Genomic DNA, 72,089 nt, shown 5'->3' on the forward strand with positions numbered 1-72,089 from the left:
TATATATATATATATATATATATATTCTTTTTTCTTTTATTCTATCAAATCCCTCTCCATCCCAACCATCACCTTATGCTCCTGGTAGGGCCTCCCATGGCAAATTGATCTCAGGTGAGGGGTCAGATGAACAATGGTTCAAGAAGACCCCATGGAACACAGAGGAAAGAGTGAAGAGGAAGCCCGGGGGCCCCCACCAAGAGCCAAGCCCAGAAGGAGGGCCGGTCAGAGAGCACCTGGTGGACGGGCTTGCCAGAAAAAGCAACGTGGACATTCCACCACGCAGACCCACCACCTACGGGGAGAACCGCTGTGGACGGGTGTGCTGCCAAATAGGTGGCAGTGAAGTTGGTGGGCCTCGACGGACCAGACCCGGGCAGCAGAGGCTGACTTTGGGGATGTGGAACCTCTCTGTGCAGGAGGTGGAGCGCTACCAGTTAGATCTGGGGGGGTTTACCTCTATGCACACCCATACTGAGTGCCGCTACGTTGGAGTTCACCCCCTAAGATACTCTGACTATTGCATGTGCTTATGCACCTAACAGCAGTTCAGAGTATCCGGCCTGCCTGGAGACCCTGAATGGAGTCCTGCATGGGGCTCCTGTAGTAGGGGACTCTAGTCCTGCTGGGAGACTTCAAGGTGCACGTGGGCAATGATGGAGACGTGGAGGGTCTGGCCTCCCTGATCTGAACCCGAGCGGTGGCTTGTTATTATTGGACTTCTGTGCTAGTCATGGATTGTCCATAACATACACCACATTCAAGCATAACGATGCTCATAAGTGTAGATGGTACCAGAGCACCCTAGGCCGAAGGTCAATGATCGATTTTTATTATCGTATCATCTGACCTGAGGCCGCATCTATTGGACAGTCGAGTGAAGAAAGGGCCGGGCAGAGCTGTCAATTCATCGCCATCCATTTTTGCCAATGTTTACAGATTACAGATTTATGACTTGAAAAACTTGACACAGTGCTAAGCTGTAGGCCTATCAAATTAATCTTCAGGTTCCCATCTTTCAGATGTGTACCACTTCCAGTGTTGGCGGCAGTTACTCAAAAAAGTAATATATTAGGCTATATATTACACATTACTTTATTCATTACACTACTATTACTATTATTCAAATGCTTTACTCGTCTCACAACAATGTAATGTTTTTGAGTTAAAATATCTTAATTTAGGGGCTTTTTCAAGGAAATATTTATTGTTTGCGAATTGCGATTATTTCTGGCTTAAAATCTCCATACCACCCCACAAATATTTTTTCCCCAACATTGTATATATTGTTTTCAATTAACACATTTAAACATCTATACAAATTACAATACAAACATCCCATACATATCCCACCTCCCTCCCATCCCCACAATAGCACAACAGAAAAACAAACAAACACACCGACATACAGACCATGACTCTCCTGGGGGCTGACTAATTTAACTTACACTTTTTCAGTTACATCTTGACTCATGTACAGGTACATAGAATGGAATATAGAGAGCAAATGGAATAAAGAAGCAAAAAAAATTCAGATGAAAACAAAAACAGTCAATCTTTCAAACAGTCCCAGGCGCTTCCATCATCACATCTGTCCTCTCTAGATAACAAATGAAAGGGCCCCAAATGCTGTCAAACACTTCCTGTTTACCCCTGATGATATATGTGATTTTTTCTAAGGGCAGCGTTGTTGTTAACTCAGAAATCCATCTCCCGATCCCCGGCCTACCAACCTGTTTCCAAGTTACGGCAATAACTCTTTTGGCCAAAAGTAAACCTATATCCAAAAACCTTTTCTGTCTCCTTCTGATGTTAAAATTAAGTGGGTATAATCCTAAAAGAAAGAGCTTTGGATCTAAAGGTATTTGTATGGACAAAATATCTTGGATACACTTTCTTACTGCATCCCAAAATGTTTTGATTTGGTTACACTGCCATAGACAGTGGAAAAGTGTACCTTTTTCTTTTCGGCACTTGAAACATAAATCATGAATGGCACCATTGTATTTATTAATCTTCTCTGGCGTTACATAGACTCTCATCAACCAGTTTATACTGCAGCAATTTAAGGCGTGAGTTAAACGTTTGGGATTGTGCTTTATCACATGCCTCCTCCCAGTCCCCTTCAGTGATGTCTTCATCATCTAAGTCTTCTCTCCATGCCTCCAGTCTCTCCATGGAAGACTCTGAAGACTGTCATACCAGATGATTATATATCCTAGAAATGATGCCCCTGCCTAAACAGTTCATCAGCATTACCTCTTCTATTGTAGACATAGTGGGAATAGTTAAAGATTGATTTTACTGGTTTCTGATGAAATCTCTCACTTGTAAATAGCCAAAGAATTGTTTGCGATTTATGTTGTATTTATCTATTATTTCCTCAAACGACATCATCTGATCACCATCTTTGGTTTATATACATTAAATCTCCTATTTTTTGTAAAAGCCATTTTCAGCCCAGTCTTTAAACCACCCAGACCTCCATATGGGGAAAAGATCATTCCTCCATATTGGACTAAAAAGTGAAAGAGACTCTGTTTCTCCCAAGAATTGTTTGACTTGCCGTTGCCGCCACACCTCAATCATGTTTTTAACTAGGATTTTCAGTACTTTTCTTAAGCTTTTTAACTTTAGCCGAGTATAGGTAGCTTGGTAGATAGAGGTAGACTCAGCCGATGGCCCTCCATCACCCTCCATAAGGGAGCCTCTGTTTCTGTCAAATAAAACCTCAGCATTAGTGGGTTGGGACATTTAAGCACCCCACAAATATTTATTTAGATATTATCTCTTCATCCTTGAACGTGAGTTTGGGCTCTTTTTTTACAATCAATCTCTCTCTCACACACACACACACACACACACACACACAGAGATGGGCGAAAATACATCATAAAGTATTTTGATACAAATTACAAATACTTGCTCAAAAAATGTATCACAATACAAATACAAAATACTGGTCTGAAAAATGTATTTGAGATACAAATACGTATTTTGTATTTTGAAAATACATAAAAATACATTTTATAAAAACTGAGCTGCGACAATTAGTCAATTCATCAATTCCCTAGATATCTGACATCATAACAGTATCCCTGGAGATGATGTGCCATGGCTGGAGTTATGGTCGGCTCCACGGGCTCCCAAAATCATGACTGACAGACAGACAGACACCGCCCACCCACCTTGGTGCCATCGTGCAAATGTGCGCCATCGGCTCATACTACATCAGAGTTGCTCGAGTGACATCACTGATGACATCACAACTGCCTGAGTGACATCACAGTTGGGCAAACAGTTGCTCGAGTGACATCACTGATGACATCACAATTGATTGAGTGACATCACTGATGACATCACAATCATGACCCACACTGCCGCCACACACACTGCCATCCACTTTTCCAATTTTAATTAAGAAGATAATTAGTTGTGTCTTTCTAATTATGATACACTGGTTTGAATATGCAGTAAACCGTTTCATTTGCAGATAGGCCAGTGCATGCAATATCTAATCATAAATTTATATTAGTAATTTATCTCTGGGGGAATTTCCACCAATACAAGGCTTCATACTAGACGTAGAAGTGATGTGAAGTCTGACTCAAGACCCACCCTACTCTGCCTCTGATTTGTGGTTGAGTTTGTTCTGAGTAGGGATGCACCGATATGAAAATTTTGGCCGATGCCGATAACCGATATTAAGATTGCTGTTATGGCCGATAACCGATATTTACCGATGTCGATATGATCTGTATAAAAACACATTTCTATCATAATAAAATGTTGTACATACTGAAAAACACATGTAAACACTGAATTTGAAAAAGTTATGCATTTATTTATTTCAAAAACATTTGTAAAAGCCCATAAATCATAGATTTACTGCATTATTTCATCTCAATGTGAAGAATTTGGCTGATACCGATAACCGATATTAACATTGCAACATCGGACCGATACCGATATGTTAAAAAATGACTAACATCGGCCGATACCGATATGATTGCCGATATATCGTGCATCCCTAGTTCTGAGGGTAAGCCAATCAGAGGTAGAGTACAAGTGACATGTCAAAACATTTTTCTCCACAGTTTAAACCTGTGTCAATGGTAAGAATGTGTCAATTTGAGAATAAAATGACGAAGAAAAAAGTAGTTTATGTATTTAAAATACACAAAATACAAGGTCTGAAAGTATCTTGATACAAATTACATCTTATTTTTCTCGGTCCAGCCAAATACAAATGACAAAATACACAAATGTATTTGAAATACATGTATTTAAAATACTGCCCATCTCTGCACACACACACACACACACACACACACACACACACACACACACACACACACACACACACACACACACACACACACACACACACACACACACACACACACACACACACACACACACACACACACACACCTCCTAACGATAAAATCACGTTTACGCAACACACGTGTGAGCCGCTAGGTGGCGCGGATTTTCTTGTCTGTAAACAGAGTGACGGCAGCGTTTTGCAGTGGTGGAGAAGAACGTGTACGTCATTTTCACAATGGCGGAGGTTGGGTGAGGAGGATCGTGTGTGTGTGTGTGAAGCGGCGCCGAACCTAAAGAGCTATATTGCCCGCAAGACGGTGCACGGTGCCCGAAAATGGCCCTGAACCCCAGCGCGGAGGGGAGAAAGGACGCGGAATGTTCCGAGACAGGCGAGCTCCGCTCGGAGGGGGGCGAATCCTTGAAGAATTCGCCGTCAACCGCCACCTCGGCCAAAGCCAACCAAAATGGCGATCAGACTGGATGTGGAGACGGTGTAATGCCCGAACAAGAAGCCCATGATCGGCGGAGGAGCGTGCAGACGGACGCCCGGAGCTCCAGCAGCTCGCCCTTGCCCGGCCACAGACTGAACGAGGAGTTGCCACGGAAAAATTTCCAGATCCCACGGAAGATTAGAGAACGGAGAGGTGGTGCCCTTTCGCTACTATTTTGAACAGAGCCTGTCCTGTCTTTCATTTTTGCTGCATGTTGCTAGCTAGCTTGGTAGCTAGCTGGCCTTGCTGCTAGCTTATCAATGTTAGCGAAATGTTCACTTGTCACATGAGGTTAAAATGAAACGTCGCATTGTTAAGTCAATGGATAACCTTGATGGGGCTGCCGAGAGGAGCGGTAGTTCTATTTCGCACCGGCATTGCAACGATAACGTTACCCTCCATAAGCAGCAGGCAGGCAGCTACGTTGCTGTGAAGGCGCCTGAAGTGAAAGAGGCGCCCGAAGAGTGAAAGCCCACCTTGTTGGTTCTGACAGCTATCGCAGCCTGGCCGTTGTTGTGCTGGTGATATGACTAGCACGTTTCAGTATACATACATTACATAACGTGCATAGTGTTAACATGGCAGTGTTGTGTGGGTGTCCTCTTGACCACAGTAAAAGTGCATTCACCACACCCCATCTCATAAGGTCTTGGTAATGCCATGAGTCTTTGGTGAAATCTAAATAAGGATGCTATCACCCCATCTGAGTGACGACACACACACTTGGTGTCATTGATGCTTTCGTGCAGTTGAATAGATATGAGTTCAAATCACTCGTCCTACACGCCATTCTACAATGCCAATGAGATGGGGCCCCAGTACTCAAACCAAAGTGGCACATTGGTGATGGTCCTAGGATCTTGGATTGAACATGAGTTATTTGTATATATGCAAAGTTAAGTAGTTGGTGCCTATTGTTTTGCCTCTCGTGGCAGCCCTGCTTGCAATGTAAAGTTTTCCCCACAACAGACTTGCCTGTTTTCATGTGTAAATGCTTAATAGGGCAAGTTGAACAGGTTCACACAAATGGCTGCAGAGCCAAACCAGGACAGACCTGGCTGTATGGGCAGTTGTGCACCACAGTGTGAGCTGTCTCTCCAGACTCCCAACCAAACCGACTCACATGAGAGATGTTTACTACTAGCAGGCCCACCACTTGATGGTGATGATATTCTATGCCAGTATGTCTGTAATCAGGCAGTGGTGGTTTCCTTCCTTTGGATGTGTTTGTATTGAAATTATAATTAACCCTCTGTCAATACTGACTGATGCAAGACTGGTCAACACACAGATAGTGGTTTGTTTATGTAAATGACTGTGGTTAATATTGTTAATCACCTTTTCCAATCCTAAAACGGATGCCCCGTATTTCCCAAAACAGACGTGTTGGTAAGCTAATGTAGCTGCATTTAGCAGATGAGGAAACTAAGTTCCCCATAGTGTTACTGCTTTATTGCAGCCCGTTGAGCTATACTAACCTAACCTACATGCCGACATGGCAGAATAGAGCCAGATTGAGAGAATAGCCAGAGAAGTGGTTCATCTGGCATAGAAGTATGAAACCTCCATCCATGGGCCTGCTGGTGTTGCATGATTCCAACCATCAGCTTGATAAGGAGGCTGTCTCCTGTTAGTTGAACCGCTATCGGCTGATAAAGGCTTTCAAATGAAATATCGTCCGGAAACAAACATGTCTGCCAATATGACATGCAGATAAAGTGACGCTTTAAGTATGAGCAAATGCTGGATGCCTAACGAAATAATTTGTCAGAAAATGTTACATAAATTAAAAAACAATATGACATGTTTTACGTCACTTTAGTTGAAGTAGTTTTCTTATTTTGCCCAGTGAATGTGTACATTTTCAAAAACATTGTATTTATGTCTGTGTCTGCTAGTGGGCCATCATGATAAGAGTATGAATAATTAAGCAATATCACATGAGAGGGAGAGCTGTTGTGCTCTAATATCATCACGCCTGTGATTCAGTACAACAGCATGACCTCGAGTTCAGTGTCATATTGCTTTTATACAACAGTTGTACAGTGTAAACAAAGCTATTTATCACGTAATAATCAAATTTTCCAGAATGCAAGCTAGCTAAGCTAACGTTAGCGACGTTGACGGCACAGACGATTTCAGCTTACCGCTCAAAATTAAGGTCATGATGATGTTAAACTGAAATATCGGCATGTCTGGACTCTGGAATGCCTCGTGTCCAAAAGAGTTGGAAAATATCGGCATTTGGATATTGGCAAACAATCCAAAATCGTTGATCTCTAGTTGAATTCAAGTTTAGTTGTGATGATGCTACTTTCTGCACTGGCTCTTCTCCCCATGCACATGCACTGCTTAGTAGTGACAGACCGATTCATTGATCGGTCGGGCCGATGAATGGCATTTTGAGATCCCCGGCAGGCGTCGGCCAATGCCTGCGCTCACGAGGACCGGGACTCAAATCAAATCAGAGATGCAGCTACTGTGCTAACATTGTTTATTTGTTATTTATGCAAGTTTCCGTTCTCAGAACAAGGCAACGCTGTTATATCTGCTGATAAATGCTGCTGTTAAGTGCACTAAAAATTGATGGCCTGTAGACATTAATTTCGCAGAGACTTATTTTTATTCCAAATAAGTGCACTGCAGTGAACAGAGACAATGCAGATAACAGATATTTGTTGGATTATATATCGCCATCGGTCGTCCTGCTCTCTAAGTCAGTGGTTTTCTCAAACTTGTTTACGCCAAGGACCCCTAAACTGACACAAATTAGACCACAGACGCCCCATTTGATAAGACTTTGTCCCAGGGTCCCCCATGACCAAAAATAATCGTACATTCTGTCATTGTGATAACTCATGGATGGAATTATAAGAAAATAAATTATTCCCTTTTTTAGCTAAGGGCCCCCTCGAATCCCTGCTCTAAATATCCGCATCGGCCGTTGAAAAACCCATATCGGTCGATCACTAACTCTGCTAATGCTATATGCTATATGCTAATCCACCGATTCCTCTCTGTGTGTGCGCAGGCCTGTACCAGTTTCTGCCCCCTGACAGCCGGGAGTTTGAGGACCTTGTGAAGATCCTCTCGTCCTTTTACCTCGACTCATCCTCACGAGGAAGCTTCTCCTACTGCAAGGCCCGGCTCATCCACAACGAGCTGCTCGAGAAGGAGGTTTGGCATCGTCTTCCTGTTCTCACTGTGAACATCAGCATTTTAAGTTTTGCGCGTGTCAGACGTGTGTGTGTGCGTGTGTTTGCATGCGTGTGTTGGCGCCTTCACTCTCACTTACTGTAGGAGCCAGTGGGGAGGGCCTAGGCTAAATCTCGTGGCACACATCCCATGCTCAAACACACAGTCACCTATGGAAGCGGCTGCACCGCTTAATAATGTGTTGTATTTTACAATACATACGATATAGCAACAATGTTGTTGTTTAAATATTGAGTAGTCTTCACTCTCCACAGCCAAGGTCTGACAACAACTAGATGGTGCTATCATCTCAGAAAATGCACTCGCCTGCTCTCAGGCTCTAATAAATGTATGACGAAGTGTAGGAATGTTTGCTCCTCCAAGTTGCGTGTTCTACAAAGAGCCTTGTTGTTTTACCAGTGCTAAGAGTTTCCAAGTTCTAGCTGATCATCTCTCCTGTCTCTACTGCTTTTGTCTGCCCAGTTTATAGAGAAGCGGCGGGAGATGAAGCAAGAGGGACGCACGGAACAAGAGCTGACCGAGTCTTACTGCTTCCTTTTTCCTGACAAATCCAAGGTTAGCCGGCCTGCAAAACATCACTTGCAGGCAACAAAACAAAAAAAACATGTTGGTTAAGTTGTAGACTCAAATAGGCTTTTTACATCATGATTCTGAGCTTTGTATGTTCTCTTGTGTCTCTAGCTCCAGTGGACCTGTGAGAAGGGTCTGTCGGTTGGGAACTCGAGGATTACTATGCTAGGGAATCCAGTCGTAGGTAAGTTGGTTTCCTCCGGGCTCTTACTGGATGTGTTGCTCTTGACTTACAAGAAGACTCAACCTAGAAGTAGACGTGATGAACGTTGTTGTTTTTGTTTTGTTTTTCCCTCTCTCTCTCTCCACTAATTCTCTGAAGGTTGGTCGCCTCCCTAACTAGTTCCATTGTTTCTGAGGGATATTGTTTGAAGCGTGACATCATCAGTGACATTGTTGTTATCGATTTAGCTCCTGAGGATGTCTGATCTGCTGTTGCTGTAATGTAGGAGTTAGCACGCTGTGCGGCTGCTGTCTTTATCCTCTGGCAAGCAGCTAAGAATTTTGACGTGATAAAGTTACGACGGACGATACCTAATACGGCTCGGCAACAGCTGAGCATGGCTGCAGGATATGTGACAATACATAACTTCAGTGTTGGCTCTGAGCTGATTGGGTGTAGTATGGCTTTGCCTCAAAGTGTCAAACTCAAAATGTCAACAAGCATCAACAATTATTTAACAATCACGACGAGTGTTGATTACGATTCTTTCTCTGAATGCTTTTTGAACGGAGTATGATTATTATGTTTGTCCTTTAATTCAGTTCTTTTCTCATTTTAGGTGTTTATCTTTCCAAATTCTCGGATTTGCTTCAAATCAACCCATTTGATGTGGGCTTCTTTGGGGACATGATCGTTTTTAAAGTTATGAGGGTATGGAATACCGTTCCACTTCCCCGTAACAACATTATGTCCACGCTGATGATGCTGTTAAATCCTTGTGGTCACCTCCAGCCAACCAAGTATGTCTTGTTCTCTCAGGGTCGATTAAAGCACGTCCACGAGAACATGCCTAAGAACGCCCTGGAACCCACCACCAAGTTTGACTGTCACGTGTCCAAAAGTGCCAATAGGGTCACGTCTTTGCTGTCCTACCGGGCCTTTGAGCTCACCCAGGTATGTTTCAGTGATTGTGCGCGTGTATAATATGTGTTTTTATAAATGGACATTTTTAATATTTCTCTTATTTGAATGGATCTGTCTCTTTGCCTTTCAGCAATACTTTTTTGAGTTTGCGTTCAACGAGATCAAGGCGCGGCCGCGGCACGTGTGTCCGTACGCCGTGGTTTCCTTCCAGTACAAAGGCAAGGAGGCGGCGTCCGCTCCTATGACCGCACACAGGTACGTTGAGGGAAGCGTGCGTTTCCAAGTGAGGAGGAGGAGTGCCCGCCACACAACGTCATGTATTCACCTTATGCAGCCCTGCCCACTTGACCCATTGTGTCACGACTTCCTGTTCAAAACGCCGACTGTTTTACCTGCTCAAACTAGTCTGACTCACCTGGTCAAACCTAGTTTGACTCACATTATGAGTCAGACTAGGTTTATGAGTCACAGGAAGTGTAAACGCAACCAGAACCTCCGATTGTGTTTCCACTTCCTGTTAGTCTCTCAAGCCAGACGGTATCTTCTACATAAGGTGTATAGCATCAACACTTGTGTTGTGTTCTATGGTTGGTTTTTAAACGGGTGTTTTCTTTCGCCCACTCACAGGTTCAACACCATTTCCCCTGAAGGAAGTAGAGGTACTTTTTTTTAAGTCTTTTTCTTTTAGTTTACCGTATATATTTATTTATTTATTAGGTCCATTAGCACATTCACGTGTCACTATAAACAGTGTTGTGTTACAATACACAATCTAAAAAAATACCCACATTGAACTTCAAACCTGAAACTGCTGTTATCACATCTAACGTAAGACAACGTTTAACCCCACAAGCACGGATTTCTCTGTTTACATCGTGTGTGACCTTTGACCTGTTATCACATCTAACATAAGACAACGTTTAACCCCACAAGCACAGATTTCTCTGTTTACATCGTGTGTGACCTTTGACCTGTGGTGTTGATGCCATGTAGGGAAGCGCTGCTACACTGTGTGGAGCGGTCCACTGGTGAACAAGAGCCAGGAGCTGTTCCAGGTCTGTTTACGGTCTTCCACGCGCCCCTACCTGCCGTTCAAACTGTGAGTAAAGTCCCGTGTCTGCTTATCTCCAGAAGCATCTCCTCAGTGTTATTTAATCATTAACGGCTAGGCGGTATGCTAGGGTTAAGCTATTCTTACATGCTTAACCTTATACATTGTGTGCCTTTTTTTGTGTGTGAAAACAGGAAGAAATATTAAAGAATGTATTTGTGCAAAATGTAGACCTGCTTTTTTTTTTTTACCCATTGATACCTGATGCAGCATTTGCGTGTATATCCCTCATTTGTGTGTGTATCCCTTTAAGACCGCGAACCGCGTCACGCTTAAAGCGATACACACACAAATGCTGCATCAGGAATCAATGGGTTAAGGGGCCTGCCCTGAATTGAACCATAGTTTGTGTGTGGCTGTGTGGTTGACCTGTGTGTGCCCTCCTGCAGACCCGAGAGGCTGGAGGTGACTCGGGGCATGCAACTAGACCAGGTGAAGAGGAGGATCCCCCATGTGCTCTTCTCTTGGGACACCTACACCCTCTCACGCGAAGGTCAGTGAGGACAACAATCATCATGTCCATATTCTGTTTCAGGACGCCTCAGTAAGAGCGGGTGCTTGAGCCCAGGTCGTCCTGTGTGGGACGATGTCCCTACCCAGCCTCCTTAGTGGTTGAATTGTTTTTGTTTGTTAGTTGTTGTTTTTTTAACACATTTCTGTTACACGTTTCTAATAGTGATGATGAAAAACCAAATGACCCTGTGCAGAATTTAAAATGTAAAATTGTGCAGTATTTAAAATTGTACTAAGGCTACCGATCATGCCCTGCATTTCCACATAAAGCCTTATGCCTACCCCACACTACAGGATTTTCAAATCCTTGAAGATTATAAAAATCTTGAGAGCCCACACACTACAGGACAGAGAGAGCCGATTTTTTAACATTTCAATCTTGGGACACACACACAATCGCGTCTGTTCAAACGCAACCCCACACACTAGAAGATTATGCCGAAGATTCACCTTGGAAGCAGGGCTCGACGTTAACTTTTAAAATGCCTATTCAGTGTGCTCACCGGGTGTAGTAGTAGTAATAATGATAATAATAATAATAATACATTTGTGTCATTTCGTTTTCTAAACAAATCTTATTTTTTGTTTTTATAATGCATTTGCACTGAAAGGATTTGTTTAACTAATATTTGCGCGGACAGCCGCGTCCATTCGGGGTGTAGGCCTACTGTGCACGGCCAGGCGAAAACCGTCTGCACAGGTGCTTTGTGGAGGGGCGCGTCTGCTGATTTGACTCACTTTTCCGTGCGGACACTCGCCGATGCGGGAAGCATATGAGACCTAAGCGCTTGTTGTAGGCTACATGCTTTGCAGTATAGCATTAGTTTTCCGTCCCGTTCAAAGACGCACGGGTATTTCACCTCGATGACAATTTCCTCGTTCTTTGTTTCTGTGCGGGGTTGCGGGCGAACGCGGACCAGATTATTTTGCGAAAAACTAATGGAAACGCAGCTACTACTGGCTCTCTGCTCAAGATGCAATCGCCTGTCGGGTTGTAAATATCTAACATGTTAGATATGCCCGATTCACAATCGGGAAGAGGCAGTCTTCCCGATTGTGAATCTTTGAACCCCACACACTACAGGATCATTTGGGAAGATTATCTGCCCGACGCGCGTCAAATCGGGAGCACCCCCGAGAAAATCGGGAGGGGGGAATCTTGGCCATAATCTTGCAAATTATCCTGTAGTGTGGGGTAGGCATTAGTTTGAGAGGTTAAACTTGTTAGAAATGTATCCATTTCCCAGCATGCTTGTGTGATGTCCATCTGCTCTGGATGCTGTCTCAACGTGTTCTTCCCTGTCCCCAGTGCTAAAGGTTGGCATGTCCTGCAGCTTGTTTGACGTGGTTGAAGGCAGGGGCAAGCCGACGAGTGGCAGCCTGGCGGGGCTGGTCCACAAACTGGAGAGGGACAGGATGGTGAGTCCACCGTCACCTAGCGGGACCACCTTGTCGTGGTCCTATACTGTCACATGCCAGTGGTTCTCATGCAATGAGTTCCTCAAAAAGATCCAGATTAGACCTGGGCGTCTCAGTGCATTTCTTGCCTCGTCTGAAAATGCCTTTTGTGAAAAGCTTCTGAAGATTTTCAGATTTATTGGATGCATATTTGCCTGACTGTGCTATAGGTGAAGACATAACCCTGGAGGCGGGGAAGGCAATAATTACAATTATTGTGATTACAATAATCACAATAATTACCACTTTTCTACGTTCTGCCAGAATCATTTTGACAGCTGCTATTCAATGAAGTACTGAGGACATTAAGATTGTACTTCCTTCACTGGGAACTTGCCTGCCACCTCAGGAGTTATCTAATGTAGGTCCTATTTTGAGAGCCGCGGCACGGTGGCTCAGTGGTTAGCACTGTCGCCTCACGGCAAGAACGATCGTGGGTTCGAACCCACGGTCTAAACCCACGATCCGTCCCACGTCCTTTCTGTGTGGAGTTTGCATGTTCTTCCCGTGTTGGTGTGGGTTTCCTCCCATCATCCAAGACATGTATGTTAGGATGAATGGGGGGGGGGGGGTGTTGGGCTAGCAGACCCACCCTGTAAAAACCCACTTAACTACAGAAACCACAACCGCCGTCTTCCGGAGCCTGTTGGCGTCGTGTGGTTGCGGCCCCATGCTCCACTTAAAGCCTTTACATACTAGTGCGTCAAACCCCTCTCAGAGAGGTACACCGCGGCTGGCGAAAAATTATGTAGATGGGGAGATAACAGGAGAGAGTTATTACCAAGTATATGCATTACATTCTCCCCTTGGGCTAATTTCTAGTAATTGAAATCCTAGTGAAATCACACAATTTACTAATTTTATTGGGGACTTCCCTGCGACCCCCTCGAGTATACAGGACTAGCTGCCGCCGGCAAGGCTCCAAGTCGAGGCACAAACGCACAAGTATGTTTTCCGCTTTTGGAACCTACAGGGAGTAAGAAGAAGAAGAATTTTGGGAGCCATTGCCATACATTGCCCTCTCATCTATATCTTCCCCCCATTGTTTTAATCACTTAAAGACGCCATAATCTGATAGGCTGGCTTTTTAAATGGCCGACTGTGTCGTTTATGAGACATGTTCACTTTGAGAAGTGGGGCATAGAGACACTGCGGAGCGCGTCATCATTCAGAAGCCACACCCAAAACGGGGGAAAACACAAACTCCCGTCCAATCCTGGCGTTCTCCTATGTCGCGTGCATGGTCGGGTCTTGCACAAAAAGATCGTATATACGGAAGATGAACACTCCAACTTACTTCATTGACAGCAACATCCACATTTTTCTTCTCGCCAATTCTCAATGGCTTCCTTGTTTTGCTCAGGAGTACAAAAAAACTTTAACTGGCGATTTTTTACATTTGTTGTCTGCGCAGCCCACCCACACAACAGCTTTTAGCTATGTTTAATTCAAGGAAAATGACGCTGGTGTGTGGAAATGAACGGAGCTTTTCCCCCCGTGATGGGCGGGGCCTATTTCATGCAGCGTCTCTATACCGTCGTTGCCCTGGCTGTTTGTAACTGCAGTGTGTGCTGTGGTGTTTCAGGTGCTGGTGAAGCCCTTGTTTGACCGGGGCTTCCTCTTCCTGCTGTCCTCGGGTCAGATGCTCGACTCCAGTACCAGAGGTACCACTCAACTCTATCTTCTGCTCTCACTCTTCTCTGTGTATGAATTCATATATGTGATATATGTAAGATGTGTTTGTTGCTGAGGCTGAAGCACTGAAGAGGTTCCTCTCTCTGCTTTCTAGAGCGGCGGGGCCGCGTGGAGAAGAACCTGCAGGCGTTGTTTGTCTTTCAGGAGTCCAGGATGGTGCTCAAGTATGGTAAGTATTAATATCTATGAGAAAGAAGTAACTCCCGCACACTGTCTTCATTGAAGATGAATCTGATTCATTGAAATGAATCTGATGAAGGTCGTGATGACCGAAACGTTATTCTTCTATTAAACTTTTATTTGCATTTGGAGACAGTGTGCGGGAGTTACTTCTTTCTCACTGTCGGGTTTTGCCCTTCTCCGACGCACCTGTCGCGTAGGTGTGCGAAAGCCTTTTCTCCTCAAGTATTAATATCTATACATCCCTTTTCCTGATACATTCTTAACTTTTATCCCCATGGGCAGTATTCACTACAAATAGGGATGGGCATATGGCAAAAAAATATGATCGCGATAATTGTTTCCATATTGACCGATTTCGATATTTATCACAATATATAATTTGATAATGTGGCCAGTTTCTAATGTTTTTCCAGTATCCTGATAATGACTGATGAAGCTTGAACAGACCAGAGGGTTCATGAGTTAAACTTTAGAATATAGTTTATTAACATAAAAAAATAGAATAACATCAGAATAGGGACAGAAACTTACTTTCAAAAGTGCCATAACTTGCCATTGTCAGACCTTTTACACTCATCCTGAATACTTTTATTTTTTTAAAACATTGACAGGAAGTCCTGTCTTCTTGATCCCAGCTAGCTTGACGCCCGTTGCCTTCAAGATGTTGTTCTGTTCAGCATGTTGAAAAGCAGTTTCTCTGCTCTCTGGCCCGCCCGGTTACATGTCCCCGGTGGCAGACAGTATCTGTCATCCGAACAGTTCTTTAGCTGGTGCTGGCTAACATTAGCTGTCCGGTTAGCTTCCACTGTCACTTCAGTTACTATCTGATGAAACGGACAACAACCGGCACCTCACATGATACAATTTCCTCACCTGAGGATAACGGATGTCCACTAGTTTCGCCCTCGCTTTTGTGTCAGTTCAATCAAGCAATTTTATATTTATATAGCGCCAAATCATAACAAGAGTTATCCCCAGGGGCTTTACAAATAGAGCAGGTAGAAGAGCAGGCTCTTTATTTTAGACCCAACAATTGAAACAATTGTCACATGATGCACTGGCCATTTTAGGTCATGTGACAATTGAAACAATTAAAGACAAGAGCATGTACTTGGTGTTGGTGACAGCAGCAAAGGGGAAAACTTTACCCAGAGAGAGAGAGAGAAAACAAGTACCGTAAATTCCGGACTATAAGCCGCGGCTTTTTCCCCGTTTTTTGGCCTTTTTTGGCCCCTGCGGCTTATATAACGGTGCGGCTTATCTATGGATTTTTTCCCAAAAAAAAAAAAAAAAAAATCTCTCTTTTTTAGCACTCTTTCTAACTATAAATCCACTTCTGTTTTAATTTCCTCTCTTGCCCTCTTTTCACCACACCGCGGACACTGTGTGCACTGTAAAAAACAACACAGGTGGTGTTGTGTTATGTTGTTTTGTTGAAATGTTAATAAATGGGAGCTTCCTCAAACAGCCATCTCTTTCCCGACAATCCCCTCTGTGCATGAACCCTTACATATGGTAATTAAACATTAAAACACAAAAAAAAAAAAAAAAAACCCATTAAAACACCCGCGGCTTATAGTCCGGTGCGGCTTATATATGTAAAAAAACAGTCAACTTTGCAGGTGCGGCTTATACTCCGGTGCGGCTTATAGTGCGGAATTTACGGTAGTAATATATTAATGCACAGAGAACTATAATAAGTAAGAGCACAAGTAGCAATATTAATGCACAGTTATGACCGTAGTAACAGTAGCAGCTGTAATAAGAACAGGACTAAAAATATTAATAGAAGTGTGACTCCTCGGCGCTAATTTTGTCTACTTCCTTCACTGGAAGCGCCCTCAAACTGTGGTCGGAAATGGGCGTGTGCTTTCATGTGCGAGCCTAAATGCTGCAGCCTGACTGGCTGTCAGTGTTTATTTCTGCTGTGTGATAGGCTAGTGGTTCTCTAACTTTTGTTAGGAACCCGTAAACTGACACAAATTAGACCACGGACCGCCATCCGATTTTGCCCCAGGGCCCCTCATCTGATAAGATTTCTGCTTTTAAGATGTTTTATTATAGACGGTGTATAACAGGTGTATGAAACCCATGACCAAAATAGTCAGGCAATCTTTTGCTTGTTGTGTTGCTTATGCATTGAATTCTAGTGAAAAAAGATATTACCCTCCTTTTTGCTGGGGGCTGCCTGGAACCCACTGAAGAACCCCTGGGGGTCCCCGGACCCCACTTTGGGAACCTCTGTAGGCTGTTACATCTATCCATATTGAGTAAAACGAGTCAAAATTGTATCATCGCTATCGACACGAGTTCTGTCCAGATCGTTTTATTGCCCATTCCTAACTACAAACGCACCTGTGCTGATTTTGATATTTAATAGTCACGCCTGTCTCCTCTGTCTCAGCATCCAGACTATATGAGCCAGATCCATTAGTAATGCCTGTCTCCTCTGTCCTCAGCATCCAGACTATATGAGCCAGATCCGTTAGTAATGCCTGTCTCCTCTGTCCTCAGCATCCAGACTATATGAGCCAGATCCGTTAGTAATGCCTGTCTCCTCTGTCCTCAGCATCCAGACTATATGAGCCAGATCCGTTAGTAATGCCTGTCTCCTCTGTCCTCAGCATCCAGACTATATGAGCCAGATCCGCTGTCGGTGGAGCAACCGCCTGCCATCAAGTCCTCCATGGAGCCCTTTGTGCCCGCTCTGCACTACGCCCTGCTCAAGCTGCGGCCCAACCCAGGCAAGGAGCTGAGCGCCGGGGTGGAGCGGCAGGCTCACGATTACTTGACCCGCATAGACAACGGCACGGTCCGGCCCTTCAGCCTGCCCGAGTACCAACAGAACCTGGACAATCGGAGCGACCTGTACCCGGCGCCCAAGCCCAAATATAACATGGAAGGCTTGCTGCGCTCCTACGTCCACAACCCCGCAAACTACATGCTGCCTCTGGCCAAGGCCAAGGACATGATCGAAAAGATACAGAATCCCCCCGTACCTCCACCTGCCCCGGCGCCAGCCCCAGTGGAATACAGCCCTGTTTCGGACTGGGGCGGGTCAGACAGGGGCTCGGACAGGGCGGAGAGGCCCCCGGAAAAGCTGCCCCCCCAGGACATGGCACCTCCGGAGAGGCCCGCCCAGGAGCGAGCCCCGGAAAGGCCGCCCGCGGAAAGCAGCAGCAGCAGCAGACGGAGGTCAGGGGTGTCCCATTCGAACGGGGCGCAGTCACACGGGGCGCAGTCACAGCACAAGACCCAGGCTGAGTCCCAGTATGACAACGACAAGATGAGGCAGCTGCTGAAACTGATCCAGAACCATAAGAAAGCCCTGGTGGTGAAGGAGCCCGGGAAGGAGAGGGGCGAGGACGGAGCCTTTGACTCTCACAGCCGGAAGAGGAAACTGGAGGGAGAGGACAGGGGGGGCGGCATGAGCAAACACCAATGCACAGAGCCCCTGAGCAACGGAGAACCCAGTCGAGGTGAGGAGGTGCCCTCAGGCTCTTTGTGATGTTTCCTGCTGTTAGGTGTGAACTTGGCATGAATGGTTTTATGTAAGGATTTGCAAAGGTTTGTGAGTAATGATGTCATAAGACGTGGTTTACTTATTGGCACTATTGAAATCTGCAGGTAGTGCATGGCTTACATCACCAAAATGAAATTACTTGGATTTTAGTTTTTAGTTTTTTTTTTGCGCAGATCTTTTAAACCCTCCCCCCACACACACACACACACACACACACACATATAAGAATATATATATATATATATATATATATATATATATATATATATATATATATATATATATATATATATATATATATATATGTTTAAATGCAACTGCAATTAGCTGTCAAAATTCCAGAATGCCAATACTGTGTAGACAATTGCTCACTGTAACTAGGCACAGGAAAAGCCCCTGCTCTACACTTTTAATTAGTATTTATTGAAAATATATATATATTATTCCACCTAGCTTAAATAATGTCTTTGTCAACGGCCCAATCAACAGCTTTTTTTTTTATCTGGGCACATTTCCTTGTCTGATACAAATGGGATTTGGGGGAAAAGTGTTTATTACAAAGGTTACTGTTATTAGGAAGCTCAGGGTATGCTAACGAGCAATATTTATCACATGCCTTATTTTGTGTGTTTGTGTTTGTGTGTGTGCGCACGTGTGTGTGTGTGTGTGCGTGTGTGTGCATGTGCGTGTGCGCCCCCCAAGCAGACGAAGCTGGAGACGAGACTGGGCAGAACTGCAATCTGACGGAAGTGATGCAGAGTATGGGTATCTACGACACGGAGATGCGGGCCCGGGGCAACAACGCCAACAGCTCCTCGGTCGACGAAACCCAGCAGCTTCTCAAGATCCTGCTGGCCACGCTCAACAAAGCCATGGGCCAGGGCGCGGTGCCGGAGCCGCCCAACCACGGCGAGCCCTCGGCGAGCACGGGGAGGAGGGAGGAGCCTAGCGTCCCCGACCCGGACCTGAGGAAACCGGAAGAGCCAGCAGTGCCAGCAGTGCCAGCACAGACAAACTACACAGAGGTATACTATGTCATTCTTGTTTTTAATGTGTTGTTTCTAAAAGCGTGTCTGTTTTTAGAAAAGCGCTCTATAAATTAAATGTATTATTATTATCATTATTATCATTATTATCATTATTATTATTATTATTAGAGGTGAGATGTGTCTCGAGCACAAAACAATTGATGTCACGCTTATTATTCAAAACATTATCCAAAATATGTTATAACAATGCAATGTACACATTAGGTTAGTTCTGATGTAGATCTATTGATCGATTATCTCTTTCTTAGGAGGACATGGACTGTAGCCCTGGTAGTCCGTTCAGCCCGGGCTCCCCAGTGGAGAAAGCGCGCACCTCGCACAACCCACCTGCCTGGAGTATACCCCCTCATGAAGGTACTACAAAGCAGCCAGCGCACACTCATTTGTACTTAGAAGCCATACTTATTTCTATTTATTTTTGGCATCCGACTGTGCATGACTGTAACAAGTTTGATATCAATCATTTTGATGTAATTATTCAATGAAAGGATTATATACTGTGGATTGGAAGACCATCAGCACTTCCCTAATGGCCTCTCTGCTTTCCTTCAGACAAAGCCCAGCCTTTACCTGAGCCTGTGGCTGTGGCAGACAGCCACCCAGAGCTGAAGGCACCTCCACTGGTGCAAGTGAAAAAGGAACCTCCAGCGCCCGAGTTCGCCATAGCAGAGGAGCCTACACCCAAGCTTCCCATCGACAGGATAGCCAAAGTAGAGGAGCCCCCACCCAAGACCTCCATCGACAGGTTGGCAATGGTAGAGGAACCTCCACCCAAGCCCTCCATCGACAGGTTAGCAATAGCAGAGGGACCTCCGCCCAAGGCCTCCATCGACAGGTTAGCCAGTGTGAAGGAGCCTCCTCCACCCAAGCCCTCTGTCAGCAGGTTAGCCATAGTCGACGAGCCTCCACCCAGGCCCTCCATCAGCCTGGACACCATACTCAACCAGGAGGTCCACAGCTTCACTTCTGACATTAAAAACCTCATGCAGGCGAACCACATCTACTATACCTCCCAGTTGCCTCAGCGGTTGCCCATGCGTCACTCGTGGCTGCCCAACAGCTCCTTCTCGGAATACGTCGTTCCGTACGTCGCCCCCGTCCCGGTCCACGGGCATGTCAAAGCACTGTGCGACAAGATGGGCAAGTGGATCCCAGCTCCGCCTCCTCCCGCCTCCAAGGTTTCTCCCCCGCCTCCTCCCCACGTGGCCACGTCGAATCGTACACCACCGTCCACCACCGCCAGCGCACCTCCCAAAACCAAAGTAGAACCCTCCGAGTCCAGGGGCGCCGCCGCTTCTTCTCACAGCTGTAAGCTGGGCACCGTCAAAGAGAAAGCATCCACGAAGACGAGAGCACACGGTGCCTCCGCAGAGGTGGGGGGAGAGATGTATTCTCCCTCCCACGTCACGGACTCCCCAGATTCCGCTCAGAACCCCAGCCCAAACTCGCGCTCCGCTCCCGGGCCCACTCTGCTGGCCAACAGCTTGATCGGTCAGCTGAAGCCCGAAGTGTTCAGCAGCCTGGTGGAGATCTTCAAGGACGTCACCAAGAACACGGTGAAGTTCTACATCTACTCTGGCGACGACGGGGACGAGAGCAGCATCTGCAAGGAGATCAAGGTAAAACGCAGGCTTCCCATGTGGGTCTGGAAAGGGTGGAATATATGCACGAATTTCCAGTGTTTCATTTTTTTGGGGGGGGGGGGGAGTGTACAGAAATTTTGGGAAAACATGGAAAAATATTGTTACTCAGTCCCCAATGTACGTATATTACTGCCCATTTTATGTAGTTTTACAACAATTGAGTTGACAGACACACCGTCGCCGCTATCAACTGACATTATAATGAACATGAACCAAATATAGATTTTCAAATCCAGCCAAAATAAAGTTCTGGAAAAAGCATGGAATTGGAGATGGAAAATCGGTAGGGAACCTAGACAGCATTAGCTCCCTGGGAGGCTTTGGCATAACCACCCCATTTCTAACATTGTCACGGTTTTTATGATCATCTGTTATGGTCCATATTGGCAGGAAGGAGTCCCTGATGCTGACCAATCGTATTTCTCAATCTGCTCGCTCTTTTCACTGCGGGAGGGTAAAAAACGACGAATCACAACTCCGGGACTGCTATAGTTTTATTGGAGCCAGAGAGCCATCCACAGCTATCTGCAGTAATACATTTCACAGTGAAAAGGACTGTTCTACATGATAGCATTGCTAATGCTAACAGAACACAGGAACATACTGGGGTCCATCTGATCAGTTATTAGATTCGATGTTTCATCATTGGAGAGATGGTGCACCTCACGTTTGCCTGTATTATCTGTCCCTATGGTTTCACCTAGGTCAACCAACGTGTACAATAATAACACGGTACAAGTGTAGGAATAATAATCATTTTGATTTTTAACAAGTGCCTTTCTCAAACGCAAGGACACTGTACAGTATAAAATTCAATAATAAAAATGTAAAAAAGCAGTACAAAAGAAAAGAAAAAGGGGGACTAAAAACAGTTATGGGGTAGTGCTATCCTGAACCCAGGCTGTGCTGAAGAAAAGCGAGACTGAAGAGATGTAGTCGTAGTAATACTATAGTATAGTAATGTATCTTACTCATTGTATATTGTGTGTGTGTCTGTGTGTGTGAAGCATCCTAACAACAACTCTGTCTCCTGTCTGTCACCCAGGGCTACTTGATCAGTCTGGGAAACCGCGAGTGCAGCCCGCAGACCTTCCTGGAAAACAGCGGCAGCTTAGACAAGCTGCTCATCATCATTGAGAACGAGAACATCGCCGCACACGTCCACCGGGTACGTCACCTCCCATCAGCCTCTTCCGACGTCACTCTGTTCAACAACACTTCCTGTCTGTTCAGATTGTCAAACAAATCTGCTCCCAGTGATCAAGCAGAAAGAGTAGGATCCTAATTGGATGTTTTACGCCTGCTCAATGTGTTTTTTCTTTTTTAATTCTCAATTCCGTTCGATACGCCACATGGGGTTCATCATTCCAAACGGACACGATCCAATGTAATAAGTAAAAGTTGCACGGTCAAAGTATGACCGTAGAACCAACTATGTTTATTTCTGAGCCACAAATCTTTCTATCAATGGCATTGGCTTGCTAGAGTGTAAACAGCAATTTAAAAATGTAATAATTACAAAATGCAGAAAGTATCGTTTCATTGGAGAGCTTGTGAAATATTGATCGGCAAGCCGTCTCATTTGTGATTACTGAAATTTAATATCACAACACATTTCTCTAACCCCCCCCCCGATGTGTATTGTATTGCATTGCGATAATGAATTTCGATATATCGTCCCATCCCTGGTATTGTCTCAATCCATATCTATTATTTTTTATTTTAGAATGAATCCAAGTGTCCCATTTCTAAAAACAAAAACAAACAAACATTGTCTTCCCCCTGCAGATCCCAGCCTTGGTGTCATTGAAGAAGCATTCCTCCGTGAGTTTTGCTGGAGTGGACACCCTGGACGACGTCAAGAACCACACCTACAACGAGCTGTTTGTGTCCGGAGGCTTCATGGTGTCTGATGAGTTTGTCCTCAACCCTGACCTGATCACGCAGGGTAAGTTGTGCTCCTCTTGTCTGCGCGACGTCTCAGAAGTGTCGGGTCGGAAATGAACGCTAACGAGAGTTTTGTGCCGTTGTGTCTCGTCCAGATCGGTTGCAGGGGCTGCTGAAGTTCTTGGAGGAGCAGAGCACCCCTGAACATCCCTGGCAGTGGAAGGTGCACTGCAAGTCCCAAAAGAAGCTTAAAGAGCTGGGCAGGTCAGTGTCTCAGTAAGGGACTGATTCCAAAATAGTCGTGCGACAGGCCCAGAATAGTAATGATCACAATGTTGTGGTAAATATGAACCAAAGCGTCACCTAGCCGTGGGCAGTGAACAAATATATGACTCTCCATCGGTGCATGTCTGCTGTCTTCTACTAGGTTAAATGCCAATGCCATGGGGCTGCTCAACCTCCTGACCGTCTATCAGAAGAAGCATCTTGTGGAGTTCCTACCTTATCATGAGTGTGACACCCAGTCACGCCAGGCCCCAGACCTGGACTGCCTGATCAAGCTCCAGGCTCAGCACACCCAGCAGCGGCACCTGATCTTCCTCACAGGTATCATCATCCTCTTCATCACGACCATCATTGAAATCGTTTTTTTGCCCATTGATCTGACACAAGTGTGTGAATGTGTCCAAAACTGTCAACTTCAGATTCAACGATTAGTTCTGGATAAATTACAGAACCGAATTTGTGCATCTCTGAAGCTTGTTTATGTAAGGTGTTTTCCTCAATGGCTTCAGGCTTTTAATCGAGTCAAGTAGAATAAATGATATATAACCATTGGATTATTTATCTTTAAATTTGAGGAGATTAGAAGCTTTACTATTGTTTAGAGCCCTGTCCTTGACTTGTTTAATAATATGTGCATTAAACGTTGCATTTTGTTTCTTGCGCTTGCAGAGAGGCCGTTTGAGATGTTCCTACAGTACTCCAGAAATGGAATAGTGATAGCGAGCATTGATGACATCCTGACCGGTTTCCACAGCCTGATTGGCTCCATCAATCAGAACGAGCTTCCAACACCGCCCTCTACTGGTGGGTAGTGTCCAAATTAGCTTCATAGTCCAACACTAGGAATACTCATATACTTTTGCTGTTGTGTAATGGCATTGCTAATTTTTTTTTTTGGTCCCATACAACTAACTTGCTACGTGGCTGCTGAATAAAAATGGTTGTACTACTACACACACATCTTTTTGAGGCCTTTTGTAACACTCCCCCCACCTCTCTCTGCTTACTCCTGCTCTCCCAGTAGGTTCTCCTGCGCTCCCTGTAATTTCTCCTGCTCTCCCAGTAGTGCATGATGAGTGTGGGGAGGAGGAGGACATGGACATGGACTCTGATGACGGTGAGCCCGCGGCCATATCGGCGTCCTCCGAGCAGAACCGGGACGCCGCGACGGAGCGGCCCCCACAGCCGCCCCCGCCGGAGACGGAGGAGTTCCGTCCCCCGCTCCCAGACCAGCAGCAGGTGACCCCCGAGAGCGCTCCCAACCTGTCCGCCTACGCCGCTCTCAAAACGGCCATCTCTCAGTTCAGAGCCTCCAACCAGCTGGGCTCGTGCTCCTCGGACGTCGGCAGCATGTCCCCCGGAGGCTTCTCTGTGAACCCCCACCAGAGCTTCCTGTGCCCGGCTCCCTGGGCGTCCTACACCGGCTCCTCCGGCTACACGGCCTCCCCGGTCTACCCCGCCTCACCCTGCAGCATCACCCAGGAACAGGACTACTGGCCCCCGGCGACGGCCTCTACCACACTCCCAGCACCACCTCTCACAGCCCCGGTCCCACCCCCACCTGTCATACACGCCCCGCCTCTCATACCCACAGCAGGACCTCTGGCCAACCTGGCCTCCCTTCCCCTGGCGGTCAAACCTCCGCCTCCGCCTCATCTCATGATGATGGGTCACACGTATGGCTCTGACACTGGAGGGCACGGGGTGACCGGGGCCTTCCCTACAGGCGGCGTTCACTCACTGCCCAGCACAGCTGTGGAGGCCCCTCCGCTCTCCACCACCCTCACCTACACAGACCACCAGAGTGACAGCCAGCCCAGCTATATGGGCAGTGGGTCTCAAAGTTGTAGCGGGACCGCCATGCTGCAGACAGACAGGACACTCAGCGGACCCGGGGAGGGTGTTTGGGGGACAGCAGGGACCGGCACTTGTGTGACTGCCAGCAGCCAGGGTGTGGCCACGTCTGGCTCAGCGGTCCACAGTGGGCTCCCCCAGAGCGGGGAGATGGACTGGACTGAGACCCTGGGCGCCAGCACCCCTGGCAGCCAGGGGGGAAGGACTCCGGCGGATTGCACTGAGAACCTTGGAGCTTGTGTGGGTGTTCCCATAGCAGCCACCAGGGGGGGCGCAGTAGTCAGACCTAAGTTGCCTCCACATCCACTGAGCGGGGGAGGCTACAGCAATGTAATCATTCATGGACCGACCGGGGCTGTACGGGATACTATGGGTCCCGGTTCGTTAGGGGGCTACCGGGGGAGAGGAGCGCCACCTGTTGGGCTTTGGTCCATACCAGGACGAGGGGGGGAAGGGACCAGAGGTGGACCCTCCCCTTGGGGTTATCCCCTGGGAAGGGGTAGGGGGCAGGACTACTACCCGGACTACACATACTCTCACAGCTACTCCCCCTGAATAGACAATCATGGCGATGTAAGGGGGTCGGATCATACACGCCATACTCTAGAGACTATTAGAGCTGGCTGAATGTATATATTTACTTGTCATAAACACATTGATTTAAATCATTAAAATAAGGATCCTGGTTTTCTACATTAATAAAAATTGATACAGGCAGTGCCGAGTGTCCTACTGTCATGTATGCTGTATGTATGCTCTTTCCATGTGAGCTGTTTCAGACCCTGTTCAAACCACTATATTTATATTTGCCAAGAAATGTAATGGCCTTCCAGCTTCTCGGATTTGTCATGTAATTTCTGTTTGTCCCAATTTTGAAACGGTTTGTGAACAAGGGGGAAGGCTAATATTTTTTTAAAGAAAAAAATAATAATCCGTGAAATGACACTTCACTTTTGCTGTTGGTTTTCTTTTTTTTCTTTTTTTACATATTTGGTTGTTCAAGAAAATCTATTACAATAAAATGTTTCAAATCTTGTTTGTGTGATGGGTTTGATGACAGTCTCAAACAAACCATTAAAAATGTAAACCACAGCTGTCTTACTATCCTTTGACTCTTCACACACTTCAGATCAGATGAAACTTAAAGTGACATTTCGCTGTTGCAGCAGCAAATGGTAACCGCATAAGGCAAGATGCTACTGAATTACAACGCTGGAGAGAGTCGAAGCAGAAATGTATGAATGGACATGAAAAGGTTGAAAAAATCGAGCATTAATTGGGTGTACAGAAAAAGAAGTAAATTTGATTAAAAAAACTATTTAAAACGATTGAAGAAAAACAATTGTGAAATAACAGCATTATGTTCCAAATGTGCAGGGAGCATTAATGTTTGATGAATGTTTTCATCCATCATACATTTGCCCTTGAGTTATGCCGGTTTCACTTATCTAAATTTTCACACCATAAACTATGATTACTTTTGCTCTGAATATATTATGGGATATATTTTTTAAATGGCATGTTTGACAAACTGTCAAAGGGATTCTTAAAGTCTCTTCACTTTCAGCAGCGTAGTGCTGTTTCACCTGAATACTAGGGCTTTCAAACCCCCCAAAACAGTTGACGCTTATTGACAGTAGTGCAACTTGTTGACATTTCAAACTGAATACCAACACTATTTTGTGTAAACCAAGTGACATAATCTAGAAACACTTAATACTGTTATCTTGTATGAAAACATGTTTGCTTAGTTTCTGAAATGGAAGCTCTATTTTAAAACTAAGAAACTAATTTGTCTGGGTCGTATTTGATATTTCAAACCTGTTCAATTCCTGCATTTCATTTTATACCTGTAATTTTTAGATTGGGTTAACATATTAATCTTGTGAGGTCAGAAATGCTAGTATATTACATTTCTCCATTGAAAGTGTTTAGCTGATGCCGCTGAACAAATCTCAGTTTAGAAATCTGACTTTTAAAACACTTAAAATATTCTCCCTGGGGGATCATCTTGCCCCTGGACCCCTCTCGCATTTTGGGGTAAGATTTATTTTATGGCATTTCTGCTTTATTTCACAGTGAAAAGAGACAGAAAAGATGAGGGGGGGGGGGGTGTAACAAAGCAGCAAAGCTTTCAGACCAGTTCCAAACGCACTATGTTGCATAGTCGACGCTTTGCCCACTTGAGCCACCAAGACACACAAGTTGCCCTTTTAGGGAATTTGCCCTTGCCCTCTTCAGAGTCTGTGCAGTGTGCACACCACTGGCATAAAGTATTAATACACACTGTACTCTCTAAGTATTAATAAAGTATTAATACACATTGTAGCCTCTTAAGGAAAGGGTTTACTTTTAGACCATGGTGACAAAAGAGGTCAAACACTGCAGTGGAAATGTGAGAGTATGGATCTTTTAATCTAGTCTCCAGATCCCTTTGCAGACAGGACTTGTAAAGAGCAGCGTCCAGCGTGGATTTAGAACCCTTTGAAAGCGCTTACTGAAGGCCACATTGGTCCCTTGGCTCGACTACCATCATTGAAGGATTATTAAGAGAGCTTGGCTATATTCTCTGTTGTTTGGATTGATCATGCTTTTTTATTACCTCGTTGGAGAAGACAGCAGAGGGCGCTGTTTTCTGTTGACGCTCGACTGACAGACTGTGGGATGATTCGCCTGCACCAGCAGCCGGGTAATAACCTTGCAAGCAAAGCTGGATTCTCTCGCGAGGAGGATACCGCCCCCATCTGGCAATGTCAAGTTAACTGTTCAGGTCGTATGCTCTGAATATACAAGCGTTCTGAAAAGGGCTATCTAGGCAGGTAGAAGCATCCATGGGTAGAAGTCAGGCAACTGGTGTGTCGTGTCATGTCACCCAGGTCCCAGGTACTGTCTGCTTCTCTTGTCTTGCTTCTTCGCCCCCTACTACCTCAGCATAATATGACAAACCATGTCCATAATTTTCAACTTGTCTGGTCTGTGCCTATTCTCAGCTCTTGTTCGGCCCTGAAAGACAAAATTGAGCCCCGAGCAACAGAACGGTGCGTGCCAAGCCAGGCCTGGGGAAAGTGAACACGTTTCGACAACGGTGGAGGCCATTTTCTTTTGGTATGTTTGTTTACCTCAATTAATTTAGAAATGTAAACGCGTTCCGGGATGTGGTTTGGCGCAAAATGGAAACGGCGAATGAACTTGTGCATGGTCGGTGCATATTACATAATGATCAAATATAAATTCGGTGATTCTGATACCGTAACGTTATCGTAGCACTTTTTTTTTAGCATCACAGTCACTGGAAAACTGTCTGCTCAAATCCAGGAACTATGTGTAGATTACATTTCGCCTAATGTTGCTTAATTCTATTTCTATTCATAGTGTCCATATCAGTTTTTCAAGAGATACCACATGATCCTAGTGGCACTGGCAGGTAGTGTCACCTCGTGGAAGTTTGTGATCTCAGTGGAAGCTAAGTGCCTAGCGTTAGTAGTCAGTGGCAGCTCTCTCTCTCTCTCTCATCTCTCTCTCATCTCTCTCTCTCTCTCTCTCTCTCTCTCTCTCTCTCTCTCTCTCTCTCTCTCTCTCTCTCTCTCTCTCTCTCACACACACACACATATTTACTAAACTTTTGCTTGTCTTTAGCTTATTAATTAGCCTATGTTTAAACTTGTATTTACACAATTAGGACACATACCACAATTTCACTCAGACTTGCACAAAATAAAATGGGAGACTAGTAAAGAGTATATTTGTGTTCCTTTTTATTCCAAAACGGATGAAATCATAAATCATAACCTCCTTGGTGGAATTAATTACATAAAATGAAGGAAAAACAAAAAAAAGGATAAGGTGGTGAAACCAAACTAGGAAACTTGGCCCCACTCCAGTTGACAGCCACTGCCGACAGACCGCCACTAGCTGTCACTGACTAGTCACTGACATTCCACAAACTGCCACGAGGTGACACTACTACCTGCCAGTGCCACTAGGACTGGCTTATTGAAAATGTATGCTCAATGTATCTTATGGTATTTATAATGTCTATCTCAGTAAAGATCAGTATGTAGGTGGAAAGAATGAAGATGAATTTCATCAAAGCTCATTGATGTGTTTTCAGTGAACAAGTTCTCTCATAAATATCCTTTGCATATGAGGTTATTAGTGCACCGATAAGGCCTATTATCACCTGTTGGACCACCATGTTGGAAACTGACAGATACAGTGACAGACAGCAAAGCACTGTGACCACCTAAAGAAGAATAGACAGGAGGATATTATAATAAAGTGGTCAGAGAGCAGGCAGCAATGTTGGTCTTGGTCACCGCTTGCTATTGTGAAATGCCTTAATAGCTGAACAAATTTGGACCTGATGACAGTCCCAGAGAGACCGTGTGACGAAGCATAGTGCCTCTGACATGCTGACAATGCAGCCACACTTGCACGACGTTTGACGCAGGCTGTCGCTGCTGCCCATTCACTTTGTATTGGATCGCGTAGCCAGGTATCCCAGCATGCTTTGCAAGGCGATGAGCAGCGTGTTCAATACAAAGTATAGTTTTGTGTTTTCTTATTGGACCTTGTGTCTGTCAATACAGTGATGATGATGATGAAAGTGAATGGGCAGCAGCGCCAGCCTGCGTCAAACGTCGCGCGAAGTGTGGCTGCACCGTGAAGGGTTTGTTTAGACCAGAAAGTGTCGCTCCGCAATTGCGTTGTTTGCAATGGTATGCGATCGATCCATAAATGTGCTTAATGAGGCGTTCGTGTGCACTGTGCCCCACAGTGATCCGATCGGGCCCGCCAGGATCCCCGTTTGACACCCAGATGCTGGATGATGACACCGCGGCGCCGATGTCTAAAAACTCAGAACACGGTCTGCGTTTGGATTCGGGTGCAAAGGTAATGATAAACAGCCCGTTGTCTGGTGCACGGCAGGACACATTTATTTTAGTCTTCTCAGCTTTTGCTATACCTCCCCCAAAAAACGATCTATAGTCACACTGTGACTAGAGATCCTGGCGAAAACTGTGGGTTCGCGCGTGTTCCCTCCAACACATATACCAAGTAAAGTGTCCAATTAGAAGGAGACAAGGGCGTTTCAGTTGGATTGGTGACACCGGGACATGACGGAGGCTGTGTGTGGGTGTCACATAGTGTCTTGAGACGGGTGTGTATCTGCTACAGATGGATGCCAGCACTCCTCCCCTGATGACTGTTTTGGCAGTTCAGTAATAGCACCCCCTCTGCCAGTCGAGGCAGCCCTTCACCAGTGAAAGCATCATGCCACTATAGTCAGAATAAAACTCCCCCATTCACAGTAATTACATCCTTGAATACGTTCATTTTGAATCCCTTTGGAACCCGGCCAAATCCCATTTAAGCAAATCATCTGGGGAAAGTGCTTTAATTGGAGTGTTGGTGGAGTGTTTTGCGTTGGGATAAGGGCATCATTCCAACCATCGAGTGGCCCTTTCCTGTACATCTGTGTACAGTGATTTGTTGGAGCAGATCAGGATAGACTGTGGGCGGACTTTAGAAAACCCACATATTTTCTGTCTCCATTGGAAATGTGTGTCTGATTTTAAATGTGAATATCTGTACTGAATATCTGTATAATATCCCTACGAAAGTAGGGATATTATTGTATCATACTACTCTTTTATGCCTCTTTTACCCCAGGTAGGGATGTCACGATACTAGAATTTCTACTTCGATATCGATACCCAGGAAAATATCGATACTCGATACCATTTTCGATCAAGAGGCATACAAATAAAGTTAGACAGATGGACGGACAGACGCACACTTCTCCATAATCTAAGGTTATCTATCTAAGCCTATCCTGATCTGTATCATCAACAGTTTTGATACCGTAAATGCTTTCTTTTAATGAAAAATCACTGATTTTTCACTCCCTATCATTGGTGGGTATCTGTTGCTTCAACAAGCTAAACATGTTCTGATGGCTAGAGTGGGGGATGTAGGTGGTGGGGGCCATGGTGCCATGAAGCTGAATGGCTACACACTGCCATGGTGGTCTTAACGAGCTTAACGAGCTTTACGCTTGTTTAAAATGCACTGCGACGGCCTCTCATTGTAAGGAAGGTACTGGCAGCCCTATACTTTTTTTTTGTGGGGGATTAAAAGTTGTCACCAAATGGCATTGGAATCCAAAATTCACTGATCCCAATTTTGAAATGCTGTGTGAGCTCAGTTTCATTCCCAAATAATCAGCTGTGTGCACTAAGTCAACACTTACATAAGCAAAAGGTCATTTGTGAATGGACGTCCGTCCCGTCACGAAGTGATCACATCATGTCCCCTCTGTGTGTTCCATCATGTCACAAACAATGACTCCCTAATCCAGCTGCGTGTGCTGCTGTGTCAGAACGGGGGGGACCAGATTAGAGGGATTAAAACTACAGAGAAATTGGCAAAGCACCTGGTTTTTATCCTGGTGGTAATCTCCTCTAACCTAACCTCCACTCATCCCTCCATGTCAAAAAGAGAAATCCCTCCGTGTCTCTCTAAAAAAACAACTGGTGAGGAGGACAGACCCTGATAGAGGATTTTACCGCACGTGGCCAAATAACGGCTGCTGGTTATGTAATTTTTGCACAGACATTTGATTATTATTCACGAGGAGGCTTGCTTACTGATACTAAAACATTCTAAAAGGTTTTTAAATATTTAAAAAATTGGTTAGGATTTTATTATACAGTGTTACACAATTTCCCTCTGTCTTTTGTCATACCACCAGCCCATCTCTGGGCCTCCATCATAAGGATGCTCATGTTGTTAGTGATGTTATACAATACAGAAAGCAGTACTCTCTCTGTTGTTCAAAAGGATTTTGAGCTCCTTCAGTTCTGTTCTGTCTCCCATGGATTGACTCATGATTCCACCTTTTTCCGTCTGTGAATTTCTATTCAAGTTGCACACGAATCGTCGTCTCCTCGGGCTCGAAAACAGTCATGTTTTAATTAAGGATTTGGCAATCATCAAAGGCCTCTCCTCCTCCCACTTGCTCTCCGGTGTGAAATGCAAGACTACAATAGATGTGTGGTTACCGACTACATCTCCTTGACACGGCGGATTACCGTCTAATCCTATCCAATCTCAATCTGTGCTCTCCCACCCACTGTTTCTATCAAGATTAAATTAAACCACAGTCAACATTATAGATGCATGGACGTCCACAGATTGATTTGTCTCTTTTAAGGTCATCGTTTGTCTCAACAAGTATTGAATATCCCTTCATCTCCAACCGCCGACATGCTGTTTGTGGTCTTTCATGTCACTGACCTAATGTTCTCATTCCACATACTTAAATCCTATCCTTTCACATCATTTCATCTCTCACGATGTTGCCGCGTGTGGTTTGAAGTAAGGGATGTGCCGATCCGATACTCGATATCGGTATCGGACCGATACTGGCCAAAATCACTGGATCGGATATTATCGCGCGGGGGGGGGGGGGGGGGGGAGTATAATCCGATACGATCCATTAGCTTTAACTATCGTGTAAAGGCTTAACTAAACATTGAGCGACATGCTGTGTAAAGAGAGTCACGACAGTAGCTTGAACTTCTGTGTGTGAAAAAGTTCAAATCAAAAGAAGCTGCAGTATTACAGAACCGAGTCATTTTGGGGGGCCTAGGCCTTCCTTTAGTGGAGTGAAATAGTTTGAACGCGATGTTTAGATGTCTAAGCAAACCTCAGCCAGACAAATGTATTAACAGCTGGTTTAAGAGAGGGAACAAGGCGTATGTATGGGATTTGCATCGTTATCGGCAGATACAGTACTCAAGGTCGCAGTATCGATACCGGACAAGAAAAAGTGTCATGGAGCCGTCCCCAATTTGAAGCATATTACAGTGAATAAACAAAACAAAACGATACATGCAAATGATGCAATCTTACGCCATGTTCACATTACAGGCAAATCCGATTTGCTGATAAAGTCATTAATCATCATTATCTTGATTGGTTTCCCAAATCAGATTTGGGAGTGTGTCCGCACTGCCACAAATCTGATTCTCAAGTCGGATCTGTGTGTCCAGACCTAAACAGCCTATCTGCATGGGTTGCTATGGTAACGACGTGGGCGTCGGTAAATACGTACGTTGGTGACGTGGTTTTCCCGTGCAGAAGCATTTGATGACGAGTTGCGAGTGACGTTCAAATCAGATTTGGTGGATCTGCGCGTCCGCACTCAAGTCACATCAGTCGAAAGCAGATTGGAAACGACCTCCATATGTGGTTTGGGACAAGTGACACAAATCAGACTTGGCGCATCCAGACTCATAAAACCAATCTGGATAAAGTCATTAATAGGTCACTAAAGTTCACAAATCAGATTTGGCCTCCTAGTCTGAACATGGAATGGTGTCGGATTTGCTTTCAGTGTTTGTCGCTTCAGTTCAGATGTTGTGGTGGTTGTTGTTGTCGTTTGTTCTTCCTTCAGTGTTCAAAGTGTTGTCTTGATCAAAGTGATCCGGTCTTTGAGGGAAAGTCCAGTAGGTGTTTTGTTGACAGATTTCTGTCCTATGCTTTCTGCCAGATAAGCAGGAGTGCTGATAGAGAGTCATTATTCTTTTCTGTTGCCAGATGAATGCAAAAGGTTCATATATGAGATATGTATATATGGATGATGCATTGCTGCAGGATGCGCACCTGTTTTCTGCCAGATAACATATTTAAATGGTTGCTGTTAGCTATGGCTTCTGGCCAGAATCATTCAATGCTTTATTCCCCCCACTGTATTTTATCTCCTCTCTTTTCTTTCCAGTAGTAGGAGAATTCAACCCAATTTCAATGTATGTATGTATGTATGTATGTATGTATGTATGTATGTATGTATGTATGTATGTATGTGTATGTATGTATGTATGTATGTATGTATGTGTATGTATGTATGTATGTATGTATGTGTATGTATGTATGTATGTATGTATGTATGTATGTGTGTATGTATGTATGTATGTATGTATGTATGTATGTATGTGTATGTATGTATGTATGTGTATGTATGTATGTATGTATGTATGTATGTATGTGTGTATGTATGTATGTATGTATGTATGTATGTATGTATGTGTATGTATGTATGTATGTATGTATGTATGTATGTGTATGTATGTATGTATGTATGTGTATGTATGTATGTATGTATGTGTATGTATGTATGTATGTATGTATGTATGTGTATGTATGTATGTATGTATGTATGTATGTGTGTATGTATGTATGTATGTATGTATGTATGTATGTGTATGTATGTATGTATGTATGTATGTATGTATATGTATGTATGTGTATGTATGTATGTATGTATGTATGTATGTATGTGTATGTATGTATGTATGTATGTATGTATGTATGTATGTGTATGTATGTATGTATGTATGTATGTATGTGTATGTATGTATGTATGTATGTATGTATGTATGTATGTGTATGTATGTATGTATGTATGTATGTATGTATGTGTATGTATGTATGTATGTATGTATGTATGTATGTATGTATGTGTATGTATGTATGTATGTATGTATGTATGTATGTATGTGTATGTATGTGTATGTATGTATGTATGTATGTATGTATGTATGTATGTATGTATGTATGTATGTGTATGTATGTATGTATGTATGTATGTATGTATGTGTATGTATGTATGTATGTATGTGCCTCACATGATTGCTTTTGTCCTGCTATCAGGACGTGCAACTGATGTGAACGGGTCTGAAACATTTATTAAGGACATAAAGGAACAGAACTCTCCAGCGGTCGGATCACGCTTTAGTACCTTGTGTTCAACTTGTCTTATCAAGAATATACGGCCCGCAGAGGTTAGGTGATCTTCAGCTGTTGCAGTGCAAGTGCCTATCTCTACCGCACAAATTTACAGACCACTTCAGCGCAACTGGGACACAACAAACCGAACCCACAGTACTTTCTAAACTACATTACAGTCAAGAACTTTTTCCGATGGCTTTTAATCCTTGTTAAACAGTTTCTGTGAAAAGACGTTCTCCGCTCCCAGTAGAAACGTCACCCCCCACCCCCCCACCCCCACCGTGTAGTGCGATACCTGAGTACATAGAGAAGTTATTAACTGATTTTTAGGGCTGATAATGGCGCTGCTGTGATTTAGCAACGTCAGTGCTCCGAGTCCGAGGGGTAATAAAGCAAAGTTTAAAGTTTCATTTCTCATCTTCTCAGACAAAGTGCTGTGGCCCAAATGACAGAGAGAGGAGCCGGAGTGGCGCTGAAGATATTGCTTTTCCCCCCAGTCTTTGTTCACGGGGCCTTTTAACCACTGCCGGCAAAAGTCATGGAAAAAGAGATGATATTCTTTTTCCTTCGCAGCGTTTTTACACACTCGTCGTGCTGAATGATTTATTTTCAGGCCTCCCTGCTACTTCCCGAGTAAGGACTTCTGCTCAGTCCGCACGTCTCCCACTGCCACTGCAAAGTGGACTGGTCGCCGCCGGGCACTTTGAGGCAGCCGTTCTCCTCTCCCCCCATCGCCGGCTCCATGAACGCCACGCGCTTGTTATCGGTTGGGATTTTGAGCCGGTGGTCCGCGTGGCCGCCGGTGGAGGAGGAGGAGGAGGAGGGGGAGAAGATGGAGGAGAAACCGCTGGGGTCGTAGGCGGCGAGGGGGACGAGGGCCGCCGGAGGTCGGGGCTGCTTGCAGCAGCCGCAGCGGCACGGCGTCAGGTAGAGGTACACCAGGATGAGGACCATGGTGACCGCGCAGCCCAGTAGCGTGGTGTAGCCCGTGTTGAACGACTCGGCCGCCGCGGGCCGCACCACCACCGTCACGTTCACCTCGCGCGTCGCGTTCAGCGCTCGTCTCGCATCCAGCGCCGTGCACACGTACAGGCCCGAGTCGTTGACCTTGACCGCCGAGATCTCCAAGGTGCCGTTGGCAAACGCGCTAACGAGAGCGTCGTCATTCGCGCCGCTCCGGGTGACGACGTACCCCTTGCCGCCGGGGGAGAGCCACGTAAACGAGAGGTCCGCGCTACCACCACCGAGGGACGTCTGGCAGTCCAGGCGGACTCTCTCGCCCTCCGGCACCACTATGCTGGACAGCAGCACGGTGACGGGCTGCGCCGCCGTCCTCCCCAGTACCGTGCAGTTGTGGAAGAAGCCGCTGTGTCGGAGGAACCGGATGGAGACGTGCGAATCCCCGGCGTAGATGGTGCAGGTGTGCTCGTCCACAAAGTCCTTCAGGGAGTCGTAGCCCCTCATCTCCCAGTGCCAGAACACGCTGTACATGGAGCACTCGCACGCCAGAGAGTTGTTGTGGAGGAAGAGCCCCTTCTGCACCAACCCGGGCAGGGCTTTCACGTCCTCCCACGGCAACGTGGTCATGCGATTGGACGACAGGTCCAGCATGGTCAGGAAGGGATGACTGTGGTCTCGGATGGAGAAGAACGGGAAGTCGGTGATCTGGTTGAGGCTGAAGTAGGCCTTTTTCAAGCTGCTCAGACCGCCCAGCGCGCCGCCCTCCACCCGCACGATCTTATTGTTGAACAGCAGCAGCTCCTCCAGCCGCCACAGCCCCTGGAAGTAGTGCTGCTCCACCGCGCGGAGCCCGTTGGAGGACAGGTCGAGGTGTCTGAGGCCGCTGGCGTTGTGAAACGCACCTTGGCCCACGGCGCCGAGCTGATTGTGGGCCAACCGAAGGTTCTCCAGCCTGGGCATCGGGGTGAAGCTGCCCGGAGCCAGCCAGGACAGATGGTTGTAGCTGAGGTCCAGGGTGATGGAGGAGGAGGGCAGCGAGTGAGGTAATTTGGTCAGCCCGCTGGAGCTGCAGCTCGCGGTGTCGGACGTACAGAGGCATGCGGAGGGGCAGGTCTCCTCAGAGCCACGGAGAAGCAGGCAGAGCAACACCAGAAGAGGGCCTGGGTACAGTCCAGAGGTCATTTTTCTGCACGTGGGTTCTTCTCCCGTTGGCTCTCCCTGGTTTAGATAAGAAACAGTATGGTAGTATATTAAAAACACTACTCCAAACTATCCAATGCACACATTCTGCGCGGCACGTGGTTATATGGTTAATGTCATATGTCGTATGATATGGGAAACCCTATGGAGGAAGATGAAAAATGCCATGTATTAGCCTAAAATTCCTTCACTCGAGAAAAATCTCATAATCCACATCTTGAATTTAATTTATGCAAAGCTACATGTCTTCTTTAACTTGACAAATTAGTTATGCGGATCTTAGAAAAGAGCCAAGTTAAAGTCACTTCAAAGTATTTCGAGGTATCTCTAGAAAAATATGACACATTTTATCAAGCGCTGCCATCGTCCTCCGTGAAGTAGGGAGGAAGAGAACTTGATGCGACCTTTAAAAGTCATACTCGTGAAGATAGGCGAACACTTCTTAAAGGGGAGAAAATACTTTACCTTAAAATAATGTGTTTATCCTCCGCCGGTATCGGTGACTAAAACCTCATCATCGTCACAGATTGGTTCAATCAGAGTTCCCACTGCTGACTGACAAGTGCTGGATCTCCAGGGAAGGAGGGAAAAGTTCACCTCGTATCCTGAGAAGTGAGCAATGCTTATTAGTCACTTCCACTCCCAGATAAAAGAGCAGGTCCCAAACCACCAAGTCCAGAGTAAATAACACATGAGATTCTCACTTTACAGGGCTTTTCCCCCCACCGGCTCAAAGTTGCATTCCATCGACGGATACCCTCCACATCGCTGCCTTAATCCTTATCCGTCTCTCAGATCCTGCTCTCCCCCAGGCTCCTGTGGAACGATCTATTGCTCTGGCCTGTTTCTTCAGCCAAGTTGAAGGACGCTCCCCTACTGGCTTTCTCCTCTCCTCGCTCGCCCCCAAAAGAGAGTGTCGCTCGACAAACGTCCCGCAGCACTTTTCTGCCTCGAACAAAATCAGCAGAGAGCTTCACCTAATCTCCACAATCCCCTCCTCCTCCTCCTCCTCCTCCTCCTGTGTGTCATTTAGAGAGCAGCCCTGTGTCTCTCGCCCTCATCATTAAGTAATGATGCTGGTGGCTTCCCTCTATCCCTCTCTCTCTCTCTATCTCTCTCTCTGACTCTCTCTCCCTCTCTCTCTCTCTCCCCCCCCTCTCTCTCCCCCTCTCTCTCTCTCCCTCCTCTCTCTCTCCCTCTCTCTCCCCCCTCTCTCTCTCTCCCCCCCCTCTCTCTCTCTCCCTCTCTCTCTCTCTCCCCCTCTCTCTCTCCCTCTCTCTCCCCCCCCTCTCCCCCCCCCCCCCCCCCTCTCTCCCCCTCTCTCTCTCTCCCCCCTCTCTCTCTCCCTCTCTCTCCCCCCCAGATTTCTCACAGTATTTTGTGTTGAATTGTTAGTATTTTGGCTACTAACAGATTAGTATACAGGCTGGGGTGCTTTCCTCGTGAGTGTTAAGTTTGTTATTTTTGGTAACTTTTCACCAGCAATCCCACAGGAGCGAAAGTTGGCTAAATCAATTTTGCCTGTTTGTAGCGCCATCTGTCTCACACGTCCGTTTTACACATTATTTGCAAACGCCTCCATCCCTGTGTGTTCTCCTCACTGCATGAATTTGGGCGAGGCGTGTCGGTCCCCCCCTGTCGGTCCCCTCTGCCCGTCGGTCCCCTCTGCCCGTCGTCCCCTCTGTCGGTCTTAGTGAGCCTCTGTGCAAAAATATGCTGCCTTCTTCCACGCTCTCTGACATCAGCGGTGTGTTGATCTCTCCCTACCTGCTATCCTTAGGCTACCTCAACATTTATATTTTAGTGACTTTGGCTGGAGAGATTTTACCTGTCCCCCCCCCCCCTCTCTCTCTCTCTCTCTATGTCTCTCTCCCCCCCCCCCCTCTCTCTCTCTCTCTCTGAGTGCCTTATGATGTGACCTCATAGGACACCATCCCTCCTTGTATTTTTGAGCCCCTGACATCCTCCCTTCGCCTTCGCTGTGGGCTTGACTTAGATAGATGCTGCCCATGCTGCTTGGTCATGTGACTTAGGCCACGTTCACATTACAGGCAAATACGATTTGCTGCTAAAGTCGTTAATCATCGTTATCTTGATTGGTTTCCCAAATCTGATTTGGGAGTGTGTCCCACACTGCCACGAATCTGATTTGGCCAAGTGTTCAAGTCGGATCTCATAAAACCAATCTGGATAGAATCATTAATAGGTCACTAAAGTTCACAAATCAGATTTGGCCTCCTAGTCTGAACATGGCCTTAGATCACTGGTTCTCAAATGTTTTCACATGAAGGATCCCTAAACTGACAAAGATTAGACCACGGACCCCCATTTGATAGGATTTTGTCTCACGGTCCCCCATCTGATAATAAGATTGATGCTTTTAGATGTTTTGTTACAGAAAGTGTAAACCCATGACCAAAATAGTCATTGTGTTACTTATGAATGGAATTATAGCGACAATAAATTACCCCCCTTCTGGCTGGGGGACCCCCTGGAACCCCCTCAAGGACCCCTGGGGGTCCCTGGAGCCCCATTTGAGAACCACTGACTTCGATAGATGCCACTCATGCTGCTTGGTCATGTGACTTCGATAGATGCCGCCCATGCTGCTTGGTCATGTGACTTCGATAGATGCCGCCCATGCTGCTTGGTCATGTGACTTCGATAGATGCCACCCATGCTGCTTGGTCATGTGACTTCGATAGATGCTGCCCATGCTGCTTGGTCATGTGACTTCGATAGATGCCGCCCATGCTGCTTGGTCATGTGACTTCGATAGATGCCACCCATGCTGCTTGGTCATGTGACTTCGATAGATGCCGCCCATGCTGCTTGGTTATGTGACTTCGATAGATGCCACCCATGCTGCTTGGTCATGTGACTTCGATAGATGCTGCCCATGCTGCTTGGTCATGTGACTTCGATAGATGCCGCCCATGCTGCTTGGTCATGTGACTTCGATAGATGCCGCCCATGCTGCTTGGTCATGTGACTTCGATAGATGCTGTCCATGCTGCTTGGTCATGTGACTTCGATAGATGCCGCCCATGCTGCTTGGTCATGTGACTTCGATAGATGCCACCCATGCTGCTTGGTCATGTGACTTCGATAGATGCCGCCCATGCTGCTTGGTCATGTGACTTCGATAGATGCCGCCCATGCTGCTTGGTCATGTGACTTCGATAGATGCCACCCATGCTGCTTGGTCATGTGACTTCGATAGATGCTGCCCCATGCTGCTTGGTCATGTGACTTCGATAGATGCCGCCCATGCTGCTTGGTCATGTGACTTCGATAGATGCCGCCCATGCTGCTTGGTCATGTGACTTCGATAGATGCCGCCCATGCTGCTTGGTCATGTGACTTCGATAGATGCCGCCCATGCTGCTTGGTCATGTGACTTCGATAGATGCCGCCCATGCTGCTTGGTCATGTGACTTCGATAGATGCCGCCCATGCTGCTTGGTCACGTGACTTCGATAGATGCCGCCCATGCTGCTTGGTCATGTGACTTCGATAGATGCCGCCCATGCTGCTTGGTCATGTGACTTCGATAGATGCCGCCCATGCTGCTTGGTCATGTGACTTGGATAGATGCTGCCCATGCTGCTTGGTCATGTGACTTCGATAGATGCTGCCCATGCTGCTTGGTCATGTGACTTCGATAGATGCTGCCCATGCTGCTTGGTCATGTGACTTCGATAGATGCCGCCCATGCTGCTTGGTCATGTGACTTCGATAGATGCCACCCATGCTGCTTGGTCATGTGACTTCGATAGATGCCGCCCATGCTGCTTGGTTATGTGACTTCGATAGATGCCACCCATGCTGCTTGGTCATGTGACTTCGATAGATGCCGCCCATGCTGCTTGGTCATGTGACTTCGATAGATGCCACCCATGCTGCTTGGTCATGTGACTTCGATAGATGCCGCCCATGCTGCTTGGTTATGTGACTTCGATAGATGCCACCCATGCTGCTTGGTCATGTGACTTCGATAGATGCTGCCCATGCTGCTTGGTCATGTGACTTCGATAGATGCCGCCCATGCTGCTTGGTCATGTGACTTCGATAGATGCCGCCCATGCTGCTTGGTCATGTGACTTCGATAGATGCTGTCCATGCTGCTTGGTCATGTGACTTCGATAGATGCCGCCCATGCTGCTTGGTCATGTGACTTCGATAGATGCCACCCATGCTGCTTGGTCATGTGACTTCGATAGATGCCGCCCATGCTGCTTGGTCATGTGACTTCGATAGATGCCGCCCATGCTGCTTGGTCATGTGACTTCGATAGATGCCACCCATGCTGCTTGGTCATGTGACTTCGATAGATGCTGCCCCATGCTGCTTGGTCATGTGACTTCGATAGATGCCGCCCATGCTGCTTGGTCATGTGACTTCGATAGATGCCGCCCATGCTGCTTGGTCATGTGACTTCGATAGATGCCGCCCATGCTGCTTGGTCATGTGACTTCGATAGATGCCGCCCATGCTGCTTGGTCATGTGACTTCGATAGATGCCGCCCATGCTGCTTGGTCACGTGACTTCGATAGATGCCGCCCATGCTGCTTGGTCACGTGACTTCGATAGATGCCGCCCATGCTGCTTGGTCATGTGACTTCGATAGATGCCGCCCATGCTGCTTGGTCATGTGACTTCGATAGATGCCGCCCATGCTGCTTGGTCATGTGACTTGGATAGATGCTGCCCATGCTGCTTGGTCATGTGACTTCGATAGATGCTGCCCATGCTGCTTGGTCATGTGACTTCGATAGATGCTGCCCATGCTGCTTGGTCATGTGACTTTGATAGATGCTGCCCATGCTGCTTGGTCACGTGACTTCGATAGATGCCGCCCATGCTGCTTGGTCATGTGACTTCGATAGATGCTGCCCATGCTGCTTGGTCATGTGACTTTGATAGATGCTGCCCATGCTGCTTGGTCACGTGACTTCGATAGATGCCGCCCATGCTGCTTGGTCATGTGACTTCGATAGATGCCGCCCATGCTGCTTGGTCATGTGACTTCGATAGATGCCGCCCATGCTGCTTGGTCACGTGACTTCGATAGATGCTGCCCATGCTGCTTGGTCATGTGACTTCGATAGATGCCGCCCATGCTGCTTGGTCATGTGACTTCGATAGATGCCGCCCATGCTGCTTGGTCATGTGACTTCGATAGATGCTGCCCATGCTGCTTGGTCACGTGACTTCGATAGATGCCGCCCATGCTGCTTGGTCATGTGACTTTGATAGATGCTGCCCATGCTGCTTGGTCATGTGACTTTGATAGATGCTGCCCATGCTGCTTGGTCATGTGACTTTGATAGATGCTGCCCATGCTGCTTGGTCACGTGACTTCGATAGATGCCGCCCATGCTGCTTGGTCACGTGACTTCGATAGATGCCGCCCATGCTGCTTGGTCATGTGACTTCGATAGATGCCGCCCATGCTGCTTGGTCATGTGACTTCGATAGATGCTGCCCATGCTGCTTGGTCATGTGACTTTGATAGATGCTGCCCATGCTGCTTGGTCATGTGACTTCGATAGATGCTGCCCATGCTGCTTGGTCATGGTGGTCCTGACAAGCTCTGATTCCTGTCACAGTGAATTAGCTTTGCCTCCCAGCAGCCGACGCCTCCTCACCCCCCCCCCCCCCCACACACACACATACTGTAAGTGCTCAGGGCTTTTGACTGACTCCCACTCACTCACTCACTCTGCCAAGAAGAGACACACAGCCAGGCAGCTCCCCATGGATTCAGCTAGCTCAGCGTGATGGGGTTCACTCTCAGAAGGTGGTGGTGCTGATGGGAATCCACAAGCAGGTGGAGGCAAGGGGAATGTCAGCTGATGTTGCCAATGTTAGGTGTTGGGTCTGAGATCACTGTGTTGGAATGTTCCTCCACAGTGGTTAAGAATGGGATTAAGGAAGGAGTGAATGATCTTGGATGGAGTGAATGATCTTGGATGTATCTATAGCCAGCTTAGAACCATCTTGGATCATGTGGATTTACCCACACTCTTGTCCCCAGGCTCGTCATCAACTTGGCTGAAACCTTTCAGAAATATGAACGCCCACACACACATGCACACATGAGATGTGCTTTGAAAGGATTCTAAACAAACCCTTCTAGTAGATGTGATGTTTATGTGGGTTTATGGTGGAATTTGCCCCACAGTGATTTGTTGGTTTTTCTGCAAATTGAACTCCGTCCCACAGTAATATATATATATATAGATATCCTTGTAGGATTTGAAATATTCATGAAATATTGAAATATATTCATGAAATATTGAAATATTCATGTTTCATTGACTTTTCATTTTAATGTATCGTGTAGAATTCCAATTTACATACTGTTTAATGGACCGCTCAGACAAGACGTTGATGTCCATGTCCCCAAATTGCAAGTGGTCCGTGTTAAGACCTGCACAGCTGCTCGGTGCTCTGCTGATCTGGGTAAACAGGAAGTGAGTCATGGAGCTCTGCGGTGCACTCTGAGGAATAGGAGGCTATGTGGCATTTGGATGAGGTCTAGCATCACAGGTGGGTTCAGTGCCAGCACACGTCTATGTCCAAGTCCCCAAATTGCAACTGGACCATGTGAGACCTACACAGCGAAGGTGCTCTGCTAATCCACGTAAGCTGGAAGTGACTCACGGAGCGGTGCACTCTGAAGAGCACGAGGCATCATCATCATCATCATCATGTGGTGAGATATTTCGTTTTAACCTTTAAATAAGTCCATTTACTAGAGAGTAAATTGTAACATAGTTTATTTACAAAACAAAAGTCCATACACGGATCCGGATCACTGCCTGCTCTCACTACTTCCTTAAGATGGCAAATGACCTCGAACAAAGGAGGTCTTACTTCTTTATAACCTTTGGTCTAGGCTCCGCCCAGACACTGTGTCTGCAGTTCACAGCGCCCTCTATCTTCCTGGAGTAGTAATGAACAGGATTATTTATCTACAGTTCCCTCCTTTTTTTCCTTATAAGGAAAAACTTAACTGAGGGATTTATTATAAAGTTGCTTTTTGGTTTTGCAACTTTTGTCTATCAGCATACATCATCAGCATTTTGACATCTCACCCCATCCAGAGATGCGCACAAGCAGGTCCACAACGCAGCCTTTCCCAGATCACATAATCCACGAAGTCCAAACCACTTCTATGAATCAAATGACCCGGGAACCATGCTATGAACCACCCTGCACACAGCTCTGCACTGAGTGCGGTGACTTTTAACAGCTTATTCACATGCAGAGGTAAACCTACTTTTTCCATTTGCTTTCCTTCGAAGTAGGGAAAGGCCTCTGCGAGCTTCTATTTTTATAGAACCACTCACTTAAAAAGCCTGTGCATAACCTAGCCTACCAGCGATACCAAAAGTCTATGATGATGCTTATTATATAATGATAATGTTTATACTATATTATAATAGGCCTTTTATACAATACTTCTAGAATTAATTAGTTACATACTCTAGTACTAGACACAACATACATTCAATTCAATCATTTACAGTACATATTATTACACTTAACAGCTTTCAAGGTTTATAGTTCACTATCAATTATGTGGCATATGTTTCTGAATTCAATTAGGGAGTGCAGGATTCTTGTGGCAGTTTTATTTCTTCTTCGTCCTCGCGTTGGGTCGTCTTCATTGGCTCCACCTACTTGCTATTCACACACACTCCATCCATTCCACTTCATTCATTAAATCAATATCCTTTCTCACTGCTAAACTGTCTGTTTTATTGAAATGTTCCTTTGTCTTGAACTCGATGTCTCCCTCGATGTTCCTGGTTTTCCTGAAACAGAAAATCTAATCTTAGTTCTCCTTTTACATACATCAGTTTATCTCAACAGTCCTGAGTATCTTCTATTCCGAATTAACTGCTCCCTCCTCGGTTGATCTAACCCTAGGGGATAAGAGTGTTAATCATATTCATTATAACCAGCGTTCATGCAGACATTACAAAATGAAAGTCAAGGATTTTCCAGTACTTTCCATAACACTATGTTCATTGTCAAGGATTTCACATAACCAAGACTTCATGGCAGCTGTAAGTTTGGCTCAAAAGCCATCAATTTTACAATTATTTTATTGGGTATTTGATAATTTATTGGTCTAACAACACAAAAGCTTAACTTCTGTGTGATCAGATCAAACCCCCTCTTTCCTCACGTTCCACATTATTTGTTTCTGTTTTGCATACGCTGTTTCTACTTGGCTTAGACAACCTGTATGATGATAGGGTTAGCCTTAGGTGAGGGAAAATTGCAAAGTAAACTGGCTTATTAATCAATGTGAGGCCACATTTAGTATATTTTGAAAGACAAACCAAGGACCACTCAAAATCTGTCCACAAACCTCATTCGGCCTCAGGCCCGTGCTTTAGAAACCTGTATTGAATTTTCAACTTGCCAATTCATCTCAAAATACTGCACACTCCAGATTGCACATGTTCGCTTAAAATCACACAGTATCTCAGCATTAAACTAAAACAATAACACTACTACAATTGCAAATAGCTGAAGATTATTCAACAAGAAACATTATACAAATATAACTCTTTGTACTCAACTTATCATTGGCGACTCTTTCTGCAACACTGGACAATTTCCCTCATTATTTCAACATTTAAATTTGTACTGTATACATTTTCATACTCACCAAACTATTTTTCCTATATTTTCATATTATTAATTGCTATATTCATTGATTGTATCACACATTTTCAAATATTAATTGTCCAGTGTTCCATCAATGAGTCATTTCCTATCTGTTGCATTGAACCCTCCTCTTTGGCTCTTTGTATCCTCCGTCTCCACTTCCTTCTCTGTAAAGACACAAACATAACTTAAATTATTTACATGGCACCACACAAACATGGATCTTCAGGATTCTCATTTCAGTTCAATTGACATTAACAGCATAATTTGTATAAAGAATGATTCATCTCACCTCTTAAATTGATTCCTTTTCAAGATTACCTGCCATGGATTCGATCCCCTCCACGACTACTTGTCCAATAACTTTGGTTATAACAATCAACTTTTCATAGTTAGTTATGAATTAGTTAGTTTGGTTAGTGTATTAATTCATGCAGTATTTCAGCTGTTCCCATATTTCCACGTCATACTTACCTTACTTTCTAATCCTGTAAACAATTAATCACACAACAAATAACACAAATAACCATTCTCTATCTACAGTATTGAGCTCACTTAGATTCTATAACAAATAAAATTCTCTCCTAGTCAGTCCGAAAATGTCAAGTCCGTCCCTTTCCCTCTCATACACACAGTCACAAGTCTGAACTCCGAACTCTTCATTATTCTCATTATTCTCCGCTTCCTTTCCCCCTCTGAAAATCGCTTCCAGATTTTCACTCCATTGTCCATCTCTGTATAACAGACAAGCATACAGATTAATGACAATTTACACTTTTAAAAAGCAAGATTATTTTCTCCATCTGCAAACCTCCAGACTTCCTTATAACGAAATAAAATTAGACTGAATATTACTTAACCAATACATTTTACTTTAGTTGGAGTTTACCCAATATGGAGTTCACATTCAAATTTTGTTCTTCAAACCCTGTTTACAATGACAGACAGACGGCTCTTCTCTGTCTTCAAATTAGCATTTCAATCACTTTTGCTGCAATAAAAACCTTTGATCAGCATGACTTCCAATTCTTTTCAACTCCCCTTCTGTGAAAGGAAAATAGTACCAAAATTCTGTTGTCTTATTAGTTCCTTTTAAATGATTACCCTCTTTCCACGCTTTATTATGCTGAAGCACTGACTAAAGGCTCTCCTCTCTCCTTGGTATCTGAAAGATAAGAGTTACTACTACATCATTCTAAAATGACACCGACTTTACATTGATATAACATCTTGCTGTTGTTCTTCTCCTGTAACCAAAAGCTTGCACTGCGGCCTTTTCTTTGAAACAAAGCCATCCTGCATACTCACACCTACTGGGGAACAATTGCTTTCACATCCTGTAGTGAGCGCTCTTGCTCATTCTGTGAAATTAAAATTTAATTCAGATGTTTAATTTCCCCACTAATAGATTTGTTAATCACCACATGTCCGACCTAAAGGAAAATATTAAATTAGGAATAACAGCTTTTCTTCCTTCCTGCAAGTAAAGTAATGTTATGCTTCACCTCAGAGTTTTACATGACATCACCTCTCAGCCTACAGTCCCCTGTAAGAAAATTAGCATTTAGATTAGATTATTATTAAGTTCCCCCCCATTGCCCTGTTAAGTCTCAGAAATTCACATGACATGACAACATTGTGTAAATGTCTACATTTGCTTGAAACTTATCAGCTCTTCACTACTGTGGTTTTTTTTTTCCAGCCGCTCATCTCATCTCGGCCTGTTTCTGAAATGTTAAAACCAACATTAATACCCTTCATAATGTACAATTCTCCTGCACACAACAACTGCCTCCTCTCTTCCTCCCATTCCAGAACAACTTGATTCCCTTCCTGCAGCCCATGGTTCCGTTTCTGAAATACACACAAAATATGTTAACCCCTAGCATAGATATCCCATTTTCATTTATTACTTAATTTTCTGTGCTCTCAGTTTCTCCAGTTCAGCTGGACTCCGTCTGAAATAAAAGAACATAGTGCTTTATTTACTTGTGACTTAATCACGGTAGACAATTCATTTTCTCTTCTTCTCAACTTTCAGCAAAGTTAAATATGGATCTTCATAAAGCAGTGTAACACAATAAAATACTAACAAAGGAATTCTAACCCACAATGACTTCATCTGAAATGAGGTTCATCGTGTTGTTTATATTTATAGCCTTCACCTTGTTTCTAATTCTAATTGGCAACATAAATTGGAAGAATCCGAAATTCAACTCAAAATATGGATATTGATATTACCATAATTAGACAATTCTGTGTTATTTAGTCCCAACCAAATTTTCATTTTGCTCTCCACCTGAAATCTTACCATCTCAAAGTCTCACTCAATGTTTTTGTTCTCTACCCCCTCACCCCTACTTCAACTCTTCTTATCTCTGTTTAGGAAGAAGGGATGAGATGCATTGTCACTATGTTAAATAACTAAGTCCTTTTACCCAACTGGAGTCATTCTGTACTCTTATTCTTCAAGGAGCCTGCACATTGTAAGGACACTCCCTTATTCTGTGCTCCTCACTCTTACAACAAAAGCATCCTGTCCTCTTGTCTCTGTTCTTTTGTCTTTGATCAGGCTGCCCTGCTGTCACACCCCACCCCCCCCTATTTACCTGAAGGGAGCGGGGGTGAGGTGGCTTCCTGTGACATCCTTCTCTCCTTTCTTTTGTTGCAATTTCTGTTTGCTTTGTATTTACAAATGCCTCAGTTATACTTATTTTCTCCTCTCCTGTCAATAATTCTACACTCTCCTGTTTAACTATCTGTAATTGACGCATAGCTTGTACTAAGAATTCCTCTGCTTGTCTTTTGGCGATCTGAGCAGCCCATAAATTGTATACTATTTCATGTTCCCTTCGGGCCTGGTCATCCAATTGTTTAAGAGATAATTGTTCTAACACTGCATTTAATTTCGCTTTCTCAAAAGTGCCCATAGCTGGCCATGAACCCTGTGTCCAATAAGACCACTCAGTTGTCTTTTCTGCTGCCATGAGCCCATACAGATTCATCATTTCTTGGATAGGCAGGATTTTCTTATCTTGATTTCTCAACTCCATTTCTGAAAATTACACAAATAGGTTATTACACAGCAAAGTTTCCCCTAATTCTACTTTATTTTACCAAGTTGCTTATTTACTATACAATCATGTGCTTTACTTCTAATCACGTTTGAGTATAATATTTGTAGTTTTACACATGCAGTACATTCATTCACACACAAAGACTACAAGTCCCTTTGTCTTTGTGAACAACACTCAAAATGGCCGCCAGCCATCTGCTCCCCAACTCACACAATAAACAACCGGCGTAAAGCAGCTGCTGGCTTATAAATTAATTCCCTAATTATTAAGCCCCAGCTGAGGATAGAAACTATTGATGTGATAGTCAATGATTTTCTTTCATACAAGCCGATTTAACAAACAACCGCGGTAAGACAACACAGCCACATGCAACAAATTCTGCTACCATTGTTCATCCCAGCAACTGAATAGCATTCACACTTAGAAGCATCGTCTTATTAAATTTGTGCAACCACAACTGGTACTGCGTCTCATTTCATTTCAGTAATATACAAAATCTCCTGAGTGCCACTATCTCAGAGCAGCCAGCTTTTAAGCTTACCGTTTCTCACATAAAACTCCCTTCAACATTCCTTACCATACACTTTTTATTTGCTAGCTAATTCAGTCACTGGATGACTAACGTACGTTTATTCCTTATTTATTTATATAGCGCTAATTATCTCCCAACCGGGGGAAATCCGGCGACTTCAAAGCATTTACTCCGCTTCCTCTAAGGATTTACTGTGGTCTCATGGGTCGCCAATGCGACTTCCGATTCCTTGTTAGCACATTAGCCACTGCTAACTATTGTACTAAACAGTCTCCCAGAACAGACAAGTTGGGTCTCTATCTAGAGCATATACTTTACAGGCCTCTAAGGTCTCATTCACACACATTGTGAACGATTCTGCTCCTGATAAAAACCCCATCTAACGGTCAAATGCTTCCACCATATGTGTATAGCTGCATTCGCCAGAAGTAGATGAAACAGTCTGTTTTAAGAGACTACTGAACAAAGGATCGTCCCCCCCCTCACAGCCTCTAAGGATTTTATTTATTTACCTAGGTTCTTAATTCTCTCTCAATGGTAGGCCTACACAATCAGCAGCAGAATATCTGTTACATCAATAATATGATTAGTTACCGAACTCAGTTACCTTATAATGTTTAAATGATTTTCCACCTAGTGGATCCTTGAGGCTCCAACTTGCCTCTTAATCAAATTTCCCAATAGCAACATAGCGATCTTTCTTCCACTCTATTCTTTATGCTCTTTTAATCATTCGGCAACCAATCATCTATTGGGCACATTTAACACACAACACACTTAGACTTTTGTATTTCTAAATAATCAAATTACAACTCACCTTGGCTTTCCATTTGCTTCTCGCCGGCCTGCTCTGCCTGTGTTGTTGTTGATTTGCGCGCTCCACAGGAATTCAGGTCCGACGTGAAACAATGGCCCCAAACCTCAGGCCCAAAGCCTGCTCTGACTATACCACTATACTTCCCCCCTCGACACGGGTTTCGGCAACCAAACTGTGGTGAGATATTTCGTTTTAACCTTTAAATAAGTCCATTTACTAGAGAGTAAATTGTAACATAGTTTATTTACAAAACAAAAGTCCATACACGGATCCGGATCACTGCCTGCTCTCACTACTTCCTTAAGATGGCAAATGACCTCGAACAAAGGAGGTCTTACTTCTTTATAACCTTTGGTCTAGGCTCCGCCCAGACACTGTGTCTGCAGTTCACAGCGCCCTCTATCTTCCTGGAGTAGTAATGAACAGGATTATTTATCTACAATCATCATCATCATCATCATCATCAACCTTTATTTAATCAGGCAAGTTCATTAAGAACAAGTAACGGCCTGAGGCTATGTGGCATTTCAATGAGCTGTATCATAGGTGGACTCAGTGGCAGCATGGATATGTCGGTGTGTTGGATTGTACATATTCCCAGTACGATTGTGCGAGGAGCACGGCCGTGTTCTCGGGCAGCACTTCTTTGGTTTGAGGATTGTAGTTGTTGCGTCATTATTTATCTTATTGATTTCCCTTCTGTAAAACATCCAGCATTTGAGAGGGGAGCGGCCATTTGTCTTCATCATTGTCCTCACAGATCAATTCAGTCAAAACACGAGCAGGTAAACAACACGAAGAAATAGTTGACTTTTTCTATGTCGACTTATTCCCTCAAATAATTAAATTATTATTTTGGTTCTACTGAGTGCCCATGTGTGGATTCAACAGTCACAACATTCACAATCTCTCTCTCTCTCTCCCTCCCTCTCTCTCTCCCTCTCTCTCTCCCCCTCCCTCTCTCTCAGTATCTCTGTGTGCCTCTATTAATGTCTGTATGTCTGTTGACAGATTGGACAGTGGCTCTGGCTCTGCTGCTCTGTAAAATCCCTAATCTAACTAGTATCTGTGGAAGCCCCATCTATCACGCCACTGCTTTGCAAATCCTGCCTTCTCCTTCGCATATATTTGATTAGACTCGGTGGTATGCAAAATGGGCCGGTCAGATCGGCCCGGTTCAGAGTGGACCTCAAAGCTTACAACCCTGACCCTGACGCATCCGGCCCCCAGCAGAAAGTGATTTTCTCTTCACCATCTGCTGCAGAGAGAGAGAGAGAGAGAGAGAGAGAGAGAGAGAGAGAGAGAGAGAGAGAGAGAGAGAGAGAGAGAGAGAGAGAGAGAGAGAGAGAGAGAGAGAGAGAGAGAGAGAGAGAGAGAGGCGAACAGAACAGCAGCAGAGGGAAGTGTCCACTCTTATCTTACCCTTGAGAAGCAGTGAAGCTCACTAAGAGCCGATTCTGTAAAGCTTTTTATTCTCAGATGCTGCATTAAAGTGATAGAATTCTGTTTAGACCTTCCTGCATTATATATATATTAGGCCTTGGCCACACTGATCCGTCATAAAATGGACAGAACAGATAGATGGATAGATTTATGTCCGTTGCATGTACAAGTAACCTACTTGTACAGCAGGTGGCGGTAAGCACCTTGAAGGTGTCAGCGACCCGCCTATAAACCGAGAGAAGAAGAAAGCTGGGCGTCAGCTAGCTGTTGGCTCTGTGCGCTACGTTACTTATGTGGCAATAAAATGCCACCGAATGACCAGATTAGATGGTGAAATCAGACGGTGACACTGACTATCACGTTGTACAACAGCGGGATGGTGTACACAGCATTAATTATAGCCTCCTTCACTGCCTCGGCCGCCATCTTCTTTGAAAAGTTGAAACAAATCTCGGAACGCCTCCTCTCGAGACCTCGACTCTGATTGGCTAAACGGACAGTGACTATCTGACCATCCGACCATCCGATACGTCCATCCAGAAAAAGTTCATCCCTCTTCAACTTTCTGTCCATCAAAACGTATGCAAATTTTCTGGATACGTACGCTTCTGAGTGCTCCACGGACAGTCGGACAGCTGTCATTGAAAATGAATGGAAGTGAACAGAGAAATGAACGCACACGGACAGACACCACGGATCAGTGTGGCCAAGGCCTTAGCGTTGGGGTGGTATCCAATTTTTGATGCCTTTAAAACTTCCCTGAATTTTCCTGTGATATACAGTATTAACTGTGCCACTACATCGTCCACGTCATCATTGGGTGTGACATCACTCGGCGATTGTGAGGCATGAGATGACGTCATCGGTGGTTATGACATCATCCTTAACGTCGGTCAGTGTTTCTCCACTTGATTCCTGCTCCGCTGCCTGCTGACCTTCTCTGTCAGGGATTGGCTGTTTTTAGAGCATAGTCCTCCTAATCATACCAGGCTCTCAGTGGAAAGGCCTCAGGCATGTCTGGGTTGAGCCGACTAAAGCAGAGAGAGAGAGAGAGCTGCCCTCCAAAATCAGACCATCAGACTTCGCCTCCTGTGGCCGTCACCACTTTGCCAGTGGTGTCCCATTAAGTGGAGAGCTCTCTTTGGAGGCTTCTCTGCTGGTCTTAGTGGTGATACGGGAAACCTCCTCTGCTGACTCTCAACACACTCCACTCACATCGATGATGGCGTCCTTGTCTCTGTTCTCCAGCTCGACAATGGCACAAAGTCGCACTGCATGGTGGTGGGACTGCTCTGGCTGTCACCGCAGGACATGATGGAGCTATTAGCATGGAACGTCATCTCGTAATCGTTCTTCAGCATCCTGTACTCCTTGTTGGCCTGCTTCAGCGTGGCCTTACTGACGTAGTACACCTTGCCTTGCTCCACTAAAGGAAGAACCTGTCCACCTTGTTGAAGGCTGTGATCCTGATCTCCCCCACTCTCATCCACACTGTCAAAGGAGAGCTTGCCCTCTCCTCTAGAGTTACTCCAGGTGTGGATGCTGGACTTGCATAGGGGTTGAGGCTCACGAGAGGGAACATTTTTACTGGAGAGTTTTGCCATCATGGGGGTCTTCTCCACAAAACCTCTGCCACGGCCTCGGGCCAAAAGAAGGCTCTGCTCTCTTGACTTTTATTATAGATATGCGCACATTGCACAGAAGCATTTTTATGATGGTAATGAAATGAACACCATTGCTATTTTCAAATACCCCAGGATACAGTATTACCTATTAGCTTATTACCCAACAACCCTACATTATATAGAATGTAATGCTAGCTCCTTTAGAATGCAAGAGAGCAGAATTTTGTAGATTACAACTGTCACTATAATAATTATGTTTTAAACAATATCCACAATAGCTTATGTCCATGAACATCACAAATGCAAAAAAAATCCTATTTTACCTGGACCATATGAAAAAGCTGATTATTGTTATCACATTCAATCACTTTTTTTTTTTTTACTTAATGTCCTCTCCTATTTATATTTTCCTTTAAAACAAACAGACCAAGGTAATATGATTAGAGGCCATTTACACCTGGCATTAACATGTGTTTTCTGTCATCCGATTGTAATCAGATTGTGCTTGACCACTTGAAAGTACAGGTGTAAACGCCCCCCAAGACACATTGAAGGCGGATTGCAATCTGATCGGCCAAACCACCTCTGGAGGTGGTCAGGGACGCATTGTGTACACATTGAACACGAGTGTAAATGCAACGTGTCCTCTCAATCTGGATACGGCAACTTTATGCGGATTGAGAGGACACCCATTTATCTGCCATCAGATTGCAATCAGATTGCAAATATCTGATGGCAGAAAACGCACGTTAACGCCAGGTGTAAATGGCCTCTATGAGTTCAACTGAAACGGCAGACGGAAAAATAATCTAGGTTGAGCTGTAAAATATAGAAGGCACTTTTGACAAGGAGACAGGAGGAGGAGAGAGACCTGGCAGACAGCTACTTGAACAGCGTGTCGTCGTCACTGTGTGGAAGCTGAAGTGTTTGTATAGCCTCTGCCTGGCAAATTACCAACCCTCCAACCTGAGCATATAGGCATTATTACACACCCTCCTATTTACTCTGCATTTCAACAGATTTTTGGTTAGTATGGCCGGCAGCCAGACTCTCCAATGTGAATGAGTCAGTGAGTCAGTACCTGCTGCTGGATGGAGGTTATTGAGAGAATTGAATTTGATTTTTTTTTCTCCCCGGGCAAATTTGCAGCCTGGATGAGCTCTCTGATGAAAAGGAACTTCAGACGGTGAAAGTCCGCTTGCTTGTTGTAGTCTGACTCAGTGGAAGTGGAAGCTCTGCCATTGGTGCCGACCATTTCAGTCGGATCCGCCCCCTGCGTGCGTGTTGCTCTCAGGCCTGCTTGGTACTTTCGGTGGAGGGTCGTAAAGATAACGGAGCATTTTTCCCCCCTCCGCTATTCCAGAGTTGAGCGTAAGAGGAGCCAGACTCTCTCCTGCGCAGCGTGAAACAGTCTGACAAGCGATACTAGTTTTGCTTGTTACAAGGAGCTGCTCAGTATGCTTTGTCTTATTTGACAATATCTTACCCAAAACCATACTGGTGGTGAGATTGTTGTGTTTTTTTTTATGTAGCATTTTGTAAGAGTTACACACTATGTTACACACTATGTTACACACTATGTTACACACTATGCTCCAAGACAACAACACTGATGACTTGTCCAGAGCTGTTCTCCACTCACCCTATGTAACGTCTAATTAGAATGTAAAGAGACAAGCACACCATCTAGTGGTTTGAGAACTAACTAGAACAGTATAATCTTCCTGTGCATCCCTTCCTATCTAATAATAATAATAATAATAATAATAATAAATATTATTATTACGTAGCACTTATCTAAAAACAGAGTTTACAAGATGCTTTACATGAACATAACGAGTAAAGTAAAATATAACAATATATAACAGGAGTATATAAATAAAATGGCTATAGAATAAAAAGGGTGGAAAATAGGAGGAGTAGGCTATATACAATAAATAAAAAATGAAACATTCCAATAGACTTGCAGAAACAAACTATTATGGGAATTCTGTTGGTATAGAAACGAAGGAAAGATCTTAACATTCATTAATTCATTTTCCTGACCTGCTTTTTCCTACTTATGGTCACAGGGGGCCTCGATTCTCCCAGCATGCATTGTTGTGGAAGGCAGGGAAACACCTTGGTCACAAAGCTAAACACAGATAGACAGTCAGTCGCGCTCCCATTCGCACCGATGGGACATGTACAGCCTCCGCTCCGGCAGAGTTGCACTTTTGGAGAGCGGGGAGGAAACCAGAGCAAATCTTAATACGAGATCCCCAAAGGAATCTGTGCCTGAGGTAAAATCTTGGCCTTGTGCATATATGTGCATACGCTTACTTAGCCACTGCGCTCTTGTGCATATGTGCATAATGCACTGTGTTTACCAATCAGCTCAGGAATCAAGCATATCTGCTGATTAGGATGCGTGTCCGTGTCTTCACGCGTGTCGATACAGAGAGAGCAGTGTGAAGGAAAGAGGGGGCTAGGCTACTGGTGGGATGAATATATTCCCTCGTCTCCCCTCTGATCGTTAGCGGATTTCAATTAGGACTCACAGGAGTTCATATGGCTGTTTGCTGTTTAGCCTCTCCTGCTTCCGTCGATGGAAGCCAATTATGCACGAGTAGCAGTATAGGTGACTGTAGTGGACGTTGGCCTCTCCCTTTGTGTTCACATTACTGAGGGATATGGCTTGTGAAATGAGATCACTACGGGACGACTGCGCCAGCGGTGATTGTGCTATAAAACATGATGGGCCAGAACACAGTGAATTGCGTGACGGGACTCTGTGGTGGGTGGAGGCAGACTGTCTCCTCTTCACCTCCTCCTGCTCTCTCTCTCTCTCTGTCTCTTATCCTCTCATCTCCTTCCTTCCTCTCCTCTCTCCTCTCTCCTCTCCTCTGTCATCTCTCCCGTTTGTCTCCCTTCCTCTCATATCTGCCTCCTCCTCACTTTCACGAGTCCCCCGCGATACGATATGATCACAAAACTTAAGTCACGACGATACAATATTATTGTGATTTAAAAAAATATTGTGATTTATTACCTTTTTTCGTCTACACATTATGTCCCCAAAGGAAGAAAAAAAAAATTGTTTTATCTAATGAGATAAAATTTCCAGTCTGTTCATCTCACTTCAATCATTTTTATTGCAGCAAAATGGGATTGTCAAACAGACAGACTGACCAACACTGTCATAAAAACCTGTCATAAATGTTGCATCGTGCACTTGACAATTTATATATAAAATATTGCGATACTTGGCATTTGTGGTATACGATATATTGCCACACAAAATATCGCGATACTATGCTGTATCGATTCCCCCCCCCACCCCCCCACCCCTACTTGCTTCCTATAGTCCTCTTCTCCTCTCATCCTCCTCTTCTTCTCCTCTCATCCTCCTCTTCTTCTCCACTCATCCTCCTCTTCTTCTCCTCTGTCACGTCTTATCTCCCCACATCACTTCTTTACTCCGCTCTGCACCATCTCTCATCACCTGCCCTGTGGTGGCTAAGGTCAACAGAGACAGATTGGACACGAGCCAACTCTCTCGCCTCTTCCCTTTCCATATCACTTATAGTAGATTCACATATCTTAGAAACTCCATTATGTCCCGATCGATAAGGATTAACGGAGATGATATAGGGATTTCATAGAATCACTGCCATAAAATTAATCATTATTTCATTACTCAGGGGAATCTATTGCTCATATATCATTTGAAATACGTGATTGCGTGCATGCGTGCATGCGTGTGTGTGTGTGTGTGTGTGTGTGTGTGTGTGTGTGTGCGCATGTGTGTGTGTGCATTTCCATGTATGCGATTGGATTTCACTCTGATCACAGTGTGCTGCTGTTTAAAATATGCACCTAAAATTCTCTGTATTAATGGCTGACTGTTATCTTTTTTTTATGCCGTTTTAACTCATATGCTGTACAGCACTTTGGTCAACTCTAGTTTCATTTCATTTTCATTTTATTGTTTATTTCTTTACAGGGACAACAGCGCACAATTCAAATGGATTGCACCAGAGTTAGCTGGCAGCTAATTTGCATCTGTTGTCCCTGGGCAGGTAGACAACGAAACAAAAGCAATCACAGAACAGCAGATACACTACATGACTACATCAAACATCAAACATCACAATATATAAAAGTCCATCAGTGTGAGACAGGATCAATATATGGTATTACATTACATTACAGTAGCACCAGTCAGTCAGTGTGCTGACTTAAGCCAAAGCTTGAGACCGCTTACTGCAAAGCGAGATTATGAATCATTTTAAACATCAGAGTAAAATAACAAGTTGTCAAAATGTAGGAAATTGTATGTTTCCAGGATGTGCTTAATATATTGACTTGACTTGACTTAAAGGGATAGTTCACATTTTTAAAAGTCTACCCCTATTTTTACTACTTACCAGTGATGATGTTGATTGGCAGAGTTCTTTCTTTCTTTACTAGCTCTGGAAAGTTGGACAAAAACTAATGCAAGGTCAATGGGGTCACGCTCCTGTATGTACAAGTTGACTGAAGCTCACTGAAATGTACTTTCTGTGTGTGTGTGTGTGTGTGTGTGTGTGTGTGTGTGTGTGTGTGTGTGTGTGTGTGTGTGTGTGTGTGTGTGTGTGTGTGCTCCAGATTAAATTTTAGCGAGCGGCTTGTACCTACAGGAGCCTTGACCTTACATTTGTTTTTGCCCAACTTTCCACAGCTACTATGAGGAACAGCATGGAGCATGGGAACTCATTATCATTGCTAAGTAGCAAAATAAGGCTGCTAGACTTTAAAAAAAAGAAAAGAAAAAAAAGAAAAGTGAACTATCCCTTTAAAATGCTGGAGGGAGAGACAGGGAGGATAACAGGGAATAATGGTACATGTTGTGTGTATTGTCCATAAGCCAATTAGAAAATATATATACTGCAAAGTAGAGACATGGACTGCATCAATTTGCTGTTGTCGTCTCACACAGTAGAGATGGGAACAGCGACACCTGATGTGGCGCGGTCCTCTCTGACAGCTGCTCTCCCCGGTCCAACAGGCCGATGGATCTCCTCAGCCAGCTGTCTGTGCCACCTCAGCCGTGCCGGCGACGCTGGGGGGACGCGAGAGAGGTGACGAGCAGTTAGCGGGTTCCATCAAGGATCTCCCGGGCCGTCCTCGCAAAATGGAACCATCTCTGAACAGGTAACTCAATTTAACTCCTGGCCGCCTTCCGCCGAGCTACAAGCACAAATACTTTCCCAGGTGATGAGATAGGGTAACAGAGCATGGCCAGAGTCGCTGAGTGCAACAGGAGAGGCTCACTCCACCCAAATTGGACATGGTGGCGAAGGGAGGCTTTTCTACCCCGTGGATGGAGAAGTGGAGACGAAGAGGAAAAAAGGTTCCCCCCCCGTTCCTTTCGATCAATGAAATAGACTGGCTTTAATCAGGGAGCTATTGAGTGCTGAAGCTAGCAAAATGGATAGTTGGTCTTCTGGAACCGTTTCCAACTTTGCCCCCCACTTCAAAGGTACTTGGGGAAATACCGTATTTGGACTGAATTTGTAGTGTGAGAGATGAAGTACCAAGACTGTTAAAAATATACACCACTTTGCAGTCCACCATTTTGTCGTTACAGGGTTTCTTTTTTTTTATACGAGGATGTATAAAAAGAATTTGTAACCGCAATCGATCCGTTTAACTTTTCGCCCCCCTTGCTGGACATTTTCATTTTGGGAATTCTGATTTTGCCGCAACTGAAAACAAGTGGGTTCAGTTACATGGCTGAATTGCCCTAAAGCTATGAAATGGATCCTCACATTCGGACAAATTATTAGATAGATTAGGTCCAGAAGAGAAGGAGGTGTCATTCTCTCTGTGCTCATTAGAAGTCGCTCCTATTCGACCGTTTCATAATTGTTCTCCAGTGAAATTATGTAACGATCACGTTGACCTTTCCACAGTCCTGCTTAGTAGTCAGAGTCGGTGCATTCCGGGAAAGTCAATTTAACGAGTGTGCGATTTTTATGTGAGGCTCAATAATGCTATCTTCCTCTCTATTATTAATCACAATAAAAAAAAAAGTTTGCTCTGTTAATTATTGCCAATGTGTTAACAATGAAAATGTGCTTTTAAAGCCCCTAGGTCAGGGGTTTTCAAAGTCTGAGACTGTGGGCCACCCCTCAGACCAAGTTTGGGAAAAAAGCTTTCGCTAAATTCCTGGATGCCTACGGGATCATGATTATGTTATTTGCAGTGGTGGAATGGCCCAGGTCATTACTGGGGGAACCCTACTGGGGTGGTGGGGTGGCGGGTGGGGGGGGTGGGGGCGGAGGGGAAACATGTTCTCACTGCAATCAAATGGCTACGATGGGCCTTTTTTACAGCAGCCATCAATGGGATCACACAGCCGCGACGCCCGTGACTTCAAACCAATGTGGGCCAGAGGCATAAAGTGTGGTGGGGGGGGGGGGGGGGGAGGGCATGTGGGGGGGGAGGGGATGGGGGGGGGGTCCCGGCCCCCTTGCTCAGATCACACCCATTTTCGAACCCGGCCTTCATTTTAATGTCAACTACACTCCTGTACATTTCTGTGACTGCATCTTACATGGTTTTGACGTGATGATGTATCATATCGAATCGTATCATATCGTACACTCTCTTTCAGTAGTGCCATGGGATTATGTGCAGGATACTTGTCTATTTATTTTGTCCATCAGATTCCATTAGATGGTGTTTAAATATTCCCTGGTGGGGGATTAGGTCATTACACGTTTATGTCTGCAGGAGGCTCTATCTATAGGTATTGGCTCCTACATTTACTGCTGTAGCTTCAGATGACATTGGGCCGTCCTGAATCATAACGGGGGCAGGAGTGAGGAGGGAGGCGGTTCTTCAAGGTTCAATTCTTTGTCATGTCAAGCATCCATCCGCCCTGCTGGAGTGCCCTTGAGCAAGGCCCTGAGTCCCTCCCACTTGCAGGGCTGCTGTTTTCTAGCCGATCCTTTGCTCTGACCTCTTTGTGGAGGTGGACCAGAGCACAGAGACTTTCTCTCGGCGATCAATAGGATATCAAAAAATAGAGGGGGCTCCTATTGATCCCCTGCATTGATTCTCACTGATTATTCACTCTAACTCAGACATTAAGAGCCCATTTACACCTGGTATTAAAATGCCATCTGTATCTGGATACGCTATCCGGATAAGGTGCAAATGCATCATGATCAGAATGTGATCAAACGACGACTGAGTGAGACTGATTGCAGCCTGCAGAGGGTCACCGTTAAGCTCACCAAATATCATTATCAGATTTCCAATAAGATAGCAGGCATCATATTGTGAATTGCAGACAATGCTGCTGCCTCTCCTTCTTCCCGCTCCGGCTGCACCAGGTGCAACATGTTCTTACAATCCAATCTGGCCACAAGGCCATGAGGTGTCTTTACTTATTGCTCAGATCCCCTCAACAAATCATACGGCCGACAAATACCAGGGGCTATAGCCCCGCCCGGTGGCCCGGGGGAGTGGCTGCAGGCTCGGGGGCGGGGGGGGGGGGGGGCTTAGACGCGCTTTGTGGTTTGCGTGATTACACAGTGATTATTATTACCACCCGCTGCGCTGTAGTGTGCGCGCCGCGGCACAAGGGCACTTGGGGGATTTATTCGACACTGTTCTTCATTATCAAAATTTAAATAGCCACGCTGATAAGGTCTATCCAAAATGAAAGCATATTTCACCAGATTACTTCTGCCCCCCCCCCCCCCCCCCCCTGCAACGCCTAGTGCTCATCACAGAGCAAAGCTAATGAGAGATAAGGAAATAGAGATAAGGCAGTTTGGGCTGGGGGGTGGGGGTGGGGGGTTGTTCTTTTTCTTTATTGTAAACACTAAAGGTAGCAGAATGGCCGTGTAGAAGATTAAATACTCTCAATTTATTCAGAGACAGCACAGATCAACAGTGAGAGGTGTGGTTTGTTTGGATAAAGTAAGTAAGCGAGGAGCGATGCAATAGAATAAAAGTGTGAGCCCATCTGTCAGCGCAGTATGGCTGAAGTTGGCCCTTGCCTCTCGGTTTTGATTATTTCCTTATCTCTCTCTTACTGGCTGCTGGTGAGTAACAGTGACCCGCCAGATTGCTTCGTGGACCATATTTCCTGGGCTGACTGCGGCGTTGCCATCCACTGCTGAGGGTCAGTGGATTTATTCCAGGGTTCACAAATCCCACAAACAGCCAAAGAATCACTGTTCAACGAACAAAAAGCAAAACCTGATGAAATCAACGGAAACGTTAACATACCCAGGAGGTTTGGAAGCTGTGGGAAGGTGGAGGAATCGGACTGGGTGTTGTGGTTAATTGCTGGCAAGATATCAAAGGCCGTGTCCTTAAATGGATATTTAAATTTTTTTTTACAGTCTAGACCTATTTGCTACTTAGCAATGATGATGTTGATTGGTAGAGTTCTTTCTCAGCACAATCCATGCTGTTCTGGAAAAGTTGGGCAAAAATGAAGTCAAGGTCAATGTGGGGTCACGCTCCTGTACAGTATGTCCAAGCTGACTGAGGCTCACTAAAATTCCACCCACAGTGAACACACACACACCCACAGTACACACACACACACACACACACACGCACACGCACGCACGCACGCACACACACAGACACACACACACACACACACACACACACACACACACACACACACACACACACACACACACACAAAGTACATTTCAGTGAGCTTCAGTCAGCTTGTACAGACAGGACCGTGACCCCATTGACCTTGCATTCATTTTGGCCCAACTTTCCAGACCTGCTGTGAGGAGCAGGATGCTGTGAGGAGCAGGATGCTGTGAGGAGCAGGATGCTGTGAGGAGCAGGATGCTGTGAGGAGCAGGATGCTGTGAGGAGCAGGATGGAGTGAGGAGCAGGATGCTGTGAGGAGCAGGATGCTGTGAGGAGCAGGATGCTGTGAGGAGCAGGATGCTGTGAGGAGCAGGATGGAGTGAGGAGCAGGATGCTGTGAGGAGCAGGATGCTGTGAGGAGCAGGATGCTGTGAGGAGCAGGATGCTGTGAGGAGCAGGATGCTGTGAGGAGCAGGATGGAGTGAGGAGCAGGATGCTGTGAGGAGCAGGATGCTGTGAGGAGCAGGATGCTGTGAGGAGCAGGATGGAGTGTGTTGAGAACCAACTCCACCAATCAACATCATCATTGCTAAGTAGCAAATAGGGCTAGACATTCCATCTTTCAACAACCCAAGTTTGGCACTGATGACATCACTGATGACATCATCACTGATGACATCATCACCGTTATCCATTCCAGACTGAATGAATGACTCAGCCCAAAAAGCCTCCTCTTGACCACGCGTGCTGCTGCTGAACACTTGGTCAAAATGTGAACTATCCTTTAAATGAAGGGTAAACCAGAGGAGCTCCACTAACACAAAACTAACTGCAATTGAAGAGATTGTTGCTTTCCTGGGCAGAATCCCAGGTCCTTTGATACAAGGCCTGAGAACACGTAACAGCTGAACTATAAATCTATCTCATCTAACCTGAACTAGAAGAGCACTCAAGCGCAGACATCCGCCAAGGCCAGTAGTCGGTGCTATTACTGCTGTTTTGTGAGGCTTGTTCGTGAGTGGGATCCAGATCGGCTCCCAAATGTAATGGCTTCTTCCTTGGCCCGTGTTACGCCTACAGCCTTGCACAAAGTTTCATGAAAATTGGGCCAGTAGTTTTTCCATAATCCTGCTGGCTGACAAACAAACACACAATCACACAAACAAACACACAATCACACAAACAAACACACAATCACACAATCACACAAACACACAATCACACAAACAAACACACAATCACACAAACACAATCACACAAACACACGTCACCGAATACATAACCTCCTTGGCGGAGGTTGAAATGACTTATTTGTGTTGCTTTTTAATACAAAGGGTAAAAAGAAAGTGTGCTACGCGCACTCAATTCCGAGAGTGGAGACTCTGGAGATGATGCGCCATGCATGGCTGCAGTTATGGAAGTCACCCGCTCCGTGGGCTCCCAGAATCGTGACAGACAGACAGACACCGCCCACTCATCTAGGCGCCATCGTGCAACAGTGCGCCATCGGCTCATACTACATCACAGTTGCTCGAGTGATATCACTGATGACATTACAACTGCCTGAGTGACATCAGAGTTGGGCAGGTGCTCGAGTGACATCGCTGATGACATCGCAGTTGCTCGAGCGACATCACTGACCACGGCACAATTGCTCAAGTGACATCACTGATGACATCACTCACAGTTGCTCAAGTGATGACATCATCACTGATGACATCACAATCGTGACAGATAACCGCCCCTGTTGCCATCTACCATCTTGCCCTTTTTAACAGTCTTGGCTAATATAATATATAAAACACTATTTGATTATGCTTAAAAAATAGCAGAATGTGGCTTTAAAGTGTGAGTACTATCTGGTCTGTAGGCAATGCATGGCAGGTACATTTTGACTATGAAGTGATTGAAACATCTGCAATCTATGCATGCTTGCATTTGTGCACACAGGAGCACGACTTGGCACCTGTCCTTTGAGACCTACACCGACGTCTCTGCAATGCGTGGACGTACTGTATATACAGGCATGTACATAACCTCACCACGTATATACAGGCATGTACATAACCTCACCACGTATATACAGGCATGTACATAACCTCACCACGTATATACAGGCAGGTACATAACCTCACCACGTATATACAGGCATGTACATAACCTCACCACGTATATACAGGCATGTACATAACCTCACCACGTATATATACAGGCATGTACATAACCTCACCACGTATATACAGGCATGTACATAACCTCACCACGTATATACAGGCATGTACATAACCTCACCACGTACAGTATATACAGGCATGTACATAACCTCACCACGTATATACAGGCATGTACATAACCTCACCACGTACAGTATATACAGGCATGTACATAACCTCACCACGTACAGTATATACAGGCATGTACATAACCTCACCACGTATATACAGGCATGTACATAACCTCACCACGTACAGTATATACAGGCATGTACATAACCTCACCACGTACAGTATATACAGGCATGTACATAACCTCACCACGTATACAGGCATGTACATAACCTCACCACGTATATACAGGCATGTACCTAACCTCACCACGTATATACAGGCAGGTACATAACCTCACCACGTATATATACAGGCATGTACATAACCTCGCCACCTGCCAAACAATCCCTCTCTGCCTGGTTTCCTCCCAGCGACGTGACTTGTCTCTCTGCCTGGTTTCCTCCAGCGACGTGACTTGTCTCTCTCTGCCTGCCTTGTGTCCTCCTCCTGTCCCACCAGTAAACAGGCTGTTGACTTGTCTCTCTGCCTGCCTTGTGTCCTCCTCCTGTGACTTGTCTCTCTCTGCCTGCCTTGTGTCCTCCTCCTGTGACTTGTCTCTCTGCCTGCCTTGTGTCCTCCTCCTGTCCCTCCAGTAAACAGGCTGTTTGAAGTATTCTCCCCTGGTTAACAGCACTGGCACTTTTAATGATGAGGCTACAGACAAGGCCCGGGAGAAATATTAGCCCAGCAAGGTCACAGCAGACAAGGCTCCATCTGTCTCTCTCGGTGGATCCCAGGCCCGCTACATTACCCGGAGGCCCGGGGGCGGGGAGGAGATGGACCATCAATCTGATTTAGAGAGACTCTGACCAATGCTGTCATTTTCTGAGCCCCAATAACACGAGTTTCTTTTCCTGTCAACTATCGCAGGTAAATTCATAATGGCCTCTAGTAATGTTCAACTGTCCTGGTATACGGCGGCGTCGCTGAGCAACCCCAGACCTTCAGAGAGCTACACGTCGCCTTATATCAACCTCGTCACCCTGCTCTGCAGCAGCAGCAGCAGCAGCAGTGCCCGACCACCGTGTTCAGAGGGATAGTCGATGCAGTGAGTGAAAACAGCTCAGGGGTGGTGGTATAAATGGGCTCTGAATACGAATGAAAATAAAACACTAATAGCATGTTGGAGTTATATAAGCAGCACACATAGGCTTTTTTCACCGAGCACACACATTACTGAGGGGTAACGCGCCGTGACGGTCATGAAGTTGAAGTTTTTACGTCTGGGCGGGTAAAACTCCACGGACGTTCCTTCACGCCGCTCCCACTTCAGAAATGAGACGCCATTTAAAACGGGGATTAGCCATGGCTTTATAGTGCGTCTCTCTCCTCTCTGTCTTTCACTCACACACGCACACGCACGCACACACACACGCACGCGAACGCACACACACACTCACACACACTCCTGCCGTGGACATGGATTTTTTTGTGTTATGGTGGCTGACACAGTGGAATGCGATATAAACAAACAGGCCTTCATGGCCACCGAGCAGCACTGTTGATAATGACTGGAGTCTGTAATCCATTAGATAGCCCATAAACACGGTGAGTCTCTTATGAGCCGCGACCAGGGGAGACAGCCGAAAAAGAAGCACCCGTCGAGCACTGCTGGGTCACCACCACTGCTCAAACCTCCTCACCCCCTGTTGGTGGAACTTTGCATGGACGACGCCTCCCACTCACTCCGTGACGAGCTGGTCGCACACAGGAGCACTTTCAGCGCGAGACTGATTCCACCCAGATGCCCCACAGAGCGCCGCAGGAAGTCACTCCTGCCTCTTTAACTCCTCCCCTCAGAGCGTCAGACACCCGTCAATAATAATATAGCCTTGGACTCTGCACCCGTCCGCAAATTTAAAACCGACTTTGATCATAAATATTTGATTGTGCCGTAAAACTCAACTACGGTACTTAATAATGCAATTTGGGCAGTAATCATTGACTGTATGCAGTAATGAAATAATCCACAGCGTTGCTGTTCATGCCACTCTTCATTTCACTCTGACCGTTGTGGAATAACTGCTTAATGCTGCAATTTGGGCTATAATCAAATAATCCACACGGTTAAGTGTTCATGTCACTGTTCATTTTACTGATCGACCTAATGCACCTTGCTGTTTATTATTATTCACATTACTATCACTCACATTGTTGTATTTAAGAACATTATGTACCTGTGTATAAGACAATATTACGTACCTCACTCTCTTTTTACATGAAGGACCCCTAAACTGACAAAGATTAGACCACGGACCCCCATTTGACAGGATTTTGTCCCACGGTCCCCCATCTGATAATAAGATTGATGCTTTTAGGTGTTGTTTTATTACAGAAAGTGTATAAAACCCATGACCAAAATAGTCATTGTGTTACTTATGAATGGAATTATAGCTAAAATAAATTACCCCCCTTTTGGCTGGGGACCCCCTGGAACCCCCGCAAGGACCCCTCACTTGAGAACCACTGCCTCACTTATCTCACTTTTTGCTAAACGGTACTTGATAAGGATTGTAAGAGAACGCACATAAATTGTGACACTTTATTATAGCCAGGCCGGAGGCATTATGGATTCGGGTTGTCCGTCCGTCCGTACATCCGTTGTGATGGAATTTCATCAAATTTGCCTCAAACGTCGACTTGGACTCAAGGATGAACTAATTTGATTTTGGTGGTCAATGGATAAAGGTTAAGTTCACTGTGACCTCACCAACGCCATTTTCAAACACAATATCTCAAGAACGCCTTAACTGAATTTCTTCAAATTTGCCTCAGACGTCCACTTGGACTCAAGGATGAACTGATTAGATTTTGGTGGTTTCATGCTCGTTAACGCGATATCTCAGGAACGCCTTGACGGAATTTCATCTAATTTGCCTCAAAGGCCCACTCGGACTCGAGGATGAACTGATTACTGTACATTTTGGTGGTCAAAGGTCACGGTCGCCGTGACCTCACGAACGCCATTTTCAAGCTCGGTAACACCTTGACGGAATTTCTTCACATTTGGCTCAAACGTCAAAGTCTGGACAGACATGGATGTCGACTGCTCACTTGTTGGCGGAGGCATATATCCGCGGTGCGGTCGTTCTAGTTGTATATAGCTAAGTAACGTCTATTTTATTGATTTATGGTATATTCCTATGCCTCTTATAATGTTTTGATGTTTATATTTGCCCATGAGTGTGAGCAACTGTAGCATAACGAATGAGCATGACTCACTTTCCCCCTCGGGGATCAATAAAGCGCTTCAGATTCTGATGTCTGATGTCTGAAAATGAAAGGGTTGGGAGAAAGCCCTGCGATTTCTGTCATCCTCTTTTTCACGCGGGGTTTTTATCCAGTCCCTCATACTGTGGTTTTATCAGCCTCGCCTGCCCACCTCTCGCCGCTCCCGCGCGAGCAAATGTCACGTTTGTCTGCCAATGTAAATGTGCTTATCTGCTACAGAAAGGAGCCTGTGAGAGGGAACAGGTTGTCTTCACAATGCACACGGCCTTAAGGGATCTTTTCAAAGCCGCTTCTTTTCTACTCAGCATCCTTCTAAAGTGGCACAAATCCCTCCGACAGAGGAATGCTCCCCCCCTCCCTCCCCCACCCACCACCCTCAGGTTTGCTTTAGGTACATTAGCTGCATTAGTTACATTTCTAGCTTCCTATGCTACGTGTTGCCTTCAAGCTGAGGCGCAGCAGGGGAACCTAGGCTGATGTTTGAAGAACTTGGCCACGGCTCAAGAAGCAAGCGGGTGGCCATGCAGGCCTGTAGCTCGCTGTGCTCCTCCTGCTGGCTCTGGAGCTCGCTGTGCTCCTCCTGCTGGCTCTGGAGCCCATTCCTTGCTAATCCACAACTTGTTATTCACCTGGAACTAGCTTGTTTGCTTGACTTCCAGTCCCAGACAGCTTTATAGCAGGTCTGTGCTCTGTGCACCTCCGCTAGGCCAGGTCTATTTCCCCCTACATCACATCGCACTTTTATACGGTGCCTAAATACCCCTAACCCCCCCCCCTTCCCCTCCCCCCGTACGCAGTACGATAACCTGCCTCGCCTGGTTCTCTCTGGCAAGGTGAGGGATGTCAAGGGATCATTTAACAGGAGATAAGAGAGACGGCCCCGCAGGTGGAGAACCTCCCTCTGACGAGGATTATTCTTTATCCCGCGTATGCAAATGACATTGATGAAGCCCGGAGACAGTTACCGCCATGTGTCTCGCTGTGCTATCCCCTCTCTCCTCCAGGTAATCCTCTGACTGAGAGAATACTGCAACGCAGCCCGGAGGAGATTTCGCTATTAACCGAAGATGAACTGCTGTAATCACGATCATCGTTTGTGGCTAATAGAACGAGGGGGGTGGGGGTATAGTGACAAAACATACCGACGTGTCGTTGAACAACTGCTGTTGGGTTTTCCCCCGCCGATCTGCTGATTTGCATGATAAGCAACACGCGTGCTACTTTCCAACGCCGTAACTATACAGCCTTATCGTCTTCCCATGCTGGGATTTTTAATGTCTTAATCCCGTAACATATTGCAGGAGATTATCTTTCTAAAATTAACCGGCCCCTTGAGACTGTAGTGATAGCAGCTGCTTTTTTGTCACTTGGCGCGTTTTCAACAAACAAAGTGGCTTATTGCAAACGGAGGTAGAGCAACGCACATTAGCTTAGCTTCTTCTTTTTTTTTAAGGCTATGGGATTATAGGGGCTATTATGCTGCTTCTACTGCCGCTTGATGGCATTCATGTAAAGGAAACGTTTGAATGCAGGTTGGAGGATTCTTCAGGAGAGAAAATCCTCTCTACTTTCTAAATGCTGCCTGGCAGTGTATGTGCTCTGCATGTTGTTACTGTACGCTGGAATAAAACATGGAGGAATTATCATAAAACGCTGCCAAGCCCCAATGTGTGTCGGCCATTTATGAGAGGCAGTCAATCACATTACTCTAAGGTAACATTTGGCAGTCATATTTCGGTGGTGGTGGTGGTGGTGGGGAAGCACATTGCACCTGCTCTCAAACAGAATGTGGATGAAGCAGCATGCGCTTGGTAAACAAGATTTAATGAAGTCACATTGATTTAAATGATTTTTTTGCTTATATCGTCACCCAGCACCGCCACCGGCATATCCTCCACATCGCAGGGCTGCTGAGAAAAAGGCCCCGTGGCAACATGTTTCCTCTCTCTGCTAGCACTCGACATCCATACCAACAACATCGCACACATGCAGGCGTGCGCACGCACACACACACACACACACACACACACACACACACACACACACACACACACACACACACACACACACACACATACACACACATGCACACATACACACACACATACACACATACGCACACGCACACACACGCACACACACTGGAGCAAGGATTTGTTGCTGATATACAGTATTTGACTATAGCCAGCCCTAAACGTATGCCATGTACACCACCCAATGATAGGGAAGCCATAAGAGTGTGTGTGTGTGTGTGTGTGTGTGTGTGTGTGTGTGTGTGTGTGTGTGTGTGTGTGTGTTTGCGATTTTAGGAATCAAAGCTTATTCTACTGTTGCACTCATGGTAAATCGCTAAATGAGAACCATAAAAGTAATCCATTGTCTTTGTATGTCTGGGTAGTGTAGAGGTCAAAAGCACTCGCCTACAGTACCACCGGTAGGACCCGGGTTCAATTCCCGGCCGGTACTTCCGGCTTGGTCAGTATGGAGGAGCAGAAGAGTCATTTGGAATGTAATGAAGTGTTTCAAATTGCAATTTCAAATAGGAAATAAAGAATTGACCTTTTGAATGCTCAATTAAAAGATGTATTCGTAATTTCATTTTTAAATTGACCGTTTAATAGGTGATTTTGAAAATGCATTTTCAAATTGAACTATTTATTGATGGATTAATACTTCGTTTGTGAATTCGTTTTGAAATGACTCTTTTTAAATGTACAATTAGATCATGATTAAGGAAACACTTCATTACATTCCAAATGACTCTTCTGGTCATCCATAGGTCAGACGTTTCCTACAGACACAATTGGCCGTGTCTGCGCGTGGGAAGCCGGTGGGGTGTGAGTCCTAGTTGCTGCACTAGTGCCTCCTCTGGTTGGTCGTGGGGAACCTGTTCAGGGGGGAGGGGAACTGGGGGGGAATAGCGTGATCCTCCCACATGCTACATCCTGCTCGTGAAACTCCTCTGTCAGTTAAAAACAAGCTGCTGGCGACTACACATGTATACATGTATCGGAGAAAGCACGTGCTAGTCTACAGCTCTCCCCAGATTGGCAGAGGGGGTAGTACAGTTGGGGCGAAAATGGGAGAGCGAAAAATGAAAAACTTGATTATTATTTTTTTTAAATATGCATTGTATTTACCTTCTCATTCTTGTTCAGTCAGGAGCTGGAGCATATCTATTAACACAGATAGACAGTCACTCCTACAGGCCTTTTACATTCTCCAATCCACCAGATTTGCATGTCTTTGGAATGTGGAAGGAAACCCACGCAGTACACATGTAGTACATACAAACTCCACACAGAACACATGTAGTACATACAAACTCCAGGCAGAACACATGTAGTACATACAAACTCCACGCAGAACACATGTAGTACATACAAACTCCACGCAGAACACATGTAGTACATACAAACTCCACACAGAACACATGTAGTACATACAAACTCCACGCAGAACACATGTGGTACATACAAACTCCACACAGAACACATGTAGTACATACAAACTCCACGCAGAACACATGTAGTACATACAAACTCCACACAGAACACATGTAGTACATTCAAACTCCACGCATAACACATGTAGTACATACAAACTCCACGCAGAACACATGTAGTACATACAAACTCCACACAGAACACATGTAGTACATACAAACTCCACGCAGAACACATGTAGTACATACAAACTCCACACAGAACACATGTAGTACATACAAACTCCACGCAGAACACATGTAGTACATACAAACTCCACGCAGAACACATGTAGTACATACAAACTCCACACAGAACACATGTAGTACATACAAACTCCACACAGAACACATGTAGTACATTCAAACTCCACACAGAACACATGTAGTACATACAAACTCCATACAAACTCCACGCAGAACACATGTATACATACAAACTCCATGGAGAACACATGTAGTACATACAAACTCCACGCAGAACACATGTAGTACATACAAACTCCACACAGAACACATGTAGTACATTCAAACTCCACACAGAACACATGTAGTACATACAAACTCCATACAAACTCCACGCAGAACACATGTATACATACAAACTCCATGGAGAACACATGTAGTACATACAAACTCCACGCAGAACACATGTATACATACAAACTCCATGGAGAACACATGTAGTACATACAAACTCCACACAGAACACATGTATACATACAAACTCCATGGAGAACACATGTAGTACATACAAACTCCACGCAGAACACATGTATACATACAAATTCCATGGAGAACACATGTAGTACATACAAACTCCATGCAGAACACATGTAGTACATACAAACTCCATGGAGAACACATGTAGTACATACAAACTCCATGCAGAACACATGTAGTACATACAAACTCCATGCAGAACACATGTAGTACATACAAACTCCACGCAGAACACATGTAGTACATACAAACTCCACGCAGAACACATGTAGTACATACAAACTCCATGCAGAACACATGTAGTACATACAAACTCCATGGAGAACACATGTAGTACATACAAACTCCATGCAGAACACATGTAGTACATACAAACTACATGGAGAAGTTACACATGTAGTACATACAAACTCCATGCAGAACACATGTAGTACATACAAACTCCATGGAGAACACATGTAGTACATACAAACTCCATGCAGAACACATGTAGTACATACAAACTCCATGGAGAACACATGTAGTACATACAAACTCCATGCAGAACACATGTAGTACATACAAACTCCATGGAGAACACATGTAGTACATACAAACTCCATGCAGAACACATGTAGTACATACAAACTCCATGGAGAACACATGTAGTACATACAAACTCCATGCAGAACACATGTAGTACATACAAACT

General features: G+C 45.1%; 2 protein-coding genes across 4 annotated transcripts; one reads left to right on the forward strand and one right to left on the reverse strand.

Moving 5' to 3' along the window:
- Positions 1 to 4,582: 4,582 nt before the first annotated feature.
- On the forward strand, positions 4,583 to 25,979 carry tasorb (transcription activation suppressor b). 3 transcript variants are annotated; one of them, XM_083641952.1, is made up of 23 exons: positions 4,583 to 4,973; positions 7,852 to 7,997; positions 8,499 to 8,591; positions 8,718 to 8,790; positions 9,389 to 9,480; positions 9,589 to 9,723; positions 9,824 to 9,948; positions 10,321 to 10,352; positions 10,687 to 10,792; positions 11,194 to 11,297; positions 12,627 to 12,736; positions 14,361 to 14,439; positions 14,565 to 14,639; positions 17,278 to 18,132; positions 18,879 to 19,201; positions 19,474 to 19,579; positions 19,778 to 20,844; positions 21,914 to 22,036; positions 22,657 to 22,816; positions 22,911 to 23,019; positions 23,183 to 23,361; positions 23,710 to 23,844; positions 24,062 to 25,979. In XM_083641952.1, the coding sequence occupies exons 1-23, from the start codon at positions 4,664 to 4,666 to the stop codon at positions 25,447 to 25,449; spliced, it is 5,925 nt and encodes a 1,974-aa protein (XP_083498078.1). In that variant the 5' UTR covers positions 4,583 to 4,663; the 3' UTR covers positions 25,450 to 25,979. The 3 variants fall into 3 exon arrangements, with proteins under 3 accessions (XP_083498078.1, XP_083498079.1, XP_083498080.1); XM_083641953.1 differs by having other exon boundaries at positions 24,065 to 25,979; XM_083641954.1 differs by having other exon boundaries at positions 18,882 to 19,201.
- Positions 25,980 to 35,298: 9,319 nt separating this feature from the next.
- Positions 35,299 to 36,831, reverse strand: LOC310780770 (amphoterin-induced protein 3; the record flags this gene model as incomplete). The annotated part of the gene is made up of 1 exon (XM_083641274.1): positions 35,299 to 36,831. The coding sequence occupies one exon, from the start codon at positions 36,829 to 36,831 to the stop codon at positions 35,299 to 35,301; it is 1,533 nt and encodes a 510-aa protein (XP_083497400.1).
- Positions 36,832 to 72,089: the final 35,258 nt, after the last annotated feature.

Source organism: Poromitra crassiceps (genome assembly GCF_964638095.1).
Source record: "Poromitra crassiceps genome assembly, chromosome: 8".
NCBI classification, from domain to species: domain Eukaryota; kingdom Metazoa; phylum Chordata; class Actinopteri; order Beryciformes; family Melamphaidae; genus Poromitra; species Poromitra crassiceps.

Bases quoted from the DNA above. Each gene is read 5' to 3' on its own strand.
- tasorb (XM_083641952.1), top strand. From the start codon at position 4,664: ATGGCCCTGAACCCCAGCGCGGAGGGGAGAAAGGACGCGGAATGTTCC. The intron at 9,949-10,320 runs GTACGTTGAGGG...GCCCACTCACAG, and splicing joins GCTCCTATGACCGCACACAG to GTTCAACACCATTTCCCCTG. The intron at 10,353-10,686 runs GTACTTTTTTTT...GATGCCATGTAG, and splicing joins TTCCCCTGAAGGAAGTAGAG to GGAAGCGCTGCTACACTGTG.